At 42.9% G+C, this 72,089-nt stretch overlaps 1 protein-coding gene across 1 annotated transcript; it reads right to left on the bottom strand.

Annotated features, from left to right (window-relative positions):
* Window positions 1-24,734: 24,734 nt before the first annotated feature.
* Window positions 24,735-70,783, bottom strand: PI15 (peptidase inhibitor 15). The gene is made up of 6 exons (XM_040354448.1): window positions 70,652-70,783; window positions 69,934-70,272; window positions 37,413-37,531; window positions 31,440-31,572; window positions 31,229-31,344; window positions 24,735-26,742 (listed from the first exon to the last, which is right to left on the bottom strand). The coding sequence occupies exons 2-6, from the start codon at window positions 70,204-70,206 to the stop codon at window positions 26,607-26,609; spliced, it is 777 nt and encodes a 258-aa protein (XP_040210382.1). The 5' UTR covers window positions 70,207-70,272; window positions 70,652-70,783; the 3' UTR covers window positions 24,735-26,606.
* Between the last annotated feature and the right edge of the window lie 1,306 nt (window positions 70,784-72,089).

Below are 72,089 nucleotides of genomic sequence, written 5' to 3'. Positions count from 1 at the left end.
TTTCAGGTCCGCGCTGAAGCAGTCATTCGGCTATAGCGCGGGACTCAAGTAGTTAATGTTATCACAGCTCTTCTGTTATCAAGCTGTATAATATGCATTGAAATAATTAATTAGATGTTAAATAACCAAATTAATACCTAGCTGAATAATTTATACAATTGATAATAGAAGTATTTATCATTGCTCCTAATATCTACAGTATGCTTTTTGTACTTCTATGATGCACATTGACATTTTTGGAAGTGTTCCCCCATGACAGCAAAGTATGATGATAGCCTGATACTTTCTATACTTATTTAGTACAATTATATTTGTTTAGTATTTTTTTATTTTGCAAATAAGCATATAATGTACACAACTCTTGTAGGCAGGTGTTGGGCTACAGTTTGTCCACTGACCTAAAGGTGATGCTGTGACGCTTATCCAGGCTGGCAGGAACCCATTGGGACTAATTTGTTCATCATTACGGGCTCCAGGCGGCAAAGTGGTTAAATAGTCGTTTTTACGGCATTCATTGTGTTCAGTGTGTGGGAGTAGGTCAGGGATAAAGCCCTGCTTGTTAACCACTTGACCTCTGGAAGATTTACCCCCCTTCATGACCAGACCACTTTTTGCGATACAGCACTGCATTACTTTAACTGACAATTGCACGGTCATGCAACACTGTACCTAAATAAAATGTATGTTATGTTTTCCACACAAATAGAGCTTTCTTTTGGTCGTATTTGATCACCTCTGCGTTTAAAAAACATCATCATAAATTTAGGCCAATATCTCTTCTGCTACATATTTTTAGCAAAAAAGATCTCAATAAGCGAATATCGATAGGTTTATGTAAATGTTATAGCATCTACAACTATGGATATAACTGTAATTTTTAATGAATTTATTTATTTTTATTATACTTAGTAATGGCAGCAATCAGCAACTTATATCCGACCACAATATTGTGGCGGACAAATGGACACTGACACTTTTTGACACTTTGATCAGTGCTAAAAATATGCACTGTCACTGTACTAATGACACTGACTGGGAAGGGGTTAAACATCTAGGTGTATTAAAGGTTAAATGTGTGCTAGCAGTGGTTTGTAATTACTATGTTTGCTGCTTTTACTAGGGGAAGATATGGATTTAAATTCCCCATCTTTTCAGGAACACAGAATCCATCCCTCCCCCCTGTCAGAACAGAAACTTTGCCTTGTTTACATAGGGCAGAGCTTCATTCTGGGACTCTGCCTGACAATCAGCAGGTGCCGGCGGCCATTTAGTGCCTGGCACCCTCAGATTGGCTTCTGCTGTGAATAATCACAGCAGAAGCGGCATCCCGCATGCCCCCTGCAGGCGAACGTGTAGGATCACGTAGATATACACGATCCGGCACACAGCTGCTGCTCTGTAGCAGTAAAACTGCTATATGGTGGTCAGAAAGTGGTTAAAGAGAGAGCCAATATTAGGAATTAGTATTTGATGAGGAGGTAAAGAGAAAGTTTTTCCCTTCGGAGTGGTCGGAGTCGTCCATCGATACACAGTCCTCTAATCAACTCTGGGGCTGCAGGCCTGTTCATAGACAGTGTCTTTGTCAGGGCACCAATCCGATGCAGACCCGATCTCCTTTGCTTCACGGCAGGCCAGCGCTGTTGCGCGTGCCGCAGGTGCACACGCGCATGCGCGGCGTGACAGGGCGCCGTGTGCACGGGCGCGCACGGGCTCGTTCCACCTTGGGCCAATCAGAGGCTTGAGCGGCCTATTTAAACCAGCCTCTTCCTCCTTTCAAGTTGCTGGTTCGTTACAGTGTTTGGAGTATCTTGCTGCTGAAAACTTATCTGTGGATATCCTGTTTTACCTGACCTTTGGCTTGCTCTCTGGATTGTTGCTCTCTTTAACCCTGTGACCCCGGCTTGAACTTTGGACTGTCTGACCTCTCTACCCCCGACCTTGGCTTTGAACTTCGGATACCCTGCCTGCTCCAGCCCCTGACCCAGGCTTGTTCTTTGGATTATTCTTCAGTCTTGTTCCTGTGTGAGCACCTTATTTCTGGACTGTTTCCTGTTCTGCTCTCAGAAGTTTCCGGTGAACTACCGCTATCCGGTTCCCATCCTTGCATCGGATCTCCACCTGCCACTGGTCCCAGTGCCTCACGGTGCGTCCTTCCCTCTGTCCCCAAATCCAGGGGGCGGATCGCGCCAGGACTATCGGAGTCCCTCAAGGACGAGTTGGCCAGAGTCGATCCTCCCACCTCACTTGAAGCTCTGATTCAGTCAGCCACACAGCTTGATAGACGCTTGCGGGAATGACGGGCGGAACGCTTCCAAGCGACCCGTCCCAACTGGACACCATCAAGATTCCCCCCCGGCTCTCCCGCCTCCTCCAGTTCCGTCAGTACCCTCTCTGCCTGACCCCGAGCCCATGCAGCTCGGCCTGGTTCGGTCTCCGCTCACCCCCGAGGAGAGACAGCAAAGACGCCAGTCCAACCTATGCCTGTACTGCGGTGGAGCGGGCCATTTCCTTCGTTCCTGCCCGGTGAGACCTTGTAAGTCCAAATTACCACCTGCTTTCAGTTTCCACATGTTGTCCTTTTTCTATCTTTACAGCTCCCGGCGGGGGCAACCCGGCTACCAGCCATAATTGACTCTGGAGCATGCAGTTGCTTCCTGGACTCTGCCCTTGCCCAGAAGCTACATGTTCCCTACCGTTCCAAAGACTCCCACCTGCAGATTCATCTGGCGGACGGCTCCCTTCCACGTTCCGGATTGGTCACCCAGGAGACCTTACCTTTTTTACCACCTCTGACACCGGACATCAAGAATTTCTCTGCCTGGACCTCATACCATCCCCAATGTTCCCCATCATCTTGGGACTTCCGTGGCTGCAAGTTCACCAACCCTGTATCGATTGGGGCAAAAGAGAAGTTAAGTTTTCTTCCTCATACTGCTTTCAACACTGCCTTCGGCCCGTCAAAGCCTCTTGCTCTACCATTACTGCCGCACCAGACGACCTTCTTTACGTCCCTTCTGTCTATTCTGATTTCAAAGACGTTTTTGACAAACAACAGGCCGACCGCCTTCCCGAGGCCATACGACTGCCCTATCGATCTTCTGCCCGGCTCCAAAATTCCATTTGGTCATATCTTCCCCTTGTCGGAGACGGAACTAGTAGCCCTCAAGGCTTATATCAATGAAAACCTTGATAAGAAGTTTATTCGCCCTTCCTCTTCTCCAGCTGGGGCGGGGATCTTCTTTGTTGGGAAGAAGGATGGCTCCCTCAGACCATGCATAGACTACCGAGAATTAAATAAAATTACTATAAAGAATAGATACCCACTACCTCTCATCCCGGAGTTATTCCAACGTTTCCGTGCAGCCCAAGTTTTCTCCAAATTAGATCTCCGGGGAGCTTATAACCTTATCCGAATCAGCCAATACTTAGACGATTTCCTGGTTGTCTATTTAGACGACATTCTCATTTTTTCAGCCTCTCTAGAGCTTCACCGGAACCACGTCAAGAAGGTACTAGCCATCCTCAGGGAACATAAGTTGTATCTCAAGGCCGAAAAATGTGTTTTTGAAAAGACCACGGTCCAATTCCTAGGATTTATCATCTCTACCAATGGAATAGCTATGGATCCACAAAAAGTTAAGGCTGTCCAGGACTGGCCACCCCCGACCGATAAAAAGGGCGTACAACGATTTATTGGCTTCGCCAACTTTTACCGGAGATTCATTGTCGGTTTTTCTTCAATTGTGGCTCCCATCACCGAGTTGACCCACCAGGGCTGTCGTTTTCATTGGTCCCAGAAGGCACAGGAAGCATTCGCAAAACTTAAGGCAGTCTTCTCTTCTGCACCTATTTTACGGCACCCAGACCCAGTCCTACCCTTCATCCTGGAGGTTGATGCCTCCGAAACGGCCACTGGCGCCATCCTGTCCCAGAGACAGGGTCCTAAAGCCTTACTACACCCTGTGGCCTATGCATCCCGGAAGTTAACTCCTCCAGAAAGGAATTATGATGTTGGGGACCGAGAACTTCTTGCTATTAAATTTGCATTAGAAGAATGAAGGTATTTGTTAGAAGGAGCGCTCCATCCTATTTTAATTTTTACTGACCATAAAAACTTGGAGTACCTTCGATCTGCCAAATGACTAAGACCCAGACAGGCCCGTTGGGCTCTCTTTTTCACACGTTTTAATTTTCATATCACTTACAGACCTGGCTCAAAGAACGGGAAAGCGGACGCTCTGTCTAGAATGTTTACGGACAATTCTATACCATTGGAACCTAGTACTGTGTTAACCTCTCAGAATTTTTTTTTGGTTTCTCAAACGGATTTACTAACCTCCCTTAAACTCGCTTTTAAGACAGTATCCCGACCAAGCCATCTTTCCTCTGGAAGAACGGGACAACTTGTTCAAGGGGTAACATTTTTGTGCCAGCAGAAACTAGGCAATTAGTACTGAGTACATTCCACGACCATAAATTTGCAGGCCACTTTGGTTTTCGGAAGACCCTGGAATTAGTTGGCCGCTCTTTCTGGTGGCCGAAATGGAGGCAAGACTGTAAGAGATATGTTTTCTTCTTGTTCCCGCTGTCAGCGTTGCAAGGGCCCGAACATCAAGTCCTGGGGCTTACTGAAACCTCTTCCCATCCCACACACCACGTAGCTTATGGGCCATGACACGCCACTCGAATTTGGCGCGAATGGCCCAAAACGTTCGTAATTCGACGAACGATCGAACATACGATGTTCGACTCGAACATGAGTTCGACTCGAATACAATGCTCATCCCAAGGTCTCACTGTCAGTGTCATGGACAGCAATGAGGACCCAGCTCTTTCGAATAGTCAAATAAAGGCTTTAGATGGGGTTATACTTCAACACCTGACTCAATATGCACCATCAGCTATTCTAATATTAAAACAAAAGGACCTTTAGAAATATCAGAACATGTAGGTCTCTTATTCTGAAGACTGATGTGCCTTTTATTTTAAATCATATAAAAACACATATTTAAAACATTTTTATCTTGCAGTTGCTAATTGTAATCCTCAATGACAGTGTGTATAATACAGTTTCCAAGAGCCATAAACAGTACGTTTTGTACAGTTGCTGGTTTATTCGGTTAAGCGGTAAAAACATAAATCACGGTGAAGTCCTTTTTAAGCCTGTATAAATTCCAATGTCCAAAATATGTATTTTTTTGATTAGTCTGCAGAAGCTCTAACAGCCATATAACCAACTAGAGTACTAATTAACGGAATAAAAATGTGTATGACATCAATGGGCAACAGAAGATAAATTAAATAGAAGACTTTGTAAAATTGCTCTTGGAATACTCAAAGATAATGCAGTAAATATTCGCAGATGATTTTCCGTTCATTTGCATTAGTTGCTTTTAGCAAATTTGCTATGTGTTGCTCCAGTATTCTATTTCTTGTGCTCCAATAACAAAATATTTTATAGTATGTTTGCATGCAGCAAATACACCAGATTACCCTTGTCAGCACTTCCTACATGACTGATAACTTATCTTAGCAGTTGTTAAAAGTTGTTAAAATAACTCGGACATACGGGAGGTTTGGAGCCTGTATTGCTGAACTCCTGAAAATGCTAGTTGCCTGTCTGTGCCTGACATAAGCAAATTTAATATACAGACCCAGAAGATGCATGTCTTAAAGTCATGTTGAACTTTCTTAAAGGAGAACTATAGTCACAACACACACTTTTATTTTTTTAACATCAGCATTGTAATATCAATACAGACAATAGCTATATTTGACAATCCAACATCCTTACTTTCTTAAAAATCTTCTTCACTGTGTGTTGACAATCTCTTTCCACAACTTCCTGGATTTCCTATGTGCTTTAAAGCTCCTTGTCTGCTGTTTCATTTTGATTTCTAAGTACTACATATGCCATTGTACCTTGCTAGGGATGAGCCGCACACACCCCCGTTCGGTTCGCATCAAAACCTGCGAACAGACCAAAAGTTTGTGTGAACTTTAGAACCCCGTTAAAGTCTATGGGACTCGAAAGTTTGAAATCTAAAGTGTTAATTTTAAAGGCTAAGTTATTAATATGCAAGTTATTGTCCTGGAAAGTGTTTGGGGACCTGGGTCCTGCCCCAGGGGACATGTATCAATGCAAAAAAAAGTTTTAAAAACGGCCGTTTTTTTCGGGAGCAGTGAATTTAATAATGCTTAAAGTGAAACAATAAAAGGGAGGTGTCTAGTATGCCTGTGAAATAGCGCATGTTTCCCGTGCTTAGAACTGTCTCTGCACAGTGTCATTTCTGAAGGGAAAAAAAGTAATTTAAAAAGCACTTGCGTCTATAATAAATTGTCGGCTCCAGGCAATTCGGAGAAATTTCTTTCATAAATTTTTTTTTTAAAGCGTGAGGGTCCCTCCAAATTCAATTACCAGGCCCTTCAGGTCTGGTATGGATATTAAGGGGGAATCCCGCTGTCAATTTTAAAAAAAATGACGTGGGGTTCCCCCCAAATATCCATTCCAGACCCTTCAGGTCTAGTGTGGATTTTAAGGGGAACTCCACCCCAAATAAAAAAAAAATGGCGTGGAGTTCCCCAAAAATCCACACCAGACCACTTATCTGAACACGTAACCTGGCCGGCTGCAGAAAAGAGGGGGGGACGAGAGAACGCCCCCCCTCCTGAACCGTACCAGGCCACATGCACTCAACATGGGGAGGATGTCCCCATGTTGATGGGAACAAGGGCCTCATCCCCACAACCCTGGCCGATGGTTGTGAAGGTCTGCGGGCGGGGGGCTTATCAGAATCTGGAAGACCACTTTAACAAAGGGGACCCACAGATCCCGGGCCCCCCCCATGTGAATTGGTAATGGGGTAAAAAAAAATCCAGCGGTGGTAATCCACTCTCGATCCCCGCTCCAACGTTGTCGGTATCCAGCAACGGGTGATCTCCTCTCTGCCGGGGTCCAGCGATGAGAAGATCCATCCAGGTCCGGGATCCAGAGCACACGCATCGCCGGCTGCCTGTTTCTACCGGAGACAGCCCGGTGAATGGCGTGGCTTGAGCCAGTGACAGCTCTTATATAGGTAGGCGAGGCCACCCGTCACGTGACTCCGCCCCCTCTGACGCAAGGGAAAGCCTGGGCTTCCCCAGTGACGTAGTCAGAGGGTGCGTCAGAGGGGGACGGGTAACGTGCCGGGTGGCCCTGCCTCACCTATATAAGAGCTGTCACTGGCTCAAGCAGCGTCATTCGCCGAATACTGCAGTATATATACATCATTACCTTTACTTTAAATATATCTCTCCTTCCTGTAATGCCGTGTACACACGATTGGAATTTCCGATGGGATAAAATCTGATGGAATTTTCAGTCGAAATTCTGTTCAAGCTGTCTTGCAAACACACTGTCAGACCAAATTCCGACCGTCAAAAACGCGGTGACATAAAACACTACGAAGAGCCGAGAAAAATTAAGTTCAATGCTTCCGAGCATGCATCGACTTAATTCTGAGCATGCATGTTTTTTTCTCCGTCGGAGTTCCACACAGACGTTCGGAATTTACGATAGAATTTTTTTCATCGGAAAAAAAATAAAACATGTTCTATTTCTAAACTCCGACGGAAAAAAGTCCGATGGGACCTACACACGGTCGGAATATCCGATGAAAAAATTCCGTCTGACTTTTTTCATCGAAAATTTCGATCATGTGTACAAGGCATTACTCTTTTCTCTTCAGTTATTCTGGTGAAACGTGCAGAACCGGTCTATGTACAGACGTGATGATTTTTGTGAGCATGAATGTGTGCACGTACATCCATACAGACTAAGATATTAAAATAGTTTTGTTCTTTTTTCTTTTACCTTCTCCAAGAAATCACTGAAAATATCTGGTTTTCAGCCCAGTTTTTATAAACTCTAAATTTCTTAAAAAAAAAGAAGTAAACTCTATAGCAGAATGGCCCTTTTCCTCCTGACTACCTGGGAACAATTTCAACATATTTCATAAAGCTTTTCTTTAACTATCATTAAAGTTTGACTTAGGGCAAAACTTTTTTTTAGTTTTGGATAGAGTGGAGAGGGATTAGAATGCCTGTCAGATTTTATTTCTGTCTGTGCCCTGTTAGTGAGATTCGCTCCCTCTCTTTGTCCTGTTTACCAATATAATTGAAAGTGAAAGTAAAAGAAAATTCCACATTTTGGGTTGTCCCCAGAAAAGTATTAGGGGGGAGTCTTCCAATGGGGACACTAGTCCTGGTGACCTGGGGGCCCCAAGGAATTCCCTTAACTTCCAGGGTTTTCCACTCACTTTCTGTTTGGCTATGGGACAGGAAGTAAAGTGAACTCTCCAAAATGGGAGACAGATGGCGAAAACAAAATTGACACTCTTTAGCCTCGTACACACGCTTGGTTTTCTCGGCAAGAATCAGCAAGAAAACTGTTGTCAGAGCTTTCTTGCCAAGTAAACCGAGTGTGTGTACGAGGCTTTCAGGTTTCTCGTCGGGAAATCTGGCCAGAATCTCGACGAGAAAAATAGAGAGTAGGATCTCTATTTTCTTGTTTCCCGACGAGAAACCCGAGAGTGTGTATACTTACCTGTCACAGTGGAAACCTGTACATGCTCGAAATGACTTTGACGCATGCACAGTAGCTTCCACGGCATAGGTAAGGTGAATGTGACGTGTACGCGATTACGTCATTGCGTTCTTGCCTTTCAAAAGAACCATGGTTCTTTTGAAAGGTCTGTGTGTACACTCGGGCGGCAAGAGATTCTTGCCAAGAATCTCGTCGGGAAAAACAACGAGCCTGGGTAAGCCCGCTAAGCTGCCTGATATGATCTGGCTCTGACTCTATCCCCATTCCCCACCTCCTGGGTCTGTGTGTCCCGTGTACTGTGCGGGCGTACCTGTGCCTCTCCATCGCCGACTGTCATGATGATCTCCTCGGAGGGTTCCAAAGCCGCTGTTCCGCCGGTTCCATCCGTTTTGGGCATATCAGGTCCCACTCCCTTCTCACCGCCAAGTATCGCCGATTCGCCGGGCAGTCTGGGCAGACTCTGCCTCCTCCCGTGACGCTGCTTGTGACTCACCGTCCGACCATCTGACCAGCTGACGCGGCCGCGTCGAAACGTCACTCCGTACACTCCCAGCCACCCGATCGGGTGGCTGGTAGTGTACGGAGTGACGTTTCAACGCGGCGCGTCAGCTGGTCAGGTGGTCGGACGGTGAGTCACAAGCAGCGTCACGAGAGGAGGCAGAGTCTGCCCAGACTGCCTCCCCCCGCGCGCTCTAAGTAATTTCGGTAATGGGAACGGCGTCGCCGAGAGGGCAAAAGTAATCTGATAGATTACTCGTTACCCTCAGGAGGCCCATCGTTACCTAACGGCGTTTATTTAAACGCCGTTAGTTACAACACTGTTGAGGACAGATCACTGGCCAGAGCTTGCACAGTGCGCAATTGAGCTACTGGCTTGTCTTGCATCCAGCGTTCTTTCAGAACGCACATTCAGTGCTGCTGTAGGCTTTGTAACCGATCACAGGGTGCGCCTCTCCACCGACTTGGTCGATCGACTGACTACAAAATTCCTTTACAAATAATGCATATTTTAAAATGTTATTAGTAATAACATTTTAAAATATGCATTATTTGTAAAGGAATTTTGTAGTGCAGTTATACAGTATAGTACAGTACAGTATATGGCAGGCCCAGCAAATGCAATACTGTGTACAATTATTAATATCATCATCACACTCCACCTGCCCAGGCAGCAATACTGTACAATATAGATTCAGTGTGCACTGCAGCAGTGTCACTAACACTTTACACTGAATCTATATTGTACAGTATTGCTGGGCAGGTGGAGTGTGATAATGATATTATTAATTGTACACAGTACGAAATGTTCTAAAATACTGGGCCAGATTCACAGAAGAGATACAACGGCGTATCTCCTGATACGCCGTCGTATCTCTATGATCCGCCCGTCCTAACTATGCGGCTGATTCATAGAATCAGTTACGCATAGCTAGCCCTAAGATCCGACAGGTGTAATTGACTTACACTGTCGGATCTTAAGGATGCAATTCTATGCCGGCCACTAGGTGGCGAGGCCATTGGGGTCGGCGTAGAATATGCAAATGACTAGTTACGGCGATCCCCGAACGTCCGCGCTGCCCGTCGATCTAACTTTAAGTTGTTTCAGTCGTTTGCATAAGTCATCCGTGAATGGCGCTGGACGCCATTTACGTTAACGTCTAAACAAATGACGTCCCTGCGACGTCATTTAGCGCAATGCACGTCGGCTAATTTACCTGGCGGAGCATGCGCAGTACGTTTTGGCACGGGAACACGCCTAATTTAAATGGTGCCCGCCCCATTTGAATTAAGTTTACAGGTAAGAGTTTTGAGAATCAGGCACTTACGCTGTAAACCTGCGGCGGTGTAACGTAAATGGGATACGTTAGGCCGCCGTGGAGTAACGTAATTCTATGTGAATCTGGCCCACTGTATATAGTGTTTTTATTCTTCAATCAGTTAATATAAACATCTTTGATATTAAAGATGTTATAGAACGTAATTGCATTGTAGAATATTAAAAAAAAAGTCAGTTACTTTGCTGAGTAACTAACATAATTCAGTGCATTGCTGACTGATGATTGGCCAAGCATGCACTATGACCCGCATGCTTGGCCAATCACAGCTTGCAAAAAACGGAGAGCCATAATTGGCCAAAGCCAGGCTTTGGTCAATTATGGCTCAGGGGGTTTAGTAGACGCCCCACACTATAAAAGGCCGCCTGCAGGTCAGCCTTGTGTAGTGTGTAGTGTGTTGCAGAGGATTTTCGGTGGGAAAGGTGTCCAAGTCTGATCTTGCCCCTAGGTATTCCCGCACCATGTAAAACAGATGCTGGCGATGGTTGCTGGAACCGGTCATACCTTGGGGCTGCGGACTAAAAAATTGTCTGAACGCATCGCTCAGACGGCCACCTTCTCCACCGCTCCTTTTGTGACTGACCGAAGCCTCAGCAACACGTTGTCCAGGACCAGGATTTTGTAACCCCCCAGTCTCTGGGAACGCGTTGCACAGACCTTTCTGCAAGGCCTCCCGAAAATGTTTCATCTTCTGCTCCCTCTGCGCCGGCAAGATAAGGTGTGATGGATTAGGGTAAAATTCCTATTTTTATGAGTTAAGCTAATTCTTTTTATTATTAGAACCTCCAACACTACTGTACCTTGTCCTGCATCCTTCCCAGCTGCCAGCAAAGTCACCAAATGCGCCGTGAAAGATAGGTAACGTCCCTGTCCATGCCTGCTGGACCATGAGTCAGCGGTGATATGCATCTTACCACTGACCGCCCTGTCCAGCGAGGCATGGACATTGCCTTCCACATGGTGGTAGAGAGCCGGAATCACCTTCCGTGAGAAAAAGTGGCGTTTGGGAACTTGCCACTGAGGTACCGCACATTCCACAAACTCACGGAAGGGGGCAGAATCTACCAACTGAAAAGGCAGCAGTTGAAGTGCTAGCAATTTAGCTAAGCTAGCATTCAACTGCTGGGCATGTGGATGGCTGGGAGAGAACTTCTTTTGGCGCTGCAGCAGCTGGGGCAGGGAAATTTGCCTGGTACAATCTGCCATCGGTGTACCGATAGTAGATTGCCTGCATGTACTAGGCTGTGACACACCTAATTCTACACCTTCAGTCCTATCAGTGCAGGCTTCAGAGAGGACTGAGGGTATAGTGGGGTTGGAGATCCCAGCTGATGAGGGGCAAGGGGAGGTCCGCTTTGTTCTTTGGTGTGGGTCTTTGAGGTAAGCTTTCCAACGAACTGCATGGCAGGTCGACATATGTCTGGTGTAGCATGTGGTGCCCAAGTGGGTGATGTTTTGGCCACGCGAGATACGCTTGAGACATATGTTGCAAATAGCAGCGGTGCGATCTGATGCACTCGTCTCAAAAAAGGCCCACACCAAAGAACTTTTGGAATAACGCTGAGACACAGCAGCGCCCTGCACATGCGTAGCTCTGCGTTGTGATGCAGTCCGGCGTAAAGTTACCCCTGCTATATGAGGCGCAGCCAATGCTAAGGTATGGACGACGGAACAGCCATTGAGCCGTCGTACCTTAGGGCGTAAATTCTACGTGATTCTGAGCATGCGCGCACATGTGCCGTTCGCTTCATTTACATGGGGTCACGATTAATTTCAGTACAACACGCCCACTACCCGCCTACTTTGAATTAGGCGGGCTTACGCCGGCCCATTTACGCTATACCGCCGTAACTTAGGGAGCAAGTGCTTTGTGAATACTGTACTTGCCTCTCTATGTTACGTCGGCGTAGCGTATATGAGATGCGCTACGCCTGCACAGAGATACGCCGATCTCTGTGAATCTGGCCCTATAACTTTAACTGACTAGCCTGCCTGCTCTATCTACCTAGAAAAAATTACACTCTCTTTCTCTCTCTCTCACTGTCTCTAACCACCGCCGCAACATACTACACAAGGCCGACCTGCAGGCGGCCTTTTATAGTGTGGGGCGTGTACTAAACCCCCTGAGCCATAATTGGCCAAAGCCACCCTGGCTTTGGCCAATTATGGCTCTCCGTTTTTTTGCGCGCTGTGATTGGCCAAGCATGCGGGTCATAGTGCATGCTTGGCCAATCATCAGCCAGCAATGCACTGCGATGCCGCAGTAAATTATGGGCCGTAACGCGCCACTCAAATTTGGCCCGAACAGCCCGTAACATTCGTAATTCGACATACGGTCGAACATACGATGTTCGAGTCGGACACGAAGCTTATCCCTATTCTTCTACATATTTTTGGTAAAAAAAATCACAACAATCGTATATTGATTGGTTTGCACAAAGGTTATAGCGGCTACAAAATAGGGGATAGATTTATAGCATTTTTTTACTAGTAATGGCGGTGATCTGTGATATTGTGGCGGACATATCGGACACTTTTGATACTGTTTTGGAACCATTCACATTTATACAGCAAACAGTGCTATAATTATGCACTGATTACTGTGTAAATATGACTGGCAGGGAAGTGGTTAACACTAGGGGGCGATCAAGGGGTTAAATGTGTACCCTAGGAAGTGATTCTAACTGTAGGGGTAGGGGACTGACTGGGGGAGGTGACCGATCGGTGTCCCTATGTATAAGGGACACACCATCGGTATCCTCTCCCTGACAGGACGTGGATCTGTGTGTCTCTATGGCTGTCGTTATGACGTCACGCCCTGGTTCCCGGATGTAAACAAAGCCGCGGTCGCGGCTATCAGCATGAGATCAGTGATTCTTTTTTTCTATCTCATATTTTCCAGCCTGGAGGAGAGATGTGGGGTCCTATTGACCCCGCATCTCTCCATAAAGAGGACCTGTCATGATACATTCCTATTACAAGGGATGTTTACATTCCTTGTAATAGGAATAAAATTAAATGAAAAAAAAGTGTAAAAATAAAAAAAAATTAAGTAAAATAAATAAATGAATAAAAAATTAAACACGCCTTTCTGGTAGTTAGCGCTCAGAAGCGAACACATACGTAAGTCCCACACACAAATGTGAATACCGTTCAAACCACACATGTGAGGTTTAAAATTATCTGTTCAGAACTGAACAATATGTGCAATTTAAAAGAAGGAAATAATAGATGAGTGTATGAATTAATATACATACAGTGGAAATTCGGATTGCGAGTAATGCGGTTAATGCAATACGAGCACTGTATTCTTAAAAATCCTGACTCAGTTTGCGAGTGTTGTCTCGCAAAACGAGCATGATTCAAGTCACAGCGGTGTGCAGTACCGTGTTTGGCATGAGGTGGGGGGCGCGGGAGCCGAGCGGAGCTGAACGGCGCCAATCGGAAATGCTCGGAAAGACTCCTTTCCGAGGTTTGCCAAGGTCAGCCGAGCTGTCCTCAGGACTTTCTGTGTGGTTCCGAGGCTCTCTGGTGCCCCCGCCTCTGGCCAAATAAGGTATTGCATGCAATTGAAGTGAATGCGGAACAAAATATTTTAGTTTCCATTGACTTCAGTGGGGAAACTCACTTTGATATGCGAGTACTTTGGATTACGAGCCTTCTCCTGGAACAGATTATGCTCATAATCCGAGGTTCCACTGTAATATCAAATCCTAAAGGTGATAATGTAAAACATTTGTAATAATTGGTGCTAACTATATAAAGCGATAGCTTTAAAGGGCAGATGGTAATTGCCAGGTGAACCCACTAATAAGCTCACAAAAACCCAACTCTGATTATTTACATAAATCTGTGAGTGAAGTAAAAAAACGTCATTTTTGATCAATGTCACCCAGACTTCACCAATGAAAATTGATGTGGGTCTTGTTGCATTACTGGCTTGACATAATCAGGTACAAGTTGGACCTGATCTAGTTCTGACAGAATATTGTTGTTTTGTAATACATCCAACAGGGTGTTTTCAGGATATTTCCAGCAGGGGATTTGAATTTCTTCTTGAATTTCTTTTTGAATTTTGTCTTGAACTTCGCTTGAATTTTGTATTGAATTTTTATCACAAAACATCTGAAGTTATCTTATGAGCATACACCTTTAATCAATCACATAAGATTTGATTGGATAGATAATTTTTTTTGGTATACACATTTGCAACCAATCACATATAGGAGCGATACACTCCACACTCTACTTATAATCACAAGATTTTATATATACGTTTTTGGTCCACTAATATAGCACGGCTAATACACTTTTGGAGCCAGTTGAAAGCTCATGAAGAAAAAATAGCCTTTCTATTACTCTTTTGTTTTCCTTACTAGTTCTTGTTATTTACTATTTTTCTTCCCTTCCTCTGAAGATCACACGCCAACAGGAAATTGACCTGATACACCTGGGGGCGCTAACACTTACCAATCAGGTATAGGAGTGACACCTAGTGGACAGATTGAATTTGGTCCACTCTCTGTCACCATACACACAGGAGCAAAAGCACCTTTATTATCTTTTTGTTATTTTTTCATTTTGCCAATTAGAGGACACACAGGGTGATTGCACTATTAACGTATACATTTGGTTACACATTAATATAAACCAATAAAAGGGCACTCAAACATTATTGTAAGCTCCCCACATGAGCTTGTCATAGTGGGGGACCCGACACTACAATTTGATTTATTTAGTCAGATGCGTACTGAATACTTACCATTATACCAATTAGCAGCGCCAATACCCTGAACATACATTTAACCTAACTCAACTGACCCTCATTGGAGGGAACAAGCAGGGGGCAGCAGCTTAATTAACTAGTCCTAGCGCGGAAATACCACAACATTTTTTTAAATTGTCTAATAAACACATTTTTTATATCGAGTACAATATTTTTAGTGGTTCTCCAGACCTACTGTATACTTTCCGCTCTAAAGATGGGAACCCTTTTTTTCAAACAGGGCCTCCACAACCTCTCAAATTCCTTGAGGTTAAGTATCCACTTATCTTAGGTCAGGATGATGGCTGATCCTGAGTTTTCTTGTCAATCTTCCCCAGACCAAAAATGAGAGCAAAATAAAAGTGACACTAAAATTTTTACATCAATTATTTTAAAATATCAAGTATCCCAAGACTGTTTTTTTCTCCTCCAAATATTGTTTTCAGGCTTCCTTTTGTCCTGTGCATGCTCCCTATCTTTCACTGGTGAATCTTACCGCTACTAGTATAGAGCGAGCACTTCCATAATTGGTCACATGCTCCACTCTATGCATAGTATAATTCCTAGAGTTGAATGTGTCTGCAGGTAGATGTGAAATCTATCTTGGGGCAATGGCAGCCTGGCCATATGGGGCGCACGGGCACCGCCCCCCCATCCATGCATCCGGCCCCCTAATTTACATGCAGGGTGCCAGATGCATGGATTCCAATTGCGAGAGGCTCTAATAGGCTTAAAAAAAGGGTGGGCTCTTGTGTGAGCAGTAGTGTGGCAATAGCGAATGAGTATTCGCTATTGTCACACTGATACTCCTCCCAGCCAATCAAGAAGTGAGTCGTGAGACCTGTTTCCCGATTGGCCAAAAGGAGAAGTGTTCCAATTGGTCTAGGAGGAGATGCCGAGGAGGAGAAGCCTGTGCCATAGATGGGAACCATCCGAACAACCGGACAGGGGGTTGCGAGTGACCCAACTGGGGGGGTGGCTGTGGGTGCACTGTTTTCTGCCCCCTTCCAGAAATATACCACCAGCCGCCACTGCTCGGGGGTGAGCAGGAAAGGGTGGCTATGTTCACATACACAAGTGGGGGCATTGACAATAAATGTAGCCAACCTAGCACAGGAAGAACAGAAGGAAAAAGCTTGCATTTGAGAGAAAGGAAAGAAAGGAAGAGAGAAATAGAAGTTATATTTTACTGTTCTACTTACATTTAAACATTCTGCACTTATTTTATTTTTATAAAAATTGAAGTTTAGTGCCACTTTAAATTCTGATTCCCAAATTAAACAAATACTTTAAAAAGTCTTAGAACAATTTAGAAATGCACAAAATCACATGCCAGATTTATTTACATCTGTTTATTCTGCTGCATGTAGTTACATTCAGAATTGCTTACATGTCAATGATGGGTAAATGTATTAATTTACAATTGAACTCATTTATCAACACACAGACAAAATTAATACAATGATATTTCCTGTAAAAATATGTGATAGCTTTCAGTAAAGAAAGTACACCTTTGCCTTCCTTTGCACTAGTTTTTATGAAAGCTCCATTGACAACAAGCATTACAGTTCCTGTCTCTAAAGATTGTGACTTGTGTTACTATGTGCATCAACAACAGCAAATATGAATAAGCTTTACAATTCTATAGTTTATAATAATGGCAAATATACAAGTATTTACCTTTTATTATTGATCTTGTTGGAATGTATGCATTTAAATGGAATTTCTAAACCTAATAAATACTTTCTATATAAAAACACATTTGAACTTAAATACATAACAATACTTATGCCTGTAAAACGTCATTTAAAAAAAAGTTTAATGTACAATAAGATTGACTTTCTATACATTTTCTTATACAACACACACACACAGACAGCCATGTACTAATGCCCTTCTAATCAGTCCTGTTAATGACAGGGTAAAAATGAATATGTGTGTAAGTTTTTCCATTCTCCAAAAGGTATTACATAACTCTAATGTAAAACTGGACCTACCTAACTAGCCATTCATACAGAGCTTATATACTGTCTTACAGTAACTGATATTTGTATTTGGCAGACTGAAAAAATAGTGCAATATTTATTTAAAGGTTTCTCCGTCAAAGCTGCAGATTGTTCTTGCTTCAGTATGAGTTGTCTCCTGTAATAGGTATAGTTACAATACAATATACAGGACTCTTTCTCTTCACCTGTACCTGCTTAGGAGACACTTTATCTGGACACAAATAAACTCTGCAGATGGGTGAAGCTCCCCATTCATATTCTATACAATCCTTAAAAATGATGCTAATTTGATACATTATTCTTTTGAACACAGTGGGGGAGATTTACTAAAACTGGAGAGTTCAAAGTCCACTGCAGTTGTGCATGGTAGCCAATCAGATTTGAATTTCAGCTTGTTCAATTACAGTGATTGCAAAGGATCATTTAAAAAAAATAACAAACATATCATACTTACAGTACCTCCACTGTTCAGCTAGTTTTGCACAGAGTGGCCCCGAACACTGACTTCTGGGGTCCCCCAGTGACTCTCGTGGCTCCTCCTCACTTCAGATAACCCCCTAGGAGAAGCGCTCTCCCAGGGGTTACCTTAAGTGCGCGCTCCCGAGTCCAGCATTCTGCATCTATAGACACGAATGCCGGACTCAGCCCCGCCCCCCGCGTCATTGGATTTGATTGACAACAGCAGGAGCCAATGGCTGCCCTGCTATCAATCTATCCAATCGGGACATGAATGACCAGCTACAGATGGTTTGCTCGTTCCCGAACAGAGGATAAAAGTGTCCAGGTAAGTAAAACGAGGGGGGGGGGGGGGGGGCTGCAGCATTAACAAAATTTATAAAATTGCAGTAAGGTGAAAAACCATGAGGGTTTACAATCCCTTTAAGCTTTGACAAAAAAATAAATAACTGGAAGTGATTGGTTTCTTTGCAGAGTTGAACCACATCTTGCACTCCCCAGTTTTAGTAAAACAAACCTATTATATACAATATATGAATCGTTTTGCAAAAAATAATTTCACCACCTTAGCGGTTGTAAATGAATAAGATGTGAAGATTCCAAAATATGATCAGCAATACTAATAATACACTATATATCAAAAAAATTGTGGACAATCCTGTTTTCAGGGATCGGGCTGTATACCTTGGTTCAAGTACAGGGTACTGTTAATGCTACAGCATGCAAAGATATTTTAGACAATTGTGTGCTTTCAGTCAAGAAAAGCTATTTCTGGAAGGTCCTTTTCTGTAGCACAATGACTCTCCCCCAATGCACAAAGCTTGTACATCAAGATATGGTTTGCTAATTCTGGTGTAGAGGAACTCATGTGGCCTGCACAGAGCCCTGACCTCAACCCTACTGATCACCTTTAGAATGAATTGGAACCATGATTGTGAGCCATGTCTTCTCTACCAACATCAGTGCCTGACCTTACAAATGTTCTTTTAGCTGAACGGGCAGCAATCTTCGGGCCTGCTGTATTTTGTTGGTTAATATTTGAGCTAAGCCCCAGCTGAAGAAGAAAACACTTACACACACATATCAAATGGAAAACCACAGCATGATTGGTTAGCATTAGTGTTCTGTCACAACAGGCTCCACCTCTAAAAGTGCTTAAACAGTCAAACCTAACAAAAACAGGTATTATTTACAATTCTGATTTGCACACAACAAAATATACCATTCATCAGCAGTTGACTTTCTTATCTATCTTTCCTTGAAAGTTATATATTTGGCTTTAGTAATGTAGCCCATATTTTCAAATTAGTTCCCTAATTGCAAATAATCATAAATATGTTGCTATTAATTGTGTAGTGTGAACAGTTAAGCAAAGAGTATAAAAAATAAGAGCGCATGAGTGCTTAAACTCACAAAAAAATAATAGTTAAAAAAAAGCAAAATTAATAAGCAGTTACACATGCGCCACCAGCATCACCACCCTGCCAATTCCCTAGGTTTTAATTGACTTGTTCAAGCAGGATGCTGTATCAGCTAGAAAATAATCCTACATGGGAAAGCCATCACCACTGCAATACTCCTGACAATCTGTAGAAAAGAAAGTGATATAGACACCTGAATAAGTGGAGTACAGTATATACTCGAGTATAAGCCTAGGGAAAACGTATTGACTTGAGTATAAGCCTAGGGTGTCCATCTGCATGACTCACTGTGCCTCACTGTGTCCATGTGCATGCCTCACTGTGTCCATGCCTCACTGTGTCAATGCCTCACTGTGCCCATTCCTCACTGTGTCCATGACTAGACTGACGTTTAACATAGGAGTCTATGGAAGGGGTGCCCGGCTTTGAAAAATAGGTGCTCCCCAACTGTAGTTTTCCCAGACAACAAACTTTGCACAATTGTAGAGGAGAAATGGGGCTACATGTGTGCCAATTCCGGGTCCAGGGGACCTACGACCAGCCAGGACTGGGTCCCCAAATCAACTGAGAAATTACAGTTTAACATGGGAGTCTATGAAAGGGGTGCCCGGCTTTGAAAAATAAGTGCTCTCTGGCCCGTAGGTTCCCCGGACAACAAACTTTGCACACTTGTAGACAAAGAGTGGGGCTATATGGTCCAGAGGACCTACGGCTGGCCGGTACCGGGTCCCCAAAGTCCGGGAGATCAGGCGCAAAAAGGTGACTCGAGTATAAGCCGAGGGGGGCATTTTCAGCACAAAAAAATGTGCTGAAAAACTTGGCTTATACTCGAGTATATACGGTATACAGATAATGGTAAGTAAATGAGAATGCAAAAGATGCAATTTAGTATTTTCTACAATGTGGTTTAGGAACAGGTGTATATTTGTATTAAAAAGCCCTGTATGGGCCTCTTCCTAGATATTTTACCTTCTCTACATTTAATTAACTTTCAGTACCTATGCTGTAGTGTAAAGGCATGACTATAAGCTCCATAGAGATTTATGGGAGAGATCAACTATAAAATGATATAAGTCATTGAAAGTCAACAGGAATATTTGCCTTTTTTCGTTTAGGTGACATTACATATTTAAAAAAATATTCTTGGCATCTACAGATATTGTAATAACAGATCCATATAATTATATTTTTTACCATGTAGAAGGTTTCCATTGGATGTTGCCATTTGTGGCAGGGAAAATAAGTCTATGAGTTTAGATCCCAATAGGCACCCCTGATTAATTATACTCCAGGACATGTCAGAAAAATGTGCCCCCAAAACAGGCGGTCACATCATACCTTCATGTCCAACCTCTATTTTCTATCAGCAATAAGCTATCATAGGAAGATATATTTGGACATCGCTGGAGTGAAACCTACTTTCGTCCCCTCATGTTATATGGACAGAGGACAGGCATTGTTTCAGAGATTTATCCTTCAATTAATTATATGAACTGTTCCCCATGTAAAGTGATTTTTATTTTAACTAATTACACTACTAATAATTATGTTAAAGTGTTGAACCTGGTGTGTAAATAATTCTGTTAACCTCTTTGCTAAAAATACTGCATAAGGAACTTTGGTTAATTTTCCTTATAAAAGGGATTTTCCAATAAAATGATGCAAATCTTAAATCTACTTTATATGGTGAGAGATCCTGGAATGCTCAATATGAAATTTTAAACTAACAAGCTAAATTATCACACCATATTACCTTTACAATGCAACTGGTCCCTCCATTACTAATTTTTAAGGCCCCATACACACCATAGAATCTATCCGCAGATAAATCCCATCAAATGGGTTTCTGCGGATAGATTCTGTGGTGTGTACACTCCGTCGGATATTTATCCGCAGATAAATCTCCCCTGGGATGGATTTCCAGCAGATGGATATTTGCTGACAAGCTCAACAAATCCATCTGCTGGAATCCGCTCGTCTGTACAGACTCACCGGATCCATCCGTCCAAAGGGATTCCCCGCACGCGTCGTAATGATTTGACGCATGCGTGGAATTCCTTATATGACAGCGTCGCGCCAGAGGATTTCCGCGCGGATTTCAATGCGATGGTGATTTATCCGCTGGACCGTATCCGCGGATAAATCCTCTCGTGTGTATGGGGCCTCACAGATCCGATGTCTCTTTTAATGAAAGGATAAAAAAGTACAATCTTCTTAGATATAAAAAAAAATAGCATTTAGGTTTCATATTTTCTCAGAACAATTATTCTTGGCTTAACTGGGGAAATATGTTTATAATATACATGGGGCAGTTATTAAGGAAGATCATTTAGACTAATAAATTCCTTATGTATGTGGTTGAAACTGTTTATACGGCCTATCAACAACTGATCAACTCCAATTAAAAGTACTGCATGTCATATTTTTATACAATTACTGCATCTATTTTTGTATGCGGTTACTCATATTGTCTAATAAGCTTTGTGGAAAGGCGCTGAACAGCCAGATATCCGATATGTAGATAGAGAGGACTGGATGTGCTCGTATACTGCCAATGTACAGAGTACATCCGATGTAGGAAATGCATGTCAACTGATGTAAATGCATGTACATGCATGTTAATGCATTAAAATGCATGTAAACTTATGAAAATAAAGTGATGTAAATCCATGTTAATAGATGCAAAACTACACCGAGTAAAATTCAAAAACATAAAAGCTAAGGTCAGAAAATTCAATTTTTGCTACTTTCTGCAACATATTTCCACATGCTAAAGAAGAGTACTTGGGTTGGAATGAAATGACTAAATGCAACTGCATAAAACTTACACATAATAAAATGTCTATTTAGATATGTATATGAACATAGCACCATAATTTTTGTTAAGCACCTAATTTAAAGTGATTGCAATGTCTTTTTTTTCTATAAAAATAACAAACATGTTATACTTACAGTACCTGTTCTGTGCAGTGGTTTTGCACAGAGCAGCCGGGATCCTCCTCTTCTCGGGTCCGTCTTCGGCTCTTTTGGCCCCTCACTCCTGTCAAGTGCCTCCAAAGCAAGCAGCTTGCTATGGGGTTACCTGAGCCGAACCCTATCTCCATGTGTCCATTCAGACACAGAGCCCCAGTTCGGCATCACCCCCTCTCTTTCCCGATTGGCTAACTGACTTTATTAACAGCAGTGGGAGCCAATGGCACCGCTGCTGTGTCTCAGCCGAACAGGAGGGAGAGTCCTACACGGCCAAGGCACTCATGAACAACGCTGGATAGAGATGGGCTCAGGTAAGTATTACGAGGGTTTGCACACAGTACGCTTTTTATCTTAATGCATAGAATGCATTAAGATAAAAAAAAAAATTCTGCTTTTACAACCACTTTAACTGCCTGCACCATATTTGATTATTTCTAGCTATCAGAGGTCACAATGTTAAAAAATATTAAAATAACACAGACATACTGCATTGCTCAAAATCTATGTCTGAGTATAAACTTAAATAACTTAGCTAGCACCTACTAAAATTAATTGCAAATATAATTTTCTTTTTGTATGAGCAAAAACACATCCCTCCATGATAATAAAAGTTTGTGTTAGATTTACACACACAAAAATTATGTAACTGCGACAAATCATTTTGAATAGCATCTAGAAGGGTTACATCCTCTACAGTGATTTGATTAATGCCTGTGTCCCTGATAGATTATTTCCTCTCCCTTCCTGTCTTCATGACTGCCTCTCATTAGGACAGAAATCTCCCTACTGGGGACATGTTAAATGTGTTTAAGCCCCATTGTCATCCCAATTTGAAAGATTTACCCTTATTTCCCATATGAGTAATCACCTGACCATTAACCAGGATATAAGGAAAATTCCCCCAAGTGGAGAGACAAACAAAAAAAATTCACTTAATCCAAGGAAGAAAAAAAAAATATTTTCTAAAGTTTTACATTTTATGCATTTATAGTTATTATATTTTAACCCTGGTCCAAAGGTTGCTATGCGTGGCAAAGTCTTTCAAACTCTGTGGTTGGTAGATATAATATTATCTATCAATGATCAAATATTGTTGACAATAAAATCTAACAATTAGTGAGAAACAATTCAATACTACTTTTCAGTGTCTGATAATGTTCTACCAACAATAAAAATAAATACCTTGTCTGTAAGTTGTAATTAGAAACTATACTAGTATGGCATTGTTTCAGTATAAAATCACTTCTAAATTATGTGGAAGAATTTGTGTCTCCACAAATAAATAATATACTTTTAGAGGACAACTAAATTAAAGGGGTTGTAAAGGTTTAATTTTTTTTTTAAATAGCAAACATGTCATACTTACCTCCACTGTGCAGTTCGTTTTGCACAGAGTGGCCCCGATCCACCTGTTCTGGGGACCCTCGGCGGCTCTCTCGCCACCTCCCCGCAATAGCTAACCCCCCTGGGAAGCTCTATCCCGAGGGGGTTAGCTTGCGGGCGTGCTCGCTGTCATACACGCTGCGTCCATAGACACAGGGGCAGATCCACGTACAGCGGCGCATTTATCCGCCGGGCGTAGCGTATCTAAGATACACTACGCCGCAGTAACTTACTTTTTTTTTTCAAATCCACAAAGAATTCGCGGCATAGTGTATCTTTGGCGGCGTAATGGCGCGGCATTTAAATCTCTGTGATGGGGGCGTGTTTTATGTAAATACGTCGTGACCCGACGTAAACAACGTTTTTTTTTTAACTGCGCATGCACCGTCCGTGGGGGTATCCCAGTGCGCATGCTTGAAATGAAACCGGAACAAGCCAATGTTTAAGACGGTGACGTCATTCTACGCAAATCACTATTCGCGAACGACTTACGTAAACGATGTAAAAAATTCAAAATGCAAGGCGGGAACGACGGCCATACTTAACATTGAGTACGCCTCATAACAGTAGCTTTAACTATACGCCGGAAAAAGCCAAATGCAAACGACGTAAAAATGTACGTTCGTGGATCGTCGTAACTAGCTAATTTGCATACTCGACGCGGAATTCGACGGAAACGTCACCTAGCGGCCGCCGAAAAATTGCATCTTAGATCCGACGGCGTACGCCTGTCGTATCGAACTGAGATGCCGTTGTATCTTGTTTTGAAGGTACAAAACAAAGATACGACGCGGGAAATTTAAAATTACGCTGGCGTAATTCTTTTGTGGATCTGCCCCACAGAGTTTATGACTCGGTCCCGCACCCCGGCGGTCACGTCATTGGATGTGATTGACAGAAGCGGGAGCCAATGTCTGTGCTGCTATCAATCTATTTAATCAATGGTCAGACTCTGTGGAGAAGAGGATGCCGGGGGACGCTCACAGCAGATGAACAGGCTCGGATAAGTAAAAACGGGGGAGGGGGGGGGGGGCCGTGACAGCGAGGTGTTTTTTCACCTTAATGCATAGGATGCACAACCCCTTAATTCAAACACAAACAGAATGAGAATGCTAATTTTAGAAAAAAAAGATGTCTTGGGGCATCTTTGTTAACATGTTTAAATATATCCAAGACTTTTATAAAGATTTGGCAAATTAACATTTTCCTCTATAATTTAACAAGAGAGAAGGGGACATTAATTACTTATAGGTCAAAGAAGATGTTACTGTTAATTTCGGAAGGGGTTCTCGGCAATGACAGTGGCTAAGCTTTGGAATGCTCTGTTTTCATAAGGAAAATATGGCAAAAACATATTAATATTTTGAAAAGCATGAGACGGTTCTTACCTAAATTATCTAGAGCCATTATTAACTAAGTATAATATAGGGATATTCTGATCTGATTCTGAGTGGATTCCACCACATTTTGTGAGTTAAGAAGTATTTTGTGTTTTCTCTTGTGTGGCAAAATTGGTAGCAGGAGTAATAGCAGGTATACTTCGTATAACTATGACTATAATCAATTATTATTCAATTATGAAGCAATTTTAAAATAGTGTATCTATGGTTTCTGTTAGTCAAAAAGTCTAATGTGCAGCAATCAAATAATGGCTATACTATGGAAAATCGTATCCTATTTGGAACTCATTTGTTTCTTTTCTCTGCGAAAATGTAAATGTAAATTTTTGCCAAATGTAAAACAAATTATTAGGAAGCCAGGCTGTAAAATCCTTGCACATCTAGACCCCCCCCCCCCCCCCCAGCAGTAACATAGTCTACTATGACTGCTATTTACCCACTTGAGTTTAAACGTTATGACCTCCTCAACCTCAGATTTCTAGATGGAACCTATAGCAACAGTATTAAATGCAGCACAAGGATGGAATTGGACAGTGCAGTTTCATTTTGTAGGCCCTGAAGGTAAGTAGATATCCAATTTGATTCCACTCAATTGCAAATTTCCAGTGCTAGGTGGAATATATTTTAAACCAAGCCTTTGAACCATGTTTAGCAACCTTTAGAAAGTCTCACAATTACCTAAATAAGAAATATAATTGCTAATGATTAAAGTTACTTAGCCATTAAAAGCTAAATACGTGAAGATTTAACATAGTGCAATGATGTCATAAAAATCATTTAGCGAGTCATGAAGCAAAAATTGAGCAAAGATGGAAACTCTTTGTATTCATCTAATGACTGATGGAAGTCTCCATTATAGGGTCTGTCTTAAATAAAATTGAGAAACAAAACTGAGAATACAAATTGTATTTTTTCCAATAGTGACCAATCAGGTTTCATGTCTGTGAAAACTTAACAAGAAATTTGATTGGTCACTATGGGATAATAGCTGTTTCCCATTTTTTTTAGCTAGCCCTTCAAAACACAAATCTGGTTATAGATGCAGTCCCTGCAACCCTTGTTCCTATGCCACTGGAACTGCAATGCTGTAAAAGAAAATAAGGTCCAACCTCAGTGACATGCATCTTGTGGGTTGGAACCACAAATAGTTCATGTAGACAATTTTTCAACTTCCTAGATTATGTATGACTGTGAACTGCATCCCTACGGGAAACCGACAAAGGAAATGTCAGAAAACTTTAGACCTGAATTTAAATAGATTGGGAAATCTTGGCCCTAATCATCAAAAAAAAAAAAAAAAAGGTTGGCCAGGATTTAAATTTGCTTCTTTGAATGATGTTACCTTCCAATATATATGATAATAATAATACAAATTGAAGAAAAGTTTGGACATTTTCATAACTATTCCAAGCAGCAAGCTCAATCCTTTTAGCCCATGGTATTAATATACACTCACAAACACCAAATAGAATACAATTGGGTTGAGAAATTGTAAAACGCTGTAAAAAACATACATATGTTTGGAATAGTATCTAAAAGATCTTTCCTTTTGTAAAAATACATATGAAATAATAACTGAATTCTAACGTGAATTCAAAGGTGTTAATATATTGCAAAAGTTTCCTAATCTTAGTACTGGAGTGGTGAGGTCACTAAGTAATTAGAAGTGATACTGATACTTTATGCTATTAAAAATGTTTAGTCTGTATCTTTTCTCGTGATTTATATCATTAAAAATCACGTCAATCTGAAATTGTTTTGAATCATCAGGCAACACAGCAGTTCACTTAAACCAGTATAAGTAATTTGATGTCACTCCTGGGAAGCACTGATTATCTGTACAGGAACCTCCATAACTTGGAGGACAGGCTGAGCAAGGTACGCCAACTTTGTAAGGGGCTTCTCCAATCCAGTTCCCCCTAAGATGAAAAAATAAAGATGAAAATTGTTATTAGTACGTGCGTTTATCAACTTGCTAAATAATAATTTAGAGCATTAAACGAAACACCTGGCAGATATACAAACACACATGCATTCAAGTATGTGTTTATTTAAAAAAAAATATATTTTTACATGCAACTAGTGTAAATCTCAAATTTGTCTTAGTTTAAGCCACTTGTAATTCCCAGTATGGCATCACACAAACTAGAAGGAGGCTCAGCACTTGGGACCAACCAGATGTGTTACATGCTCATTTGCTATCAAGAATTATGCTGATAACAACACAACACAATACAGTATACGTATTTTAGTTTTCTTTTTCAGTTTTTTTTCTGTAGTTCAGCTTTATTTGTGTTGTTTCCACACCTCGTGAATGCTAGTAAGCATAAGCCTGGTACACACTGCTAGGTTCTTTTTGTTCAACCCAGTGGGCTGAACGGAAAAAAACTGACAGCTCAGGTCGGAGCCACTGTACTAGCAATCCGATGTTAGTTCAGTTATATCCCCCGCTGTACTATCGTGTTCTGTCAGGGGGTGGCCTTTGGCTGAGAGTAATGATAGAGAGGCGGTTGGCAGACCTTTTTTGGTCATGTCGGACCAGCTGCAGTACACACGGGCCGAACGTCAGGTGGTTCCTATTAGAGGTGCAACGGATCGTCACGATCCGTAATCCAAACGGGTCACCCTGTTCGGATCGGCACACCACACGATCCGCGGAGCGCTCCGGAGCCTCGGCCGTAGGAAAGTCCCGCCGCTTAGGCCTAGCTCCGGAGCGGCGGCCATCTTGCTCCACCCCCGTGTGCTTGTCAGAGCACAGCGTGACACGCCTCCCCGCCTCAGCGCGCTCACTACAGACCCGGAACTGCCTGCATACATGTGGAGACAGCATCGGTGAGCTCTGCACCTGCAGGTAGGAGCTACACCATCACCTGGGGAGCATGTCTGTACACCAGAGTGGAGGGGCGTGACGCCAGGGTGGAGGGGGTGACACCGGAGTAATGATAGTGATTAGGTGGGTGTAACAAGATTTGGCTTTTTTTTTGCTGATCCGAAAATGATTCGATCCGTGACTCCTGATCCGAGGATCGATCCGATCCGTGATTTTTTTGATCCGTTGTACCCCTAGTTCCTATTGAACCGGCCGGTGCCATCCATCATTCAGCCCGAGTGTACGGGCCTATAGAATAGCATCAGTTTGAAGTTTTTAAATAACCCTTTCCATGCAAAGTAAATTACAACCAGTGCTTCCTAGTGTGGCTGTCACTGATCGTCTGTTCCCTGTGTTAGGGAACGACGATCAGTGACTTCACACGCACAGCCACGCCCCCCCCACAGTAAGAACACTCCCTTAAGACACATTTAACCCATACAGTCCCCCTCCTGGTTAACCCCTTCACTGCCAGTGTAATTTTTACAGTAACCAGTGCATTTGTATAGCACTGTTTGCTGTAAAAATGACAATGGTCCCAAAATAGTGTCAAAAGTGTTCGATGTGTCCGCCATAATGTCGCAGTCACAAAAAAACGCTGATCGCCGCCATTACTAATAAAAAAAAATAATATTAATAAAAATGCCATAAAACTATCCCCTATTTTGTAAACGATCTAACTTTTGCGCAAACCAATCAATAAACGTTTATTGCGATTTTTTGTATCAAAGATATGTAGAAGAATATGTATCGGCCTAAACTGAGGAAAAAAATATGTTTTTTTTATATATTTTTGGGGATATTTATTATAGCAAAAAGTAAAAAATATTGGGCCAGATTCAGATACAATTGTGTATCTTTAGGCGGGCGTAGCGTATCTCCTATACGCTACGCCGCCGTAACTTTGAGAGGCGAGTATGGTATTCAGAAAGATTATGCGCCCAAAGTTACAGCGGCGTAGCGTATAAGGGCCAGCGTAAGCCCGCCTAATTCAAATATGGAAGATGTGGGCGTGTTTTATGTATATTAAGTGTGACCCCCACGTAAATGAAGTTTCTAACGAACGACGCATGCGCCGTCCGTGAACGTATCCCAGTGCGCATGCTCTGAATCGGCGTATCTACCTAATTTACATATTCTACGCTTAAATCTCCGGAAGCGCCACCTAGCGGCCAGCGTAAATATGCAACTAAGATACGACGGCGTAAGAGACTTACGTCATTCGTATCTTAGCCAAATTTCGGCGTATCTTGCTTTCTGAATACAGAAAGAAGATACGCCGGCGCATCCTAGAATTTACGCGGCGCATCAATAGATACGCCGACGCAAACTCTTTCTGAATCTGGGCCATTGTTTTTTTTTCAAAATTGTCGCTCTATTTTTGTTTATAGCACAAAAAATAAAAACTGCAGAGGTGATCAAATACCACCAAAAAAAAGCTCTATTTGTGGTAGAAAAAGGAAGCCAATTTTGTTTGGGAGCCACGTCGCACGACAAGCGCAATTGTCAGTTAAAGTGACACAGTAGGGGGCCAGGTCCTTTACCTACATAATTGTCTGGGTCCTAAACGGTTAAAGTAATAGATGATCAAAGATACAGTAGCAAGTCAGTTAAACTAATTCCTTGGGGGATATGACCTCTGAGACCATAATATGTTCAGTTTGGGTGCTGCCATCTTTCTGCAAACATGTTATAAGTGAGTCCAGGCTGTTAATCACATCTATGAGGTACAGACAGAAACACGAGCCATGGGGGTTATTGAATCAGAGCTAAAAAGTGGGTACTGCTCAGGCAAGATATTGGTGGAAAGCCAATTGTCATCTTCTAGGAGGAAATACAAATTTGCAGAAAAAGTGCACTGAGAGTCCACAACTCATGCACATGAGTTACTGTACTAACTAACAATACATTTTCAATATCAATGACCATAACCTTCTACACAGCTAACTATGTGGAGGTTTGCCAAGGAAGCCTAATACATTATTAGGAAGCTGATTCTTGCTACTAGTATAGTATGCATTGTCTGCTTGTGTCCTGGCCTGTTACTGATTCCACGTTGTAGATGACAGTCTAATGCCACGTACAGGCGATCTGACATTCCGACAACAAAACCGTGGATTTTTTTCCGACAGATGTTGGCTCAAACTTGTCTTGCATACACATGGTTGCACAAATGTTCGAAATTCCAATTGCCAAGAGCGCGGTCACGTACAACACGTACGACGACAAAATAAAAGGGAAGTTTAATACCAAGTGCGCCACCCTTTGGGGTCCTTCTGCTAATCTCGTGTTAGTAGAAGTTTAATGAGAGAGGATTCACGCTTTTCAGTCCGTTACTGCTCTTCAGTTTGTGCTTGTGGGTTTGTATGTGTTTTTCAGTGTGTTTAGTCAGTTTGTATCTGATTTCCAGTGCGTTTTTGTCCGCTCGTTTTTGATTTTCAGCTTGCTCTGCTTTGCAGCGTGATGAATGTGCTAACTCCATTACGGACGCTAGTTTTACCAGACCGAGCAATTCCTTCTCGTACTTGATTCAGAGAATGCGTGGAATTTTGGGCACGCCCTCTCCCCGTGTGTAGCAGAGAATGCCAGCCAGGGGTCTGCACAGAAGTTCAGCAGCCTTCTTTCCTTCCTCACCTGGCTGTATTCACACCTGACCATCTGTGAGCGGTGGGAGATCCATCTGACATTGGGCTAACGATATCCTGCTACATAGACCTCTAGGCTGGGTTTGAAAAGCCACACGCCAACAGAAGATCTCTGGTTGGGATATTCCTTTTCGGTAAGAGGCAGTTTATTTGGAAGGTGGAGGATTTCCTTTCTATCCCATCACTGTTCTGTGGTTCCTTTCGGTTTGATGTCACCTTTTTACCTATAAGAGATCAGTACATTTCCAGCTAGTAAACTACCATCTGATGCATCCATTCCTTGAAATAGGACTTTGATTTGCTCCTTTTTTCAGAGGACTTATTAACATGTGATACAAATAGGGTCACCTATTTGTTTTAGTGATCTCTATACAATTACAGCTTTACGATTTGCAATTTATTCACTTGTTGGTTTTCTGTTTGAGTCATCTCGTTAGTTGAGCAGCTAATTTTTCTATAATTAGTGGAATTTTGGGCGTCGGAATTGTCTACACACGCTCGGAAATTTACAAGAACGGATTTTGTTGTCGGAAAATTTGAAATCCAGCACTCAAATTTTTTTTGAAATTCCGACAGCAAATGCCTGAAAGTGTCTACATACGGTCGGAATTTCGGACAGCAAGCTTCCATCGAACATCAAACACGGCATAAGAGCTTAGTTGAGCTCAGATATTGCAGTGTCATATGTGAAGAACATATACACTGAAGTGCAGATCCAGTTCTTGCATTGACTTTCGAGACCACAATTGAAACTGCCTTTTGATGTACAACTATGACTGCAAAGTTGGTCAATACTTGGTAAGAAACTGATTACACAAATATAACTAAGTGGTTCTGTCATCAGAACAGCTGCCCCCGCTGTAGGTAAATGTGTAAAAAAATTGGACTTACTTTGGAGAATAATTGCAGACCAAGTACACAGCTCTTCTCCATACAGCTCCCCAGACGTTCATATTGTAACATGTATTGATTGCACACCCAATTCTGTTAGTTGTTGCCCAAACCATCTGCCCAAGGAAACACATACAAGAGAGTGAACATTTGTAAACTAAAAATAGAATCATGCTGCAATATTATTACACATACTGAAAGCATAACAAACCTGTGTATAATGTGTGCACATGGGTCCATAACATCTCAAGGGACATCTGGGATTGCAGTCTTGAGGGTAAGGAAATGCATAGTCCTTCACTTCATCATACCATGGTTTTACCAGTTGTAAAATAGATTGGTATCTGCAATAAATGAGAATACCACATATCTTTATATTATGTAATGTTACAGTATGTCTTTTCATTGAAGCCAATCCTAAATACCTCACTGCCTATTCCATGCAATCCCAACAGAATTGGGTCTAGACATACTACGCAAAAGAACAATGTTGCATGTCTAACTTTGTGCAGAGACAGTTGTATTCGAACCCCTGTGGTTGGGTGATGCCCAAACTATACCCTCTAGTAAGATGGCTAGATATGGTGCCTTGAAAAAGTTTTCATACCCCTTGAAATTATCCAAATTTTGTCATGTTTCAACCAAAAACATAAATGTATTTTATATGGATTTATGTGATAGACCAACACAAAGTGGCACATAATTGTGAAGTGGAAGGAAAATGATAAATGCTTTTCAACATTTTTTACAATTAAATATGTGAAAAGTGTAGCGTGCATTTGTATTCAGCCCCCTTTACTTTGATACCCCTAACTAAAATTGTGTGGAACCAATAGCCTTCAGAAGTCACCTAATTAGTAAATAGAGTCCACCTGTGTATAATTTAATCTCAGACAAAATACAGCTGTTCTGTGAAGCCCTCAGAGGTTTTTTAGAGAACCTTAGTGAACAAACAGCGTCATAAAGGCCAAGGAACACACCAGACAGGTCAGGGATACAGTTGTGGAAAAACCTAAAGCAGGGTAAGGTTATAAAAAATATCTTAAGCTTTGAATATCTCACGGAGCACTGTTCACTCCATCATCCGAAAATGGAAAGGGTATGGCACAACTGCAAACCTACCATGACATGGCTGTCCACCTAAACTGGCAGGCCCGACGAGAAGAGCATTAATAAGAGAAGCAGCCAAGAGGCCCATAATAACTCTGTAGGAGCTGCAGAGATCCACAGCTCAGGTGGAAGAATCTGTCCACAGAACAACTATTAGTCCTGTACTTATTTGTGGAGGTGTGGCAAGAAGAAAGTCATTGTTGAAAGAAAGCCATAAGGAGTCCCATTTGCAGTTTGCGAGAAGCCATTTGGGGGACACAGCAAACATGTGGAAGAAGGTCCTCTGGCCAGATGAGACCAAAATGTTACTTTTTGGCATAAAGTAAAATGCTAACTAACACTGCACATCACCCTGAACACACCATCCCCACCGTAAAAAATTGTGGTGGCAGCATCACGTTGTGGGGGATGCTTTTCTTCAGCAGGGACAGTGACTCGATCAGAGTTGATGGGAAGATGGATGAAGCCAAATACAGGGCAATCTTACAAGAAAACCGGTTAAAGTCTGCAAATGACTTCAGACTGGAGCGAGGGTTCACCTTCCAGCAGGACAATGACCCTAAACATACAGCCAGAGCTACAATGGAATGGTTTAGATAACAGCATATTCATGTGTTAAAATGGCCCAGTCAAAGTCAGACATAAATCCAGTTGAAAATCTGTGGCAAGAATTGAAAATTGCTGTTCACAGACGCTCTCCACTCAATCTGACAGAGCTTGAGCTATTTTGCAAAGAAGAATGGGCAAAAAATGTCTCTGTATAGATGTGCAAAGCTGGTAGAGACATCCCCAAAAAGACATGCAGCTGTAATTGCAGTGCAAGGTGGTTCTACAAAGTATTGAATACAAATGCACGCCACACTTTTCACATGTTTATTTATTTATTTCACAATTATGTGCCACTTTGTGTTGGCCTTAATTATGTAATAAAATACATTTACATTTTTGGTTGTAACATGACAAAATGTGGAAAATTTCAAAGGGTATGAATACTTTTTCAAGACACTGCAGGCCTTGATGCCTACAGTGCAGAGAAGTTGTACTTGTGAAGACTTCTACTAATTAGGTTACCTCCAGAATTGACATCGTTCACAAAAAAAAAGATGTTCCCAATGTACACCAGAGCAAGATTAGTTCATAAACCTACTACCTATATCAGGGGTGCTCAATTGCTGTGTCCTGTGGCTCCAGGCATGGACTGGCCATTGAGACTACAGGGAATTTCCCGCTGGGCCGATGGCTCAGTGGGCCGGCTTCACTGTATAATTTGCCCCGGGTGAAATAATGTCTAGCTTCCCCACTGGTACTGCCTATAAGAGTACCAGTACCAGCCATTCTACTGTAATAAAGTAGAACGGCTAGTGGCTAGTGAAGGGGGAGAGGGGACTTGGGTGGCCGGGGGAGTGCGGGAGTTGTCTGGCCGCCATGGGAGAGACCTGTCAAAGTGGGTCAGTCTGAATGAAGTCCATGGCCATATTTCTGTCCCAGTCCAGCCCTGTGTGGCTCCCTTTGATGTGGCCCATGACCTCCTGCTCTGGGATAGCGGGTCAGCAAGCCCAGATCACTGGTTCCTAACCCGCCATCCCAGGGCATCAGTGAAGCCGGCGGTAGAGAAAGCATGCAGCTACAGTAGAGAGCAGAGCCAATGCTTCCAGTATAGCGCTGGCTCCTGTCACAGGTGGAGTGATACCAAATGCACTCCGCCTGGGACTGCAGCAGCCAGTGATACCAAGGATAGCGGCAGCCAGGGATACCCGCCTGGAGGACAGCAGCAGTCAGCCACACCTTCCTGGGGGGCAGCAGCAGCCAGTCATACCTGCCAGGGGGACAACAGCTGGCAGCCAGCCATACCCGTCTGGGGGACAGCAGCAGCCAGCTAGCCACACCCCCCTGGGGGACAGAAGCAGACAGCCATACCCACCTGGGGGACAGCAGCAGCCAGCCATATCTGCCTGTGTGACAGCAGCAGACAGCCAGCCATACCCGCCTGGGGGACAGCAGCAGACAGCAATACATGCAAGAATCCTGAGGTAGAAGTGAAGATTAATGTCAGTTTTTAGATAATATCAAACAGCAATGAGCATATCTCTTCTCTACACAGGTACACTAACTAGACTGGGCTGCTTTCAAACTGATCTGTAGGTGCAGTGCACCTGCATGTTCCCTGCACTCATATGCATATGCCGCGTACACACGCTCGGAATTTACCTACAACAAATGTTCGATTGGAGCTTGCTGTGGTTTCGAGCGCTGCCTTTGTGTGTTTTTTGTATCCTGCTATCCATTTTTCCAGTGGTTGGTAGCTGCACTGGGAATCAGCCTGCAAGGAGGAGATCAGCTAAAAGTAGCTGTATGTGCGTTATAATTAATTGAAATTAGTCGATTAATCGATAAAAAAAAAAACGATTAATCGAACACAAACATTTTGATCAGTAACAGCCCTAAAATATTTATGTTATTTTCCCAAAAAATAAACTGGAGATTTTGATTTTTGACTGGAATTCCACTTTAATAGCTGGGTGTTTATACTCACCTTTACCTGTGCTACCCCACTATCCCAGTCTGCCACCAAAACCTATTCAAGTATGCTCGCTGCTTTAAAGGACAATCCTCAGGGCCAAGCATGCATCAACTGCCAATATATGTAGGAGGGTCTCAAACTGTGTACTGATGCAGATAGTGCCCGTTTCAACAGGAAAATGGCCCTAAATAGGCGTAAAAGTGACTGGATTCTGGTGGGTGCTGCTCACAAAGGAGAAAATTCTTTAGCTAGTTGTTGCTCCTATTTGCTGAGACTTGTGAAGCATGTGTCGAAGCCTGTCTGGCCTATGCAGGCAGGCTGACACGCCGACGTATGTCATTGTTCAAACAGACCAATGTCTGAGCTAAGCAAGTAGTAATCTCTTTGTGGGCAGACAACAGGTCCAGTCTGGTGACTAATGGAAGCAGTTAAGCAGAGAGGCTAAAACCGAGGCCATTCTGTCTTAGGGTGGATTAGCGAGAAAATAGCCTAGAGGCTGAAAGATTTTTGTTTTTGTTGTTATGCTAAACAACACTTGTGTGGGCAGAACACTGTGTTACTTTGACTTTTAAATAAATAAAAATGGGCAACAAGCCCTAAAATAGATTCTTCATGGGGAACACTCTACAAGGTAAATCTCACAATTGGTGGAGGATACGAATGGCAGATGTGAGGCTCCTTCTGCTTGAAGTTTGCTGATTTAAAGGTAAATGGTCTGTGCACTGCAAGTGCACCCACAAGTGCACTTGCTCTAGACCTGAGGGGGACACGCAAGGAAAATAAAAAAACAGCATTTTTGCTTGAACATGATTGGATGATAGAAATCAGCACCGACGTCATTTTTTTAACTTAGACGTGAGTTACGTCCTTTCCTATTCACGGACGACTTACGCAAAAAAAAAAAAAAAATTAAATTCGACGCGGGAACGACGGCCATACTTTAACATGGCAAGTCTATCTATACACCACAAAATAGCAGCTTTAACTATACGCCGGGAAAAGCCGACTAGCGACGATGTAAGAGAATGCGACGGCCGCGCGTACCTTCGTGGATCGACGGGAAAAAGCTAATTAGCATACCCGACGCGGAAAACAACGCGAACTCCACCCAGCGGGCGCCCAAGTATTGCACCTACGATCCGAAGGCGTACGAAGCCGTACGTCTGTCGGATCGAAGCCAGAAGCCGTCGTATCTTGGTTTGAGGATTCAAACTAAAGATACGACGCGGCAAATTTGAAAGTACGCCGGTATCAGTAGAATCTGTGAATCTGGCCCGCTGACTTTATGCAAAAGATGTTGCTAACTGATGATGCAAACGTTTTAATAGTACTGATCAGATTTGCTACTGTTTCTCTTGATGGCTAAATGGTGGCCTACTGGGTAAAGGACCATGGTAGCAACAATTATGACAAGTTTAACCCCTTACCTACCAAGGTACATTTCTAAATATTCTTGGGGACATTCAACAAGGCAAAACATGTTTTACAAATACTTTACAGCGGACAGAGGGTACATTTGTTGAGACTTCAAGGGCTACATGGAAACAACACCAATCCTTTACATCTTTGGGTGATTCCTTTAAGCTGCATATGGTGTTATGGAAGAGTACGATTTTCACAGACAGTGGCAACGACACTGTATTTTGGCACTGTATATTTTAGAAGTGTAATTGTTTTTTTAGATGTTACATTTGGCTTGGCTTAAATACAGTAGTAGCACCCCCCAATGGAATTCATAGCAACTTGGGGAAAAAAAATATTTTTAACTCCTTAGCGCCGACTAGGTTTGCCACCTCATCCCTTTAAACCCGAACACATATGAATTACACAGGTTCTGAGGCTGATTTAATGCAGATAAGGTACTAAGTGAGTTGAATTACCACCTTAATCAGCCACACAACCTGTGTAATCAATATGTGTTCGGGTTTAAAGGGATGAGGTGGCAACCCTAGCGCCGACCGTAGGCACATATGTGGCCTCCGCTTTAAGGGGTTATACCGGGATGAAGCATGCTAGCATGGCACTTCAAATGCTGCCATTCCAGCTTCCAAGGCAGCCGTCTTCCTCTAGTTCCATTCCTGGTCAGTTTCATTTTAACATCTTTACACCCATCATAGCTTTTTTAGGTTTCTTTTTGCAAAGATTATTTCCAAACTTAAAAGAAAAATGACAGGGACAGCAAGGGTGTAACTAAAATGCTTAAAAGCATTTATTCCAACTACTAGGTGTCAAAGATTTACCACTGGTTGAAGGTGACACAATATACGCTTGAGGCATTAGCCTGCCCTGCTGCACCTGTCAAATCAGAGACAGCCTTCAGTGCAGCAGTGCGGATGGTGATAGAGAAGCTGACTTAAAATTAAAATTATTAAAATGAATCAGACCTAGATCACAGATGACTTCCAAACACTCACCACAGAGTATACAGATAAAACAAATATATTTTATATACGTTTAGCTAACAGAAGACCAAAACAGGGGGTGGACCTTTCATAGTGATATTATGCATTTGCCCACTCATCTCTAAAGTAAATAAAAATAAAACATTTTTACCTTCCTGTCCTAACTGAGAGATTCTGACCAAGAAATCTCATCAAGTAAGGAGGTCCATGATCCCAAATGCAGGCGGCTGCCCAGGCTTCTGCGGACTTTGCCAAGGTGTCATCCCAGACCTGTAAGGAGGCATGATACTGAATTAGAAATGTTCAATTTATTTATTTTTTCTCTCTTTCTATGATGATGGTAATGATTATTTTGCTACTGAACTTTTGGTATTGGAAAAAATTAATAAAGAATAAACTTAAAAAAATAAATGTTCAATTGCTAAAAATAAACATATACAATATGAATTGATGTACTTTACAGGATTTCAAGGATGGGTCTTGACTGGGAAACATAGTTTCCCCTATTGTACCTGCAGGAGGGGTTTATTTTCAGGAAACACTTCGGACATAGGTGGATTAGTAGAAGTTTGAGATTAATGCCGCGTACACACGATCATTTTTCAGCATGAAAGAAAACGTTGTTTTTCAGCATGTCTAAAAAACAACGTTTTCCCAACTTCATCATTAAAACGATGTTGCCTACACACCATCGTTTAAAAAAAATGATCTAGCAAAGCGCGGTGACGTACAACACGTACGACGGCACTTTAAAGGGGAAGTTCCATTCGCCTTTGGGCTGCTTTAGCTGATTCCGTGTTAGTAAAAGACGATTTGCGCTTTTTTGTCTGTTACAGCGTGATGAATGTGCTTACTCCATTATGAACGGTAGTTTTACCAGAACGAGCGCTCCCGTCTCATAACTTGCTTCTAAGCATGCGCGTTTTTTTTTGTCGTTTTAGCCCACACACGATCATTTTTTACAACCCGAAAAACGACATAGTTTAAAACGACGTTAAAAAATGCAGCATGTTCGAATTTTTTTTTTTTGTCGTTTTTCAGAACCTGAAAAATGATGTGAAGCCCACACGCGATCATTTTAAATGACGTTTTTGAAAAATGCTGAAAAATTATCGTGTGTACGCGGCATGAGACTGGTGTCTGGAGAAATTGTTCAAGCTACTGAAATATTATTATTATTATACACGATTTATTGGCACCAACAGTTTACGCAGTGCTTTACAATGTATAGGGGGGACAACACAATTACAGTACAGTTCAATACACAAGGTACAGGAGGGCCCTGCTTGTAGAGCTTACATTCTAAAGGGAGCGGGTGGTGGTACAAAAGGTAATAGCTGCAGAGAATGATTTGATGGGGGTACTGAATTGTGGAGGACTACTGACAGCTGTTTCTCCATTGGGGGAGACCCAACAGTTTGGAATGTGATACCTCTTCTGCGGGTACCAGTCCTGAGTCAGTAAGCACTATCTTGTTTTATTTATGTTGACTACAAGTTGACTTTATTTTTTTTATGTTGTTTTGAACAAAATCCACTTTTCTGTTTTGCTGCTGGACTGAAAGCATTATCGTGTTTGCCTTTTGTAAAATAAAGCATTTTCTATGATTATACATATGTGTTGGTGATCCCTGACCTCGTGAACTTTACATCTGGTGCTCAGATGCAGGCACCAGCGCTGCAGCTGTGAAAGCTGTTTAAGTTGAACTGACATTCAAAGGGACATTACATCTGGTGTAGGCCAGCCAGCCACAAATACAGGTTAAATACAGGCACAAATGTATAAGGAGCAAAAAAGAGTTCCAGCATGTTGGCTGCCCAGGTTGTTTATCAGTAAGTATTCATGCATGCTCAAATGACTACCATGCAGAGGGCACTGCCGCAGCTCTCAGGACATGAGCAGGCAGCCGTTGCTGTAGTAACCAGACAACTTTGAATGACAACCTCTATCTGCAAAAGCTAACTCCCCCCCAATAATGTAGTATTCTTCACCACATTTTGGAGCACAGCAGAGAGAGAAGGACAAGAAAAGAACAGTAGGCTTGACTCATTGCCCCTTTTCCAACTAGAGATCCACAAAAGGCCTACTAAGACCTGCCGCCTGGTGAGGCCAAAAATTATAATTGACTGAAAGCGGAGGTCATGGCCATCCTTTAGGTGACTACTGATTTCCAGGCACAAAGAGTGTATAGCTGGAGGTATTAACCAAATCAGCCCCTAAAGACAAATATGATAACCAGGTACAGCTTATTAAGAGGTGGCTGCAGTTGAACTCTCTGTCTGGCCCACAAATGGTGGAGAGGGTCATAATGGACCAGGATCAGAAGTCCCTGTCCACTGGGTCAGTAATGGTGGCTCTAGTTCTGTGGAACTTGTGGATTTCCAGAATAAATTGCTTGAATTAATAAAAGAGATATAGGAAAGAACGACCACCCCCAAAAACAATCATACAACGTATCTATCAGATACTAGAGAAAATCATGAAGTGACGGAATATAGTGTATTCAGGGTGCTCAGGCTCTGCAGAGAAGTTTGTATAACTGGTTGGCCAGTTCCAGCTCAAGAGAATGTCACTTTGGTAACATACAGCACTGACACTTATCAATGGCCTTTGGATACATTTCTACACCTTTGTCAAAAATGTACTGCAATCTACCTGAATGACATTGTATATTCAACACATATTTAGAGTTCATCTTTCATGGGTTAAAGCAGTTTTGGATTCTTTGAGGAGAGGGGGTTTTACTGTCAACCCTAAGAAATGTGCTACTGCAATGGAGGCAGCAAGGTTCCTGAGATAGCCGGTGCATAGGGCCTGTCTCATAATGAAAAAAGCAGATCCCAGCATTTATGGGTATAGATGGGTATGACAGAACGTTTATACCCAACTTCACCACCTTAGCTACAGCATTCAACAACCTAACAAAGGGCACAAAGTCAATAATGATTTAGTGGAATTTTCATGCAGAGGATGCTTTCCTGAAACTTGAATCGGAACTTCACTCTCAATCAACACTCACTATTTGTAAGCCTTATGCTGCTAGCATTAGTAAATAGATGAGAACATATATCATATTCAATTGTTTTAATTTTTTAGTAACAGCAGCATCATTTTTCTGTCACCTGTCATGATGGGGTTAAAAAACAAAAATTAGCCCTTTACAGCACAAACCAGCAGATCATCACTACTATAAGGGGTTAATGTATACTGTGAAACAGTGAAAGTAATTGTGTGTGTGTATGTATGTATATATATATATATATATTTATATATATATATATATATATATATATATATATATATCAACTGAGACTAGTCACTTCACTGGGTATATGTGAGGGTTTACATCCACTTTAACGTAAAAAACATTCGGCTGGTAGAATCACTTTAAATCACTTTCAGGTGCCCAGGACTATATGTCCCATGAGGCATTGCTCCTCACACATTCACAAGTTCTCAGGCACTTACTGACAAGTATAGATGGTGTACTTAGCTGTATGTGTGCTGCACTCTTTTTCCTGATATGTAAATAAATAATGCATTCTGTATGAAGGCCAACTAATCAGCTGACCAATTAAGCGATAATGAAATTATTATTATTTATTATAATCCATTCAGCTATAGTGATTTTTAAGTGATTTCTCAGCAAACAAAGCATTGAGACATAGATGGATTGGTAAGTTTACTTTGAATATTAAAAATTAATTAACAGCTTGAGCTCTGGAAGGTTTATCCCGCTTCATGACCAGGCCATTTTTTTCGATACAGCATTGCTTTTAGCTCACAATTATGGCCCGGATTCACATAAATTGGTGCATATTTATGCCGCCGTACCGTTTCTCTTTTACGCTACGCCGGCGCAGCGCACAGATGCAAGCACTGGATTCACAAAGCACTTGCTCCCACTCGCTGTTAAAGATATGCTGGGTTTCCTCGGCGTAAGCCAATGTAGGTGGAAGTGGGCGTGAGCCATGCTAATGAGGCGTGACCCCATGCAAATGATGGGCCAAGCGTCAAAGAAGTACTTAAAATGAACGGCGCATTCGCCGTCCCGTGGCCGCATCCCAGTGCACATGCTCAGAATCACGTTGAAACTGCCTAAGATACGTCAAATCACTGCCTACGACGTGAACGTAACCTACGCCTAGTCATATTCACGTACAACGTAAACGACAAAAGATACGAGGGCTTGTGTTCTCTGGTCCATACCTTTGCATGAGTTGCGCCTCCTATATGGGGAATAACTTTACGCCAGACATACGACTTTCTATGTGCATAGAAAATCAATGGGAGCGGCAAATGCGCCCAGCGTAAATATGCTCCCACGATACGACAGCGTAGAAAAGTTACGTTGGTCGAATGAAGCCTATTTTCAGGCGTATCTCACTTTATGGACACGGCGCATAGATACGACGGCGCATACTTACACTTACGCGGCGTATCTGGAGATACGTCGGCGTAAGTGCTTTGTGAATCCGGGCCTATGTGTTCGTGCGACGCTTTACATGAATACAATTGATGTCCTTTTTTCCCACAAATAGAGCTTTCTTTTGCTGGTATTATATCACCTCTGCACTTTTTTATTTGTTGCGCCATAAACAAAAAACACCAATAATTTTGAAAAAAATCTAACTTCTTCATCAATTTAGGCCAATATGTATTCTGCTACATGTTTTTGGACACTTTCAGGCCGCATTATGCCAACATCTAGTGCAAATTCTTCCTTATTTTTCCCAGGAGTAATAGATGCCTTGAATGAAGGACTGGCAGCCATCATGTCCTAATAGGTCAATGGAGAAGAGCATCCCATAATTTCTCAGCAAAAAACTGATGGCCACTGAGAGAAACAAGGCAGTTTTGGAGCAAGAGTGTTTGGCCATAAAGTAGGCCCTGCAGTGCTTTCTGCTGAGCAGAATATTTTGCTTGGTTTTAGACCATGCTCCCTTGATGAGAAAAAAGAAGTAGGCAAACACTAGCGTAAGTTCCCGTCTCTCTAAGAATTTATACTCGCTGGCCACTTTATTAGATACAGCTTGCTAGTACCGGGTTGAACCCCCTTTTGCCTTTTAGAACTGCCTTAAATTATTTGTGGTTCAACAAGGTGTTGGAAACATTCATGAGAGATTTTGGTTCATATTGACATGATAGCACCAGGAAGGGGAGAGGGGGTGTATAGGACATCAGGGATGCGTCCTGAATGGGCAATGTATCTCCCTCTTGAATTATGGTACACCTCCTTTTGAGGCAGTAAAGCAGGGGTGCCCAACCTTTTGAAGAGCAGGGGCCACTTAAGCGACTCGGTAACCGATTCTGGGCCACAGTGAGTGGAGTGGGTGGACAGCAGCCCACTCTACTCTATAGAGCCCACTTAAGTCTTTTTTTTAGCGGATCGGATTGGAGGTAGGCGTTTGTAAACAGACACAAGTCTGCCACTCCTTAGAGGTAAATGGAGGGTCCGATTGGGTCAGACTGACCATGTGAAAGGGGCCTAAGGCTACTTTCACACTGATGCACTGTTTACCCGCACCGCGGGTTCACCTGTGGTTAGCTGCACTTTGCCATAGACGTCTATTATATCCTGTAGGTGTGTTGCACTTTCAGAAAGCTCACCAAACTCGCAGGTAATAGAAGTCTATGGCTCAGCGCAGGTAACCCACAGGTACACTGCTGTGCACCTGCGCATCAGTTTGAAAGCAGCCCAGTAACCACTGCAGAACACATAAGCCCATTTATACACTGGGATTTTAGTAATAAAAACGTACCTTTAATAACAGTATTCTATTCCATCACAGAGCAGGAGGTTGCGGGCCACATCAGAGGGCTCCGCGGGCCACATGTGGCCCCCAGGCCACTGATTGGGCACCCCTGCAGTAGTGGGTAAATGTACCACGTTGGAAGGCTTTAGATTCAGGAAACTCCAGGGAACACAAGTGGGTTAAACTGGCCATTAATGGTTCGAATCTCGGCTGATTCAGCAACACTGGCTGTGTTGATGAGGGAATCAGGCAATTTTCTAACCTGCAACCAGTAGTTGCAGGAAAGATAATCGCATCATCTATGTGCTGCTTTAGTGGAAGTATGAGAGTGAGACAGGTGTCTGAAGAAGTTGTTAAAGCTCCTAAATTGTTGAGCACTACTGAGAGCTGTGTCTCCACTGGCAGAGACCTAGGAGTTCTTTGGACTATTATACCCCTCCTGCGGCTAAAAGCTCTGAGTCTGCAGGAAACTATTGTTTTATTTTTGCTGAAAACAAACTGACTTTATTATGCTGTTGTGCTATAGAGCCATCTTTCCATTTTGCTGTTGGAAGCATTATTTTGTTTGTATTTGGGAAAATAAACCCATTTTTCTGTTATTACACGGCTGCGCTGCGTGTTTGAACAGTTTATTCAAAATGTAGTGGATAGATCAATCAGCACAAGATAAACCAAAATTGCCTCCTAGTGTAATTTAAGATGAACTAAAATACAAAGAATTTGAGGTCTACAGTCTTGCACCCAAGTCCCTATTATTTTGAGTATAGTTACAGAGGTTTATATTTAGCCAAAAGCAACAAATTTTCTGCCATTGTATATATTCTTATGTAGACATTATCTGATCACATTTGTTTTCTGAGTATATAAAAGAAAGTTTACATGTGCCCTTGGAGATCAAGAGCTGCATGACAGGTATGTAATACAAAAATGAAGAGTTAAAGGGATACTAAAGGTTCGCAGATTATTTAAACCTACCTTACCTCCACTGTGCAGTTCGTTTTGCACAGAGTGGCCCTGATCATCCTCTTCTGGGGTCCCACGGCGGCTATCTTGGCTCCTCCCCACAAGAGCTAACCCCTTCTGGGAAACGCTCTCCCAAGGGGGAGAGCTTGCGGGCGCGCTCCCGTGCCATATAATCAGCGTCCATAGACTCCAATTGTATGACTCGGCCCCGCCCCCCATATCATTGGATGTGATTGACAGCAGCGGGAGCCAATGGCTGCGCTGCTATTAATCATCCAATGAAGAGCCGACAAGACCAGGGGGCAAGCAACGCGGGATCGTGCCCACAGAGATTCGGGGCTCAGGTAAGTAAAACGGGGGCTCAGGGGGGGGGGGCTGGTGACTGCAAGGTGTTTTTTCATCTAAATGCATAGGATGCATTAAGGTGAAAAAACACGAAGCTTTACAACCCCTTCAATTGCTTAGTTCAACTTTTCCAAAAAATAGCCTATGCAGTGAATGGGCCCCAATAGATATTAACAAAAAATTGTGCAGCTTTGTATGTTAAAAATGTGCATGGTATATAGCAGGTAAGCATTAAGGAGTCAAAATTATGAGCATAGGGAATACAGACTGTAATGCCGCGTACACACGATCATTTTTCTGCATGAAAAAAACTTTGTTTTTAAAAAATGTCATTTAAAATGATCGTGTGTGGGCTTCACATCATTTTTCAGGTTCTGAAAAACTAAGTTTTTCGGGTTGTAAAAAATGATCGTGTGTGGGCTAAAACGACGTTAAAAACCCGCGCTTGCTCAGAAGCAAGTTATGAGATGGGAACGCTCGTTCAGGTAAAACTACCGTTCATAATGGAGTAAGCACATTCATCACGCTGTAACGGACAGAAAAGCGCAAATCGTCTTTTACTAACACGGAATCAGCTAAAGCAGCCCCAAGGGTGGCGCCATCCGCATGGAACTTCCCCTTTAGAGTGCCGTTGTATGTGTTGTACGTCACCGCGCTTTGCTAGAGCATTTTCTTAAAACGATGGTTTGTGGGCAACATCGTTTTAATGATGAAGTTGCAAAAATGTCATCTTTTCTACATGCCGAAAAACATCGTTTCAATTTTAAAAAACCTCTTAACTCTCGTATGTGACCTTTTCTTATATGTGTTAAAACCGGAATGTAATCTTTCTCTATATCATTGTCTTTTCCCGATTTATTGGTTTACTCTCCAGAATATGGCTACTCAAATGTTTTGCTTTCAGTTGATCCAACAGTAGGTAAAATAGTTTATCTGATGACATTTCAGATACACTGCATGCCTAGAATAGACTTGGCCTCTTTAGTAGTAGCTAATATGTAAAAATGTAACCACAGAACAGTCAAAGCTAAGTTTGAGCCAGAACTCATGGGGGCGGAAGTATAGCTATGCAACATTAAAGGGTCACTAAAGGAAAATAATTTTTTTGCTGAAATTACTGTTTACAGGGTATAGAGACATACAAGTTAACTGATTCCTTTTAAAAATGATTACAAATAGATAAAAATCAATCATATAATGTACCTCCAAGTTAGTTTCACTTTTAAATTGGTTTCATGTTCCTGTGAACTAGAGAGACACACAGAACAAAAACAAACAAATCCAGGGCAGTGTTTTGTTTTTAAAATGAATCTGATTGGTTCTGTTAAGTTTTAGACACACAGTAATGACAGCATAGACCACCGTGAAAAGCTCCCAGTACTGTGGTTATAAGGAGCCAGACAAGCAGGAAGTGTGGAGATCACAGCAGAATTACAGCTACTTCAAAGCAAAAACGAACAATAAGGACATTAAACCAGTACTGCAGTAAGGTAAAGGAAGCTATTTAGCTAAAAAAAAAATTCCTTTAGTGATCCTTTAACATTGCTGAAACAATGTATTAAATACACATCAAAATAGTCAACGTTCTCACCAGGCAGGGGCATTTTAGTCAAACCCCCTCAATAAAAAAAACCTACTTAGAATAATTTGTTCATATAATTAAAAATAGCTTATTAGATCATTTCTGAACAGTGTTTGTAGAACATGAATATTACTATTTTTTACTTTTAATTATTCTGAGACATGTTAGAAAATACTTTTTTATTAGTAGCACCAGATGCTCACTATTTGACCATGATCTTTGAGTATATATTGGCCGGTGTAAGTAGGAGCCAGTAATGATTTATCTATTAACCACTTGCCGACCGCGCACCGTCATTATACGTCCACAAGGTGGCTCTGCTGGGCGAGAGCACGTAATATGACGTCCTCTCTCCCAGCCGCCACTAGGGCGCGCACGCGCCCCCCGCTCGCCCCCGACTCCCCGTGCGTGTGCCCGGCGGGCGCGATCGCCGCCGGGCACACGCGATCGCTCGGTACAGAGCGGGGACCGGGAGCTGTGTGTGTAAACACACAGCTCCCGGTCCTGTCAGCAGGGGAAATGCTGATCTTCGGTTCATACAATGTATGAACCGAGGATCAGTGTTTCCCCTAGTGAGGCCACCCCCCCCCCCCACAGTAAGAACACACCCAGGCATACTTAACCCCTTCCCCGCCCCCTTATTGCGATTTTTTTTTACGAAAAATATGTAGAAGAAAACGTATCGGCCTAAACCGAGGAAAAAAAATGTTTTTTTATATATTTTTGGGGGATATTTATTATAGCAAAATGTAAAAAATATTCATTTTTTTCAAAATTGGCGCTCTATTTTTGTTTATAGCGCAAAAACTAAAAACCGCAGAGGTGATCAAATACCACCAAAAGAAAGCTCTATTTGTGGGAAAAAAAGGACGCCAATTTTGTTTGGGAGCCACGTCGCACGACCGCGCAATTGTCTGTTAAAGCGACGCAGTCCCGAATCGCAAAAAGTACTCTGGTCTTTGGGCAGCAATATGGTCCGGGGGGGTAAGTGGTTAATTGCCAAGGGAAACCTGGTATGAAGAACGGGGTGCAGAAAGATCTAACCAGATAAGTGGAATCCTTCAATAGAAGAAAAGTAGATTAGGTGTTTGGCAATGGTTATTGGAGCCCAAACAGAGGAGTTGATATGTTTTTTTTTTTTATATATCAAGGCAGGGCCGCCATCAGGGGGGTACAGGCAGTACACCTGTAAGGGGCCCGGAGGCCCCCAGATGGCAACCCCCCTTTTTTTATTTGTTTTTTTATAAAAAAATATACATTTTTTTAAATATATTTTTATTTTATTTTTTATTAAAGGGCCAATTTTTTTTTTTTTTTAGAGGTCCCCAGGGCCCCGGATGGCAACCCCCCTTTTTTATTTTTATATAAAAAAAAAAATTATATTATTTTATATATACATATATATATATATATATATATATATATATATATATATATATATATATATATATATATATTTGTATTATTATTAAAGGGCCCCATGTGGCAAACCCCCTTTTTTTTTTATAAATGAGGTCCCGGATGGCAACCCCCCTTTTTTGTAATTTATTTTTATAATTATATATATATATATATATATATTTTTTTTTTATTAAAGGGCCCAGAGGTCCTCAGGGCCCCAGATGGCAACCCCCCTATTTAAAAAATATATATATATTTTTTATTTCTTTTTATTAAAGGGCCCAGAGGTCCCCAGGGCCCCGGATGGCTACCCCCTTTTTTTAATATAGATTTTTCTTTATTTCTTTTTGTAAAGGGCCCCCCCGCTTCTCAATTTGCAGCAGCCCCCCCCCCTCCCGCTTCTCAATTACAGGCGGAACCCCCCCTCCCCCGGTTCTCTGCTCCAGGGGGCCCATGCCTGAAGCTGTGTAAGGGGCCCCATAATTCCTGATGGTGGCCCTAGTGATGAGCTTAATTGCTACTGCAGTCATTATAAAGTCAAAGTACAAAGTCATGCTTCACCAATGGATATTCCATAATAATAAATAACAAATACCTGTGGGGTCCAGCTACAAAATAATAACACAGTCATTACAGCTATGTGGGTGGAAGTGGAATCACAAACTAGTACAGGTCAACCTCTCCAATATATTTTCCAACACAAACAAGAAGCTTGAAGGTTATGTAATCCAATTAAGCCCTGTACACACGATCGGATATCTGATGGAATCTAATCCGATGGACATTTTCAGCAGATACCCGATGAAGCTGACTTTCCTCAGTCTTGCCTACACACTATCGGTTAAAAATCCGATCGTGTCCAACGCGGTGACGTAAAACACAACGACGTGCAGAGAAAAATGAAGTTCAATGCTTCCAAGCATGCGTCAACTTGATTCTGAGTATGCGTGGATTATTGACCGATGGATTTCCCCACAGACGATCGTTTTTTTCCTATCGTTTTTTTAGCCATAAGAAAAATGTAAAACCGGTTCTATTTTTTTCACCGATGGATAAAAAACTGATGGGGCCCACACCCGATCGATTCGTCCAATGAAAACGGTGCATCGGTCCGTTTTTATCAGACAAACCGATCGTGTGTACAGGGCTTAAGAGTGACTTGCAAAGGTGTGAAGATCTGAGATCTTTATTTCTGCCTTCCTGTGTCTTCTTCAGTGTTCTGTGGACCTCCATTTGTCTCTATGATTAACTTGCATGAAAAGTACATTACATGACAAACACATTGGGGGCCAGATCCACAGAAGAATTACGCCGGCGCATCTATTTATACGCCGCGTAATTTCAAAGTTCCCGCATCGTATCTTTGTTTTGTATCTACAAAACAAGATACGACTGCATCTGGGCTCGATCCGACAGGCGTACGTCTTAGTACACCGTCGGATCTTAGGTGCATTTTTCCGGCGGCCGCTAGGTGGTGTTTCTGTCGAATTCCGCGTCGAGTATGCAAATTAGCTAGATACGGCGATCCACAAACGTACGTCCGGACGGCGCATTTTTTTACGTCGTTTGCGTTCGGCTTTTTCCGGCGTATAGTTACCCCTGCTATATGAGGCGTACTCAATGTTAAGTATGGCCGTCGTTCCCGCGTCAAATTTTGAATTTTTTACGTTGTTTGCGTAAGTCATTCGCGAATAGGGATTTGCGTAGAATGACGTCACTGTCGTAAGCATTGGCTTGTTCCGGTTTAATTTCAAACATACGCACTGGGATACCCCCACGGACGGCGCATGCGCCGTTAAAAAAAACGTTGTTTACGTCGGGTCACGACGTATTTACATAAAACACGCCCCCATCACAACCATTTGAATTGCGCGCCCTTACGCCGCCAAAGATACACTACGCCGCCGTAACGTACGGCGCGCATTCTTTGAGGATTAAAAAAAAAAGTAAGTTACGGCGGCGTAGTGTATCTTAGATACGCTACGCCCGACGGAAATATGCGCCAGGGTACGTGGATTTGGCCCTGGTTCTTCACATCAGTGAAACAGAAATGTTGGTGTATACATTTCTGGTATGCTGATGTTCAAATGCTTGCACAAACTGGGATGACGGAGGTCAGCAGAGCCTCACCTTCTTCTTTAAGCTCTGGGGAAAATTCCCTTTGCAAAGCGAACAGCCTATTTACCATTAGTCAGACAAAAGCTGGATGTGCAGACTATAGTTTTTTTGTCGGATGTAAACTCAACGTCCGATTTTCGTTTCATTAGTACGGTTTACGTATGAAAAAAATCGTAAGAGCAAAACTATGTATGCTCAATACCGGCTCAAACGAAAGAATACATACAAAACTATTCAACACATTACGTCACTTCTGACGTATTCTGTCGTATGAATTTTTTTCATATTGTGAGACTAGCATGCCACAAAAAACGGCCGTTCGGCCGTCCGAAGATCCAAGTGTGTGTACAAGGCTTAAGAGCTCCCTTCACTGAAACTAGGGGGCCAAGCCCAATCCCTGAGAAGCAGCCCACACTATAATCTCCCCTCCACCAAATGATTTAGAGGTGTGGCCCAATACTTTTGGCAATATAGTGTGGATGAGCAAGTTTGGGGTTGAGGAACTTGACTTGCCTGCACACAGTCCTGACCTTAACCCGATAGAACACCTTTGGGATGAATTAGAGCAGAGACTGTGAGCCAGGCCTTTTCATCCAACATCAGTGCCTGACCTCACAAATGCGCTTCTGGAAGAATGGTCAAACATTCCCATAGACACACTCCTAAACCTTGTGGACGGCCTTCCCAGAAGAGTTGAAGCTGTTATAGCTGCAAAGGGTGGGCCAACTCATTATTGAACCCTACGGACTAAGACTGGGATGTCATTAAAGTCCCCTTCGTGTAACGGCAGGTGTCCCAATACCTTTGACAATATATGTGTATATATATATATATATATATATTTAAAAAAATCTAAGGCACAGTTTTGGAATAAATTCTAAAAAGCTCTTTTAATCCTTTAGATGCAGATAGCTGTAAATAGTATTAATTATTTTACAGAATTCATCGTAAATAAGTTTTATTTTTTAAAGTTGAACTCCAGCAAATAAAAAAACTATTGTGGCTCAGTATTCATTAGTAGATAATGGGAAAAAAAAATTTAATTAAAGTTTTGTGTATACTCAAATCAGACCAGATATCAGTCTTTTGCAGTCCCAGCAAAGCTAAAACTTCGTACACACGATCAGATTTTCCACAGACAAAGCGTAGGACTTTTGTCCGAAGGGCGTATGCCTGGATTTTGTCTTGTATACAAACGGCACACAATTGTCGGCCAACAAACACGAAGGTAGTGACTTACTAGTAGTACTATGTGGTATTTAAGCTCTTTAGCACCACCCTTTGGGCACCTTCTGATAATTTTGTGTTTGATGAGCATTGCTTCCAAGCATGCGTGTTTGTACTTTGGACTTTTGTGTCACAGAGTTGTATACAGTACACACGTTTCGAAAATCCGACACCACACAATTGTCGGCAGAAAATTTGAAAGCATGCTATCCAACATTTGTCCGCGGAAAATCCGACAACCATTGTCCGAAGGAGCATACAAACGGTCGGATTTTCCGCCAACAGCCTGTCATCACACAATTCCCGTTGGAAAATCTGATCGTGTGTACGAGGCTTTACAGTGACAGAGAATGAAGCAGTAAAAGGAGCCAATAATTTCATGTGCTAAGAAGAAGACTGCTGACAGTACAAGAAAATGGTAAAATGACAGGCTCAGGGAAAGTGGGTTGAATGATGCTGACCATTATTCAGACAGAAAACTGAGGACACCTAGTGACAGAAAATGCATAGGGCAATTTTGGATTGTGCAGCAAACAATGCTTCTTTTTTATCTTTTTATGGGCTGTTTATTTTTCATTCCTTATGCCGCGTACACACGACCATTTTTAATGTCATGGAAAAAATTACGTTTTTCTCTACGTGATTCTTGTCAAGCCTGCCTTGCATACACACGATCGTGAAAAAAAATGCTGGAGCAAAGCGCGGTGACATACAACACATACGAAGGCACTATAAGGCTGGGTTCACACTACTACACTACAGTAGGTGTTTGTGATATTGTGCTTTTAGCACGACAGCGTCGCGCTGATACTCGGCGACAGGGTGCCGAGATCGCGCCGACATCTCACACTCACTGGAATAGTGACAGCACATCCCAGCAAGCGCGTCATAGAAGCGACGGGAGATCCGACTTGGATTCCCGCCAATTCTACACGTGTGCGGCGTTTGTTATGAATCCTGAGGGGGAAGTCCCCGCCGGATTTTAAATAAAAATCCGGCATGGGTCCCCCCTCAGGAGCATACCGGGCCCTTAGGTCTGTTATGGGTTGTAAGGAGAGCCCCCCTACGCCGAAAAAAACGGCGTAGGGGGTCCCCCTACAATCCATACCAGACCCGTATCCAAAGCACGCTACCCGGCCAGCCAGGAAGGGAGTGGGGACGAGCGAGCGCCCCCCCCCCCTCCTGAGCCGTACCAGGCTGCATGCCCTCAACATGGGGGGGTTGGGTGCTCTGGGGCAGGGGGGCGCACTGCGGCCCCCCCACCTCAGAGCACCCTGTCCCCATGTTGATGAGGACAGGGCCCCTTCCCGACAACCCTGGCCGTTGGTTGTCGGGGTATGCGGGCGGGAGGCTTATCGGAATCTGGGAGCCCCCTTTAATAAGGGGGCCCCCAGATACCGGCCCCCCACCCTAAGTGAATGAGTATGGGGTACATCGTACCCCTACCCATTCACCTGCAAGAAAAGTGGTAAAAACACAAATAAACCACACAGTGTATTAAAATATTTTATTTTTCTGCTCCGGAGGCCCCCCCTGTCTTCTTTATTAGCTCTTTTACCAGGGGGAGCTTCTTCTTTGACGTCTTCGGGTGGGTGGGGGCCGCCGTCTGGTTCTCTTCCACCGCCGGGGGGGGGTGGCTTTTAAAAAAGCCCCCACCCCCCCGGCGGGTTTCCTCCGGCGTCTTCGGCGGGGCTCTTCTTCTTCCGCTATCCCGACGGGTCTTCTCAACTCTCCGGGGTTCTCCTTCTGTCTTCGCCGCTCTCCGCTGTTGACTCGGCGCACCCCGGTTCTTCGTCTCGCTGTCCGGTGTCTTCTTCCGTGATGTACGTCTTCTCCTTCCATGCTGTGATGAGTTCTTCTTCCGTGCTGTGACGTCATGTTCTTCACTTCTCTCCTTCTCCCGATGTTGCCACGCCGGTCCTCCTCGCTGAAATGACGGATGCGCGCCTTGCATCGGACCTATATAGGCCTCACAGTCCCATCATGCTCTGTACCTACCCATGTGATACCTACCACGTATCACACAGAACCAGACGGCGGCCCCCACCCACCCGAAGACGTCAAAGAAGAAGCTCCCCCTGGTAAAAGAGCTAATAAAGAAGACAGGGGGGGCCTCCGGAGCAGAAAAATAAAATATTTTAATACACTGTGTGGTTTATTTGTGTTTTTACCACTTTTCTTGCAGGTGAATGGGTAGGGGTACGATGTACCCCATACTCATTCACTTAGGGTGGGGGGCCGGTATCTGGGGGCCCCCTTATTAAAGGGGGCTCCCAGATTCCGATAAGCCTCCCGCCCGCATACCCCGACAACCAACGGCCAGGGTTGTCGGGAAGGGGCCCTGTCCTCATCAACATGGGGACAGGGTGCTCTGAGGTGGGGGGGGCCGCAGTGCGCCCCCCTGCCCCAGAGCACCCAACCCCCCCATGTTGAGGGCATGCAGCCTGGTACGGCTCAGGAGGGGGGGGGGGGCGCTCGCTCGTCCCCACTCCCTTCCTGGCTGGCCGGGTAGCGTGCTTTGGATACGGGTCTGGTATGGATTGTAGGGGGACCCCCTACGCCGTTTTTTTCGGCGTAGGGGGGCTCTCCTTACAACCCATAACAGACCTAAGGGCCCGGTATGCTCCTGAGGGGGGACCCATGCCGGATTTTTATTTAAAATCCGGCGGGGACTTCCCCCTCAGGATTCATAACAAACGCCGCACACGTGTAGAATTGGCGGGAATCCAAGTCGGATCTCCCGTCGCTTCTATGACGGCTCTGTATCCATCGCGGCAAGCCAGCTCGGCGCTGGCTCCCGCGATGGGGCTCGTAGGTGCTCAATCTCGCTGAGAAAGAGAGCGAGATTGACACAAAATCGGGTTCACCTACTGTACTTTCATCCTACTTTGCTCTGCTACATTGGTCCTACATTGATCCTACATTGGTCCTACATCCATCCTACTTTCATGAACAGGCTCCTACTTTGGTCCGACTTCAATGATATTCAATGGGCCTGAAGTAGGATCAATGTAGGACCAAAAGTAGTACAGGGAGCATTTTCAAAGTCGGACCGACTTGTGTAGGACGCTACAAGACGCTCTCATAGGGAAACATTGAACACAGAGCAAAGTAGGATGAAAGTAGTGTAGTAGTGTGAACCCAGCCTTAAAGGGAAGTTCCATTCGATTGGCGACACCCTTTGGGTGTAAAAGTTTGGTGAGAGATGATTCAGTCTTCGCGCTTTTCAGTCTGTTACAGCGTGACGAATATGCTATCTCCATTACAAACGCTATTTTTACCAGAATGAGTGCTCCCGTCTCATAACTTGCTTTTGAGCATGCATGTTTTTTTCCTGTCAATAAAGCTTACACACGACCTTTTTTGCACGACGTGAAAACGACGACGTGAAAAACAACAAGAAAAATTAGAGCATGTTCTAAATTTTTAATGACCATTTTTCACGTCGAGACAAATGCTCTGGAGCCCACACATGATCGTTTTTAATGACCAATTAAAAAAATTAAATTTTTCTCGTCATGAAAAACGGTCGTGTGTACGCGACATTATTAAGCCTCATACACACGCTCGGACTTCCATCGGACAAATCCGTGGATTTTTGCCCAAAGGGCGTTGGCTGTGAACTTGTTCTGCATACAGACGGCAGAACTTTTTCAGCCAACATTCACAAAACAACGTGTTTTTTCTGCTCTTTAGCGCCAGCCTTTGGGCAACTTCAGCTAATGTTGTCTTAGGGTTAGCATTGGTTCTGAGCATGCGTGTTTGTACTTTGGATTAGTCCGACGAATTTGTGTACACACAATCGGAATCGGATAATCCAACGGAACACATTTGTTGTTGGACAATTTGAGAGCATGACCATCCAACAATTGTTGTCGAAAATTCCGACAACAATTGTCCGATGGAGCATACAGACGTCCATCACACAATTGTTGTCGGATAATCCGATCGTGTGTACGGACCTTTAGAGTTCTGATTTATAGTAGTTTGTGGGGGCATTGATTGCATGACAATTGCAGTAAACTAATCCAACAAATTAAATTCCATTTATATATAGTTAGTTGCATGAAAGCTCACTTCTGATTGGTTACCACGTGTTACTGCAATTTTCATTTTTGCTTAATTAAGCATGTTTATGTTATGCAATTTAATACTGTTAAAGCATAAGGAACAGAACATCATACATAGTTTGTGCAGACCCGAGGCCTTAAAACAATAAATTAGGGATATAATTTAATCCTAAACTCTGGCTATTGTACACAAAGTATTATGAAGAAAAACATTTATGCAGCAACAAAATAAATTTAAACATAATGGAAAATACAGTGCGTCTAAAGTTTATGTATAAAAAAAAATTATTTGTAGATCCTCATATTGCAAATGTCTTGCATGTTGGCAATCATAAACAAATCAGCTGTACCAAACTGAAATGTGTGATGAATCAGTAAAATACACTTTGATAGCTGATATGCTTACCTAATTAATAGTCATGATGTGCATTGTGCAACCCTATTCAATAAGAGATATAAAGTACAGTACAGCATGGGCGTAGCATAAGGGGTTGCAGGGGTCACAATCGCAACCCCACCCCTAGCTTCAGGGGGCCCCTACAGCCTCACTGTCATATTATCATATCCTCCACAAAGTCCAGCTCTGATCTGCTCAAGGACGCCACAGCCACGCTCCAGTACTGGACTTCCACTTTGCCTTCCACGTTGTCCACACCCCTCCGTTCTCATTGGCTGGGGACAAACTGTGAGCCATTTCCTGAATAAAGAGGAGCACAGGGTGTGAACAGCCCAGGGGCCAGGTCAACTTTTGCATCAGCATACCTCCCAATATTCTGAGATGGGAATGAGGGACACCTACTAGCAAATGTATGTAGGCATAGGACACGCCTCCTGTCACACCCCCTTAAAGGAAAATTAACCCAAAAAAAGGTTCATTAAATCCACAGGGGCTTTTGTTTACCAACTACTAATCCTTTATATTGGCTTTTAAAATGTAAGAATGCAGCAATTTATAATTTGGATGAAAGGTTTAGCACTGAGAAACAGTTTTTGATAGATAAAAAGTGCATTTTATATACAACTTTATAGATCAGACCAAAATGAGGGACAAATGAGGAGAATGAGGGACAGAGGGACATTGCTCCAAATCAGGGACAGTTGGGAGGTATGCATCGGGGCCCACAAGCTTCAAGCTACGCCTCTGCAGTACAGTACAGCTAAGTCTTGAAAATGAGTGTGAATGAATTCAAGACAGGTAAATGTACTTGAAATGTGAATATGATACACAAAATATAACAGACAAATATAATAGACAAGGACTCCAAACACCCGCACAATTCGCACTGCATGTTACCCGCTCTGTCATCTAACGTACATTTGTAGGCCTGTAGACCAATGATGCAAGTACTAGTGATTATGAATATATCCAATAAAGATAATATGTAAAGCTTTCTGGAATTGTAAAACTGTCAAATATGACATGATATTGTATAAGACACTCTCAATTACATTTGTACCTCCTTTTGTTTAGCACTTGTCTGCATACTTTGGGAAGTAGTGGACCATGTCAAAGGAATAGATGATCATTCCTGACATTCCACTACAGAATTCCTGTGCTTCCACTGGGATAATTAGCATGCATCTATTCTGCCACAATTTATAGGGCAGATTTAATATGGACAGAGCTGAGCGTTGTTATATGATGCTATAATGCACTACTTTATTACCTGTGGCAAATGGATGCCAGAAACAAGAACAAAATTTGGATATTTCAGTGATAGTTGACTATACAATATTTAAGTATGTATATAAAGTATTGATATTTTTTAGTAACAGGGGGGTTGATTACCAAAACTGGAAAGTACAACATCTGGTGCAGCTCTGCATAGAAACCAAGCTTTATTGTCAAAGTTTAATTACCACTTCAGTACCAGGCACTAACCCCCCTTCCTGTCCAGGCCGATTTTCAGCTTTCTGCGCTGTCGCTGTTTGCCTTCATTTCCATGGACGTTTTTACAGCCACTTTTTTTAGCCTTTTTTACAGCTTAAAAACGCCTGTCCATGTTGTTTTTTTTTTTTTTTTTGAGCTGGAGCTCAAAAACGCAGCGGTAGCGTTTTTGCACGTTTTTTAATGTCTGGCATTTTTACAGCTCTGAGGCTGGAGCTTCAGAACGCACTGGACCTGGGTTTTTTTGCAGCTTAAAAACGGCTCAGCCATCTACAGCTCAAAAACGTCATGGTGGGCATGAGGCCATAGACTAACATGGAGAGCCGTTTTTAAAGCGGGAGTTCACCCAATGTTGTTTTTTTTTTTCTCTTTTCCCCTTAGATTCCTGCTCGTTTGGTCTAGGGGAATCGGCTAGTTGTTTTAAAATATGAACCGTACTTACCGTTTTCGAGATGCATCTTCTCCGTCGCTTCCGGGTTTGGGTCTTCGGGAGCGGGCGTTCCTTCTTGATTGACAGTCTTCCGAGAGGCTTCCGACGGTCGCATCCATCGCGTCACTCGTAGCCGAAAGAAGCCGAACATCGGTGCGGCTCTATACTGCGCACCGACGTTCGGCTTCTTTCGGAAAATCGTGACGCGATGGATGCGACCGTCGGAAGCCTCTCGGAAGACTGTCAATCAAAATAGGAACGCCCAGTCCCGCAGCCCATACCCGGAAGCGGCGGAGAAGATGCATCTCGTAAACGGTAAGTACAGCTCATATTTTAAAACAACTAGCCGATTCCCCTAGACAAAACGAGCATCCATCTAAGGGGAAAAAATGTTATGTACGGGTGAACCCCCGCTTTAAGCTGCAAAAAAAGCTCAGAAAAGTGTCTGTAAAAACGTCCAAAAACGTCCATGGAAATGAAGCCTTTAAATGACAATTGTGCGGTCATGCTACACTGTACTCAAACAGAATTTTTATCATTTTGTTCTCACAAAAACGTTTGGTGGTATTTGATCACCGCTGCAGTTTTAATTTTTTGCTAAACAAATAAAAAAATGTTGAAAAAAAAGTTTTGCTTTTGTTTCTGTTATAAAATGTTGTAAATAAGTAAAGTTTTCTCCTTCACTGATGGGCACTGATAAGGCGGCACTGACGGGCACTGATAAGGCGGCCCCGATGAGGTGGCACCAATGAGCAGGCACTGACGGGCACTGGTAGGCAGCACTGATGGGCACTCATGGGTGGCACTGGTGGGCACTGATAGGCGACACTGATGGGCACTGAAGGGCTGAAAGATGGGTACTTATGGATGGCACTGATAGGCGGCACTGCTGGGCACTGATGGGCATTGATACGTGGCATTGATGGGCAATGATAGGCGGCACTGATAGGCATCCCTGTGGCACTAGCAGTGGTAGGCATTGTAAGTGGGCAATGATTGACAGCTTCCTGGGCATTGATTGGCAGCTGCCTGGGTACAGATTTGCATTTCCCTGGTGGTCTGGGGGGGGGTCATACCTGGTGGTCCAGTGTGGATTGGCAGCTGCCTGGGCATTGATTGGCAGCTGCCTGGGCACATATTTGCATTTCCCTGGTGGTCCTGCGGGCGGCATATTGGTGGTCCTTGGCGGGATCCGAGGGGGGGCTGCGCTGATAAATAATCAGCACAGACCCTCCTTGTCAAGAGAGCAGCCGATTGGCTCTCCTCTACTCGGGTCTATCAGACGCAAGTGAGGAAAAGCCGATAAACGTCTCTTCCTGTTTACATTGTGAACAGCCATGATCTGATCACGTGGTAAAGAGTTAATGGGGGGGGGGGGGGCTGGGGGGCCGGACAATGCAAGGTGTTCATTCACTTTAATGCATAGGATACATTAAAGTGAAAAAACACAAAGGTTTACAACCCCTTTAAACCCCTTTAAGAGTCTCCTTTACTGGAACTAAGGGGCCAAGCCCAACCCCTGAAGAACAACCCCACACCACAACCCCCCCTTCACCCTCCACTAAATGATTTGGACCAGTGGACAATGCAAGGTCCATAAAGACATGGATGAACGAGTTTAGTTTGGGGTGGAGGAACTTGACTGGCCTGACCTCAGCCTGATAGAACAACTTTGGGATGAATTGCTCGTCGAGTTCCTTGTGAAGCCGCCGAGGATCTCGGCGAGCCAAGTTTCCTCATTGACTAACAAGGAAATAGAGAACATGTTCTCTATTTGGCCCGACAAGATCCTCATCGGTTTCCTCGGCCAAAAGTGTACACATGACTGGGTTTCTCGGCAGAATACGGCTCTGATTGAGTTTCTGGCTGAATTCTGCCGAGAAACTCGGTCGTGTGTACGGGGCCTCATTGACTAACGAGGAAATAGAGAACATGTTCTCTATTTGGCCCGACGAGATCCTTGTCGGTTTCCTCGGCCAAAAGTGTACACTTGACCGGGTTTCTGGGCAGAATACGGCTCCCATCGAGTTTCTGGCTGAATTCTGCCGAGAAACTCGGTCGTGTGTATGGAGCCTAAGACTGGGATGCCATTAGAGTTCATGTGCATGTAAAGGCAGGTGTCCCAATACTTTTGACAATATAGTGCTAGGCTGGAATCCCACAGTAAGGCCAAGTTCACACTATTGCGAATTGGATGCGGTATCCCTGTATCCAATACTCAATGGCAGGAGAATGTTAATGGCTCTCTATGGAGTCAGTAAGCTTGCCCCCATCATCCGTTCTGGTTGGGGGTTAGTCAGAGTGCTCGCCCCCTCCCTTGGGACTACATCCCTTCGGGGAGACGCTGTGTTCCCTGCGTCATCAATGTTAAGACCATCTGTACTGTAGGCTCCTGTTGGTGGTCTCCAGTCTCAGTAACCTGCTTTCCAGCTGTTGTCACTGCAGCCCCCACTAATGCTTAACACATTGTCTGGGGGATCTTTAAAGCATTTCTAGACAGGTAAGAATGTGAAACATCTCAGGCCAGAATGTTTTCAGACCGTTCTTTCTACATGACCACAAACAGCTCTACACGTAGTCCAGGAAACAAGTCATGTTTGGAAAGCATGGTTTCTTTATGCCAACACAAACAATAAATCATAGTAAACAGGGCCGTCCAAGACTGACCAACTTACTGCTTAAACAAACCACTTCTGAAAGTCTGCACTCAGCATAGTACAGTAAGTGTGTATGTACACATACATTTAATGTATATCAGAGCTGCAGGATGGGAGGGTGGAGGCCGTAAAAGAGTTATTTATGGGAAAAGTATAGGTGTAATGTATGTTTGTCTACAGTGTTTGTAATTGACAAAACATAGAGTTATGTGCATGGGTGAATGAATGGAAAATCAGATATGGTAGACAAAACATCTAAATGAGCTAATTACTATAGATATGCTTAACGGAGACATGAGATGTTTCTTTCATATATAAAACACAATATATTGTATGGGATTAACAGTAAGGGAAGTCCTGAAAACATTTGCAAAATATTTATTGTCTGTTTTATCTGAGTTTTTATAATAAATAAATTAGTCCCTTATAGTACAATACTATATATAAGCCTAGATGATTTTATTACATCTTGCCTTGCCTTGTTTTCTTAGTGTTCTTGTTCTTTTTTTAACAACATTTTGTTTTAAACCTGTTTCCTGAACCAGGTGTATGTAACATGCAGATTATGAGATGTGCCGTTCATTCTGCTGGGTTTTATTGGAAGTGGAGAAGTTGGGTATGATGCACAGAAATAACTGGCAGGTGGAGAAATATCATACAAGTCCATTGTTAAAAAGGTTGAGAAATTCTCGACACCTGCTGGTTCTATGAGGGTACTGCGACAAGTCATAGCAAGATTGTAATTGCAAAAAAAAAGATGTTTTACTATTCAAATTAAAACAACAATGGCAGAAGATTTAATAGATGGAAAGTTGAAAAAATTACAGAGAGTCCACTTTAAAGGGGAGTTCCACCCACAATTTCACTTTTTAAATATAAATACCCCTGTAATACACAAGCTTAATGTAGTCTAGTAAAGTTAGTCTGTAAACTAAGGTCCGTTTTGTTAGATTGTTAGAGCATTTAGTTAGTTTATAATCTAGAAATAGAGCACATGCTCAGTGCTGCACAAGCGATGTAATAGGTTTCAGTCAGGTTTCCATAGCAACGGGAGTGTCAGAGGAAGTTGCCGCCCCTTCTCTATGCAAATAGGCTATTTGCAAGGACTACTGGGATACATGATGCCTATCCCAGAAACCCTTGCGAATAGCCTTGTGACTTAATAGCCTAGGCTAATAAGGAGGAGGAAGTAATGAAAGAGTACAAAATAAAGGTATTTACAAGCAACAAAATAAATAAAAATTGTCCATTCTGAACACTATGAGATTAGGGCATGCAGCACAGACAAACATAAAAAAATGGGTGGAACTCCACTTTAAGAACCCTTGTTGCATTATTTTTTATTACTGGGGGGTGTTTTTTTCTCTCTTAGACCCCTGTTTTTTCTGCTAAATAACCATATACCTACATACAATATGCTTGGTATTTTTACCAATATATCAGACCTATTGTATAATAATGAGTTATGTACATGTTTAAGACTCTTGCACATGGCTTAGCTGAGCCTGTTCAGGGTAATTCCCAGCATATTTCCTTTGCCCGCCTAGGTGCAGCATGCAGCCTGTCATTGACATGAATGGCTGTGTGTTGCTGTAGTCATGTATGCAGTTGTGCTATCATATGTACTAGTACAGTGCACTATTTTGTACATAAGCCCATACGCTGTACTCGTGTTTATGATAGCACTGCCATGTACACAAGTACAGCAAAGCACATCCATGTAAGTCAAAGGCAGGCTATATCCTGCACCTGAGCTGCCATGGCGGAAGGAATACGCTGGAAATTGCAGTAAATGGGCTCAGCTGGCTCATGTGCAAGAGCCCTTCTAGTTAAAAAGTATGGCCAAAGCTTTTTTGCCCATACTTCTCTTCTGGGTCACAGGTGTGCACTTATTTTTGCGCTCCTGTTACCCAGATTCTGCCGACTGCAAGTAAAAGCCCGCTGTTAGCTAACATCACAGAGCTGCTCCAAGCTCTGAAAGGATCCTACTTTAAAGGGGTTGTAAAGGTTCCTTTAAAAAAAAAAAAAAAATAACAAACATATCATACTCACCTCCATTGTGCAGCTCGTTTTGCACAGAGTGACCCAAATCCTTGTCTTCTGGGGTCCCTCGGCAGCTGTCTCGGCTTCTCCCTGCATCAACTAACCCCCCTTCTGGGAAGCGCTCTCCCAAACTCCCGTGATACAGTGATACTGTATAATTCGGCCCCATCCCCGGCGTGCCGCGTCATTGATTTGATTGACAGCAGCGGGAGCCAATGGCTGCACTGCTATCAATCATCCAATGAATGAGCCGAGAAGCCAGTCGAGAAGCCAGCGCGTTCATGACAAGGGACTTTCGAGGGCTTGGGTAAGTAAATGTGGGGGCCACTAATCGTTGGATGTTTTTTCACCTTAATGCATAGAATTTAAAGGGGTTGTAAAGGTACAGTTTTTTTTCCTAAATAGCTTCCTTTACCTTAGTGCAGTCCTCCTTCACTTACCTCATCCTTCCATTTTGCTTTTAAATGTCCTTATTTCTTCTGAGAAATCCTCACTTCCTGTTCTTCTGTCTGTAACTCCACACAGTAATGCAAGGCTTTCTCCCTGATGTGGAGTGCCGTGCTCGCCCCCTCCCTTGGACTACAGGAGAGTCAGGACGCCCACTTACACACAGCTCCTTTCTCTATCTGCAATGTAGAGAGCGTCCTGACTCTCCTGTAGTCCAAGGGAGGGGGCGAGCACGACACTCCAACAAACACTGAAGGGGCAGAGCAGAGAGTGGTTGCTGACAGTCAATGCTCTCTGCTCAGTGAAGACTGAGAAATCAGTGATCAGCGATCATGTGATGCTCATTTTTCAGCTTTAGACCCAGTGGAGAACAGCTGCAGCCAGGGCCGCTGATAGGCCAGTACAACTGGCCCTGTTGTACTGGGCCCGGCCAGCAGGGGGGCCCGGGCAACCTAAACAGATAGCTAATTAATGTAAAAAAAAAAAAAAATCCACCAGCCATCGTCCGTCCGATGCCCAGGCACCGCTTTCTTTTTATGTTTTTTTTTTTTCTTGATAGCACTGTAACTTCAACGTGCTATTATGTGGCTGCAGGGAAGGGACTATTTCGGGCATTAAAGAGGCATTCTCCCGCGCACGCTCCTTCGTGCTGGCTAAAGTCACAGCCAGCGCATCCTCTATATTGCCTTTCCTGGCGTGATTCCTCTCCTTCCGCGCGAGAGAAGCAGTGAGGCGAGCGGCGGCAGAAGAAGCAGCTGCCATACGACTGGAATAGTTTGTGTAGCCACTCCAGTCTAGGCAGGATCAGGGAGGAAGTGACTCCTGGGGCCCGGCCATCTAACAGATGTGTCGTGTGTGCTTTCTTGGGGGGAGGAGGATTCAAGATCTACTTCTACTGCAGCAGTCAGCATCTATACATCATGGCATTGGCAGCATGGGTGGCACTGTCTGCAGGTAGCACATGCGTTATGGGCCATAATGCATGTGCTGCATGCAGAGACAGTGCCACCCATGCCGCTAATACCAAAACACATGTGCTGCCTGCAGAGACAATGCCACCCATGCTGCTAATGGCATTATGCCATTGGCGGCACTTTCTGCAGCACAATATGGTATTGGCGGCACTGTCAGCAGGTAGCACATGCGTTATGGCGTTAGTGTCATGGGTGGCACTGTCTGCAGCAGATTACGGCATGTGTGGCATTGTCTGCAGCACAATATGGCACTGGCCCATAATGCATGTGCTGCCTGCAGAGACAGTGCCACCCATGCCGCCAATGCCGTAATGTGCTGCAGAGACAGTGTCACCCATGCCGCCAATGCCGTAATGTGCTGCAGACAGTGCCACCCATGATGCTAATGCCATAACGCATGTGCTACCTGCTGACAGTGCCACCAATGCCGCAAATGCCATATTGTGCTGCCGACCGTGCCACCCATGCCGCCAATGGAATAATGCCATTGGCAGCATGGGTGGCACTGTCTCTGCAGGCAGCACATGCGTTTTGGCATTAGCGTCATGGGTGGCACTGTCTGTAGCACATTACTGCATTGGCAGCATGGGTGAGAAAAATAAATATCACTTGTAGAAAAACCTTCACTTTGTTTCAAGGCGGAGTCTGGGGGGTGACCATGGGTGGGGCTGAAGGTGGGGCCAGGGGCGGGACCAGGGGTGGAGCTGAAGGGGGCCCTGTCAGGTAGGCTGTACGGGCCCCCATGATTTCTATTAGCGGCCCTGGCTGCAGAATTGGACTCATGCTTCAGCCATATAGGTGAGTATATAGGTTTGTCCTTGTATATCCTACACTTCTCCTTTAAAGCAAAAACAGCCCAAATGGATATCTACAATCCATAAAACTAAAAGAGTGTCTAAAGTCAACTTCTTTTTTTGTTTTGGACAGGGAAGGCAAGAATTAAACCATCTGTCAGGTGTTTATTGCTGCCTGTTCCCTCTAGGAGAAGCACCCCTTTGTTGGCCCTGGTAATCATTGTCACTATTATAGAAAGTGATGATAAATTTAGCATTTGAGGTTGTCACTGGAACAGAAGGAGGAATGAAATCTTCCAACGAGGACACTTGTTCCTGTGACAACTGTCTCAGATGGCATTTTCTCTTACTTTGGAGAGATTTCCTCTCACTTTGTGTTGTGTCTCCCCATTAGGAAATGAAGAGCAAAAAAACAAAATTGACGTGTTTGCCTTTAGATGTATTTTAACCGCTTCCCGGCCGCCGCACGCATATATACGTCGACACAATGGCACTCCTGGGCAAAAGGATGTATATATACGTCCACTTTAAGGAAGCGACATTGTGCACACGCACGCCAGCGGTGGGGTGCTCGCGTGCCCGCCACAAGCTCCGTGAACCCGACCGCGGGTCCCGCAGACTCGATCACCGCGGGGATACCCGCGATCGTCTCCCGGAGAGAGAGAGCGTGGAGATGCTAATGTAAACATCCAGTGACCACGTCCCCAATCGAGACGAAACATTGGGAGGCGACGTTCTGACGTCACCGCGTCACGTGATCAGACCCGGAAGATATGGGCTGCATGTTCGAGGGGCCGGCCGGTTCATTTTTTGATGCTTTTATGTCTACAGTTTTGATGTAAGTGTACATCTTTTTATCATATATTAAATCTCAAGGATCTTATGCTATGCAAGTTTTTTTCTTTTCTTTTAAATCCCGCATTGGTACATTGTTTGAGGCAATCCAATATTGTGACTGTCCCTCTCTGGAGACACGTTTCAAGGACACCATCAGTATATGCTGTTTATAATCTCCTGTAACTAAGAGATCATAGAGTTCCGGTAAGAGGCAGTGTGTGACTGTGGTGGAGGTGCTTCTATCATCACTCTTTCCAGGAAGTTGGGGATTATTTACACTTGGGAGATCATTGAATGCGATCATCTGTTTTATGATTTGGACTTTATGGTGGATTATGGTTAACCCATAATTGTTCACAAGACTCTTCAATTTAATTGATGTTCACGGTTTGACCACTGTTTGTCACCACTTTTTTTTTTTATTATTATTTGCGCTGGTTTCAGTGCATCTTATTAATACGCACATTAGCGCAACTTTTTTCTTTGTATAATGTAAACAAGCATCTCCCTGCTCTGCCTAGTGACAATGACAGTGATCACCGCTTCCTGTAATCGGAAGCGGTGATGACTGTCTTGTCACACACAGCCCATCCCCCCTACAGTAAGAAACACTCACTAGGGCACACTTAACCCCTACAGTGCCACCTAGTGGTTAACCCCTTCAATGCCAGTGTCATTTTCGTATTAATCAGTGCATTTTTAGAGCATTGATCGCTGTAAAAATGACAATGGTCCCAAAAATTTGTCTAAAGTGTCCGATTAATCCGCAATAATGTCACAGTTACGATAAAAATCGCTGATCGCCGCCATTACTAGTAAAAAAAAAAAAAGATTAATAAAAATGCCATAAAACTATCCCCTATTTTGTAGATGCTATAACTTTAGATGTACTTTAACCTCCTTAGCGGTATCCCCGAGCGTGACTCAGGGTGGTTTTTCCATGCTAGGATCGGTATCCCCGAGTCACGCTCGGGGTAGATGTGCAGAGCGTGCAGCGTCGTGGCTTACCTTCTCGCAGCATCCACAGGCAAAGTTACTTACCTTGTCCCTGGATCCTGTGATGCATCCCTGCTGTGTGAGCGAGCGGCGTCCTCTCTCGATTCACAGTGTTCCCGTGCGCCGCCAATCTCCGTTCCCTGCGACGTTATGACGCACAGGGGCGGAGAACGGCGCCAAATTCAAAAAAGTAAACAAACGCATTACATACAGTATACTGTAATCTTATAGATTACAGTACTGTATGTAAAAAATACACACCCCCCTTGTCCCTAGTGGTCTGCCCTGTGTCCTACATGTACTTTTTATAAAATAAAAACTGTTCTTTCTGCCTGCAAACTGTAGATTGTCCATAGCAACCAAAAGTGTCCCTTTATGTCAAAAATGGTTTTAGAGCCGCTAGAAAACAGCGATAATAAATTATAATCACTTGCAGAATTGAGCGAAGGCGATTTGTGGGGAAATTCGTCATAAAAAAATAAAAGTAATGACAGCGACAATTCTGCAACTGAGCAAATTTCAGTGATTTTTAGTTGATTACATTATTGAATCATTTTTATTATAATTAAATTATTATTTGTTATAATTATTTATTATATTATAATTTATAATTTAGTTTTTTTAAAAAATTCATACCCGGGATGCCTACTAGACTCTTGTTTGGTCAGATTTAAGTGAGTTATTCCTAAGAATTGCAGGCCTACAGTATAAAACGCCAAATTTCCTTGCAAAATAATTGTACCGCTTTTGGTACATAATTCCAGACAGAATCATACCGCCAGGGAGGTTAAATATGACGGGCATAAAATGCATATAATAACTGTGCTATACAAGCTGCTGTGCTTGGCTTTAGTGCTTGACTATCCATCCGTAGACAACAAATAGTAAAAATGGTTACTAATATTTGCAAATAAAGGGCATACAGTATGCATAAATAGCCAGTGTAAGGTAGCCACAGGTGCACCATACAACCTCCCATTGCAATGAATGGCTGTATGGCCTTGCGCATGCATACTCGTGCATGTGCAAGAGCGTACAATCCTGGACACAGTCTGCATTCAGCATTGTACATCTATGTCCATGCATGAGTAAACTCTTACATAGCGTACACCCATTCATTGTAATGAGATGTTGTAAGCTGCATTAGTGTTTGCCTTACGCCAGCTATTTATATTTCCTGCACGCTATACACCCTTCTGCGACCCTGTACATGAAGCCTAACACATGATCAAACTTCTTAATAATCATTGTTAAAAAGCATCACTGTAAAACCAATATTATTCATGGAGAGTATTGTTTAAAGGGAACCTGTAATGAGAACGCACGAAACCTGTCATAGTAGACCTTCCCATCTGGAAATACTGAAATGTCATGCCTGTCCTCCTGGTTTAGTGGCTTTGATACTTTCTGAGTCACTGACCCAGAAGAAATAGATTGGAAGCCCTGACTTCAGGTTCACTTTCCTGATCTAGACACTAGTCCTAGGTCCTCCTGGACCTCTCTGCTGCCTTTGACACAGTGGACCACCCCCTCCTCAAGAAAAAAAAAATCCACTCCTTTGGTCTCCATGACTGTACTCTATGCTGGTTCTCCTCCTACCTATCCACTGCTCCTTCAGTGTCACTTACAACTCTACTTCCTCCTCTCCTCTTCCTTTCTCCATCAGGGTCTCCCAAGGTTCTGTTCTTGGACCTCTCCTTTTCTCAATCTACACCACCTCCTTGGGTCAGTTGATTGACTCCCATGGTTTTCAATATCATCTCTACGCTGAAGACACCCAAATCTATCTATCTGTCTCCTCACGCATCACCAACTTACTAGCAGACATATCAGCCTGGATGTCACATCACTTCCTCAAACTCAACCTATCCAAAACCGAGCTCATAATATTTCCTCCCCTAGGTGCCACTTTCCCTGATTTCTCTGTCAATATCAATGGCTCAACTATCAACTTGTCCTCCATGCCAAGGTCCTATGTGTAATCCTGGACTCCGAACTAACCTTTCGGCCCCACATTCTATCGCGATCCAAAATTTTCCGCCTCAACCTCCGCAACATCTCCAAAATACGCCCCTTCCTAACCAATGTCACCACAAAGCTTCTAATCCACTCCCTGGTCATCTCTCACCTCAACTACTGCAACTCCCTCCTTATTGGCTTACCTCTAAATAGGCTATCCCTACTTCAGTCCATCATGAACGCTGCTGTCAGGCTGATCTACCTCACAAACCGCTCAGCGTCTGCTACACCCCTCTGCCAATCCCTCCATTGGCTGCCACTCAAACATCAAATTAAATTCAAGATGCTAACCATAACTTACAAAGCCACCCACAACCTGGCCCCCAGCTTCATCACTAACCTAGTCTCAAAATACCAACCTAATCGTTCTCTTCGCTCCTCCCAAGACCTCCTGCTCTCTAACTCCCTTGTCACCTCATCCCATGCTCACCTTCAGGACTTCTCCAGAGCCTCTTTCATCCTCTGGAATGCTCTACCCCAAACTTTCCGACTTTCTCCTACTTTGTCCACTTTCAGACAATCCCTGAAAACTCATCTTTTCAGAGAAGTCTATCTGGCCCCCATCTAACAACTGTACACTTTTTTTCTCCATCAGCACATCCCCACAGTTATTACCTCTTGTATCTCTTGACCTTCCCTCTTAGATTGTAAGCTCTAACGAGCAGGGCCCTCTGATTCCTACTGTATTAAAGTGTATTGTATTTGTACTGTCTACCCTCAAGTTGTAAAGTGCTTTCCAAAAAATGCTTCTAAACTCAACTGCCTAGAAAGGACTATAAACGACCCTGTGTAGATGTACTGATAAAATAACAGAGGAGAGTTCAGGGGCAGCTGAAAAAAATGCCCAGCTGCTCTTAAACGTCCGTTTACCAGCAACAGTGTACATGAAGCCTAAATAAAACCAAAGGAAAATAAGCATTCCTGATAAAACCAATCAGATGTTTGCCTTCATATTCTCCCTCAGAGTAGAACAATTATAGATAGAACCTGCTTCCAATGTTTCATTTTACACGTTTTATAACACAACCCAGTTTTCAGACATTTACTGTAAAATAATACCCATTTCATTTCACATATTTTTTTTGCTATCTAGTAATATATAAAACAAACTAATTTATAACTATAGTTTCTAAGTGCAAGCTTGTATGCAATGTATATATAGTACATACACTTAGGCCACTTGGCAAATATGTAAACAATGCCAAAAAACCTACAGCAACCAATGAAAGCTATGACAGCTCTAAACTGGCAATACTGAAATTCTATTGGTTGGCATGGGTAAGTACACATCATTGGCCATTATATCCAAAACTGGGTGGGATCTCTCTATCCATTGCTATCCACATGGGCACAAGAAAGGTATCGCAGTTATACTTGGAATTTTTGTCTCCATTATTCTAAATGAATCAAAGGGCACAATAGGGTTTATTAATTTACTAAAGGCAGATAGACTGTGCACTTTGCAAGTGCAGTTGCACCAGAGCTTCGTAAATAAGGCAGAGATCTACTAACTTCCATCATCCAATCATGTGCAAGCAAAATTGCTGTTTTTTATTTTCCTTGCATGTGAATGGGTATTTAAAGTGAAGCTTTGCCTCATTTACTAAGTGCAAAGCGTACAGTCTATTTGCCTTTAGTAAATCAACCTCAGTGCTTGCTTTAAAATTGGAAATTATCATTTTTTTTTCACAGGGAATCTAGCAAGATACAAGTTAGAAGATGCTAACTTGTTTTTGAATGTGCACGTTTCAGAGCTTTCATCACACATCCTTCATTACTCATTGCCCCTGACCCAGAACATTCATGTGCATATCAGGTGTCTTGACACCTAAGCATATTTTTTGTGCTGGGTGAGCAAGTCAACCAATAGCAAAGGAAAAAGCAATAAAGGCAACTCTGGAGCTTGCATCTTCAGTAACAAGTCAACCACAGTAGCCCCTATGGGCTACTGTGGTTGGCTTGTTTTTGAAGATGCAAGCTCCAGAGTTGCCATCATTGCTTTTTCCTTTGCTATTGGTTGACTTGCTGACCCTAAATCTATAAGTATCCTTACACGCCTATGCTTGTATATTGCTGCATGGATAACATGCCTTGCTTGTATCTGATAAATAAACAAATCACCCACCATGTACTCCATATTTGCTGCAGGTGGAAAGACTTTGCTTCTGACTTGGTTATGGTATTCAAGGATGGCGATCATATCATTTTGGGAAATGTAGCGCTTCCTTCTGGCCTTGGGGATACTTGCTGAGTCCAGCTGAGCAATCAGCTCTGGCTCTAGGATGGTGGAATTGCTGGCTGATAATAATAAGTCTGTGGAATTAGGTAACACTAAACCACATGTTTCACAGAGGAGAGAGAAAATAAGGGCTGCAGCCACAAAGCACATCTCAATCATGGCTGGAAGGCAATGCACAGACTTCAGATAAGGCACAATGATTTGGAATAAACTGCTTCTTGCAACCTATATAAAAGAAGAAAGGTAAAAAGAAATACTATACATTAGGAATGAAATCTACTTTACAATATGTATAAAGTACAACAGTGATATTTTAATAAACTAAAGAAAAAAATATTGAAATGCACAAAGTACTATAACTGAATAATCAGATTTATTTAAAAAAGAAAAAAAAAAAGAAAAGTAAAAATGTAATCAAACATGTATAGTAACTGTTGTGCAGAGTAATAGCAGTTATTATTTTAAGAAATATTATAAAATAAAACTACAAGCTCAAGTTAACTTGGCAGGCAAGTTATTAAGACAAAATAGGAAAACTTCTGGACTGTAATGGATTAAACTCTATTTGGAGTCCCCATAAAGAATAATATCACCCCAATCTTACCTTTCAGCAGTTTGTCAGTCTTGCACCAGTGAGATTTCTATAGCTCTGCTATGAAGTCTACAGCCTTGTAAGGGAAGGACATATCCTGTTGTAAATTTAGTGAAAGCAAAACTCTTGCTAGCAACTTCTGGCTGCAGGATTTGTTAAGTGATAACAGCTTTTTATATGTTACAGACTGGACTCTCTTGCCAGACCCTGGAGAAGTACAGCTTGCAGAGGAGGGGTTTACAGTACAGTACAGTGATTGGGTGGCATCATATCACAGGGCTGGTAGGAACAATGGCATTTCCAAATTCAATCACAAATTAGGAGCAGATTACCTGATCTCATTTTTTTTTTTCTTACTATGAGCAAAACTCAGATTTACTGTGACACAGGGGTTTCCTACCATTAGGAATTTATGGAAAGAGTTCAGCCAAATAAAAGGAATATATTAAACTCATGAAGTGGGTACCGTGTACCACCATGGGCATAGTGATTCCAATAAGAGAGCTTTCTTGTTTTATTTTCTATTGCAAACATGTTATAGAATGCACTTTATTTACTTTCCTGTTACAAACATGTTATAGAATGTACTGTACTTTATCTATTTACTTTCCTGTTACAAACATGTTATAGAATGCACTTTATCTATTTACTTTCCTGTTACAAACATCTTATAGAATGCACTTTATCTATTTACTTTCCTGTTACAAACGTGTTGATGGCCGTACATGCTTTGATCATATTTTCTAATGGATCTCTTTCCACAGAAATAATCAATCTAAAGTCGACAACACATTCGATCCAATTGTCACACACAGGGAGCTGGATTTTGACCGATAGTTGAAAGATACGATCGTAAGTTATTAATCGCAATTCTGTTTTCACCATGCAGTCTCATAATCTGACTACTCGAAATACGATCGGATTCATGAACAAAGTAGCTCAGTGCTGCAGATCAATAATTTTCCACCCTGACCAATCAACTCCAAAAAATCCAATTAACCTGAATCCAATAAAAATTAAGTTTAAATTGTGTGAAATGGAAGCTATACTCGTTTGATTGTTTTCAGGTTTGATCATTTTGATTGGATAATAAAATTGAAGAGTATGTGGCTGACATCAGAGGCTGCACATCATTTTTTTCTTTCTTATTACAAACGTGTTATAGAGTGTTCAATGTAGCTATCATTGGGCTAGGAGCATACTTAAAGAGGAGCTCCAGGCTCCCCCTAAATTATTTTTAAAGGGGAGTTCCTGGCTTTTTTAGGTTTATTAAAAGTCAGCATCTAAAAAAAAGTGTAGCTGCTGGCTTTTAATAAACAGACACTTACCTGCTCCACGTTCCAGAGCCGCGCCGCCCGGAGCTCCGCTCCTCTCCCCCCTCTCCGGCCGGCGCCTTCATTCTTAGTGTGGGCACCCGGCCGTGACAGCTTTCGGCTTTACGGCTGGGCAC

The sequence above is a fragment of the Rana temporaria genome, chromosome 5 (assembly GCF_905171775.1).
Source record: "Rana temporaria chromosome 5, aRanTem1.1, whole genome shotgun sequence".
Taxonomy (NCBI): Eukaryota; Metazoa; Chordata; class Amphibia; order Anura; family Ranidae; genus Rana; species Rana temporaria.
This window is presented reverse-complemented; position numbering and strand designations above follow the sequence as displayed.

Excerpts from the sequence above, each read along its gene's own strand:
- PI15 (XM_040354448.1), bottom strand. The coding sequence starts at position 70,206 with ATGATTGAGATGTGCTTTGTGGCTGCAGCCCTTATTTTCTCTCTCCTC. Across the intron at positions 37,532-69,933 it reads CAGCAAATATGGAGTACATG|GTCTGGGATGACACCTTGGC; the intron begins GTGGGTGATTTG and ends GCCTCCTTACAG. Across the intron at positions 26,743-31,228 it reads GTCTGCAATTATTCTCCAAA|GGGGAACTGGATTGGAGAAG; the intron begins GTAAGTCCAATT and ends TTTTCATCTTAG.